At 55.2% G+C, this 68,181-nt stretch overlaps 3 protein-coding genes and 1 non-coding gene across 7 annotated transcripts; 3 read left to right on the plus strand and 1 right to left on the minus strand.

The window, feature by feature from the left end:
* Nucleotides 1-5,407: 5,407 nt before the first annotated feature.
* TRNAG-UCC lies at nt 5,408-5,480 on the minus strand. Its single transcript has one exon. It is a non-coding gene; the product is annotated as a tRNA-Gly (tRNA).
* Nucleotides 5,481-10,128: 4,648 nt separating this feature from the next.
* Nucleotides 10,129-44,018, plus strand: DTX2 (deltex E3 ubiquitin ligase 2). 4 transcript variants are annotated; one of them, XM_040261438.1, is made up of 11 exons: nt 10,147-10,294; nt 11,439-11,600; nt 21,849-22,203; nt 24,480-25,116; nt 31,033-31,133; nt 35,990-36,130; nt 38,659-38,732; nt 39,959-40,117; nt 41,090-41,251; nt 42,482-42,571; nt 43,459-44,014. In XM_040261438.1, exons 3-11 carry the CDS (start codon nt 21,936-21,938, stop codon nt 43,684-43,686), a joined length of 1,860 nt encoding a protein of 619 aa, XP_040117372.1. In that variant the 5' UTR covers nt 10,147-10,294; nt 11,439-11,600; nt 21,849-21,935; the 3' UTR covers nt 43,687-44,014. The 4 variants fall into 4 exon arrangements, with proteins under 4 accessions (XP_040117383.1, XP_040117363.1, XP_040117372.1 ...); XM_040261429.1 differs by lacking the exon at nt 11,439-11,600 and having other exon boundaries at nt 10,130-10,294; XM_040261458.1 differs by lacking the exon at nt 35,990-36,130 and having other exon boundaries at nt 10,188-10,294; nt 43,459-44,018.
* Nucleotides 44,019-48,368: 4,350 nt separating this feature from the next.
* UPK3B (uroplakin 3B) lies at nt 48,369-53,286 on the plus strand. Its single transcript, XM_040261683.1, has 6 exons — nt 48,369-48,450; nt 48,612-48,761; nt 48,984-49,221; nt 50,348-50,427; nt 51,234-51,363; nt 51,825-53,286. The coding sequence occupies exons 1-6, from the start codon at nt 48,369-48,371 to the stop codon at nt 51,982-51,984; spliced, it is 840 nt and encodes a 279-aa protein (XP_040117617.1). The 3' UTR covers nt 51,985-53,286.
* Nucleotides 53,287-63,456: 10,170 nt separating this feature from the next.
* On the plus strand, nt 63,457-67,937 carry UPK3BL2 (uroplakin 3B like 2). The gene is made up of 6 exons (XM_040261734.1): nt 63,457-63,692; nt 65,309-65,461; nt 65,579-65,798; nt 66,332-66,408; nt 66,656-66,776; nt 67,672-67,937. The coding sequence occupies exons 1-6, from the start codon at nt 63,611-63,613 to the stop codon at nt 67,778-67,780; spliced, it is 762 nt and encodes a 253-aa protein (XP_040117668.1). The 5' UTR covers nt 63,457-63,610; the 3' UTR covers nt 67,781-67,937.
* Nucleotides 67,938-68,181: the final 244 nt, after the last annotated feature.

Here is a 68,181-nt window from a genome sequence, read left to right on the forward strand (position 1 = left end):
CCCCACTTCTAGGCTGGCAGGGGTCCTGGCTCTGGGCCCCATGGATCTGGTGCGAGGAGTAGGGGCAAGGAGGAAAGGACTTCTAGTCTTTCTCTAGTGCCAGCTGGCAGAAAGCCACATGTCTGTGGGCTAGAAGCTCGAAAGCCATAGGTGATGGCCGAGGGCAGCGCTCATCTTGAGAACTGAAGCTGCTGTAGGGGAGCCCCTCTGGGGTATGGGGGTGCTGTGGTCTCGGCTCACTTCAGTCACTCAGGTGTGTCCAACTCTCTGTGATCCCATGGACTGCAGCACGCCAGGCCTCCCTGTCCATCACCAACTCCCGGAGCTTGCTCAAACTCATGTCCATTGAGTCGGTGATGCCATCCAACCATCTCATCTTCTGTCGTCCCTTTCTCCTCCTGCCTTCAATCCTTCCCAGCATTAGGGTCTTTTCAAATGAGCCAGTTCCTTGCATCAGGTGGCCAGAGTATTGGAGCTTCAGCATCAGTCCTTCCAATGAATATACAGGATGGATCTCCTTTAGGATGGACTGGTTGGATCTCCTTGCAGTCCAAGAGACTCTCAAGAGTCTTCTCCAACACCACAGTTCAAAAGCATCAATTCTTCAATGCTTAGGTTTCTTTATAGTCCAACTCTCACATCCATACATGACTACTGGAAAAACCAAAGCTTTCACTAGATGGACATTTGTTGGCAAAGTAATGTCTCTGCTTTTTAATATGCTGTCTAGGTTGGTCACAGCTTTCCTTCCAAGGAGCAGGCGTCTAGTCACTAGCTATGGATGCTTCAGGGCTTCCTGTGACGGACAGGAGCTGCTTCTCCGCCTCCCCCGCTTTACCCACTCCCTTCACAGAGGCTTCTGTGCTCTCAGCCAGGCCACAGCCCCTAGGGCTGTTCAGCAAGGGAAGGGTGCCCAGGAAGTTTGCAGCCCCTCTCCAGGGGAGGTGGCTGTGCTCTTTCTGCTGAGGGCTGTGATGTCCCTACCTTGGGCTGGCCCTTTGCTGCCTCCAACCTTGCCCCCAGCTGTGACTCCTCACTGGGTGAAGATCACTGTGGAATCCCAGCTTTGCTAGTCACCTGCTGTGAGCCCTGAGCACCCTTGGGGGCCAAATGGGGCTGGTTCCAGCTGGGCAGGGCCATTGAGGCATAAACTGATTGGAGCCAATGGTGCTTAAAAACATTCAGGGGAAGAGTTTGTTATTCTGGGTCTCAGAAGTAGAGGAAGGCCTCGATCCTTGCCCCTCTGTGGTTGGTTTTCTTTCAAGGTTTTTAAAAATTTGTTTTTGGTTGCACTGGGTCTTCATAGCTGCACACAGGCTTTCTCTAGTTGTGCCAGCGGAGGGCTACTCTCTAGTTGGAATGCCTGGTCTACTCATTGCAGTGGCTTCTCTTTTTGTGGAGCACAGGCTTCAGTAGTTGCAGCAGGAAGGCTCAGTAGTTAGGGCACATGAGCTTAGCTGTTCCACAGCATGTGGAATCTTCTGGATCAGGGATTGAGCCCGTGTTCCCTGCACTGACAGACAGATTCTTAATGACTGTACTGCCAATGAAGTCCATGTGTTTTTTTGTTTTGTTTTGTTTTTTATAAACACCACTGGGCATCACCTGGGGATTGTGGGAAAGGCAGAGTTTGGGGCCCCATTCCAGACCTAAGACTTTGTGTCTCAACAAAATCCCTGGCTGATTCTGGGCCAAGGGATTTACCTCAAGAAGGAATCTGCCTCCCTTTCTATCAGGTATGCTATATAAGGGGAAAAGAGACATGAGGTAGGAAGGGTGGGCTTCCTGGAGGTGGTGATCCTGGAGTAAACCCTCAAAGATCAAGCAGGTCCTAGAAAAATGGGGGTGGTGGGTATGAAGGGAAGAGAGGACAGGGAGAACATGGGCTCTGATGGATTGAAGGGCCTGGATGTCCAGTAAGAGGGAGAGTAGAGAGGGAGGCCATGTAGGGCTGATGACGGGCAGAAGAGCCACTGAAGGGCTGAGTGCCTTGGATGGACCAGCCCTGTTGGGGAGATCAACGGAAGAGAGGAGTACAGTCCAGGGTCCAACGGAAAGCCGGCCACGGTCAGGTTGGCAGTTCCCTTCATCTGTAAGATGACACTGTCTGCAGGTTAACAGAGCATTGCCGGAATCCTGGTCAGGACACCTGGGCCAGGGGTCACATTCCACCTAGCTCCACCCCTGCCTGAGCCCACTTCCTCCTGGTAAGCTTTATCCTGTTTCAGGTAGGGTAGCTCTCAACTTCAGGGTTAAGGGAAAGATTCATGGGACGCTTGGGACGCAGTGTGCATTCAGAGCTGTTCTCCAGAAAGATTACTCCCAGGACCCCTGGGGGGCTATCCCTGCTGCAGACACCTACGGGTTACTTGTCCTCATGGTCCCGGGTATTGCAACATCTCAGGAACTCATTCAACTTCTGTTGTCCTCAGAGGAAGTGGCTGGGTCTGGTGTGGGGAGGAAGTGTGCTGAGGATGTGACCCCTAGTGTCAGCCCCAGGCAGTTCCCGGGGGGCCTCAGCTCAGTGAGCGGAGACACTGGCCTCCGGCAGTAAACGGTAACGTCAGAGGACCCTGCCTGCCAGCCTCAAGGTGGAGCTTCCTTGGGAAAGGGAGGCAAGTGGCAGGCACACAGTTCCCTGGTGTTTGTTTGGGGAAGCGTCCTATTATATGCTGGGAATCCCTGGGTGAATCAACACTTTGAAGGTTTAAAACTTCACCCAAAGTCATATAGCACATCCTGGGGGCTCCAGCTGCCCCTTGCTTGCCCTTTTGGGAAATCCCACACACTGTTGCCAGGACCAGGCTGCAGCCCCAGCCCACAGGCATTCCCTGCTGGTAAAACATTTAGAAAAATAAGACAACCTAATCTTAAATTTTTGCCTTCTTGATAGCCAGGGGAAAAAGGGAGATATGAGGTATGTTAAAGAACAATGAAGAAAAAAATCATGATCTCACAAATATAAAATAAAAGAGTGTCGAAATCTTGTTTTAACTCATTCATTGAGGGTAAGTGTAAGACGTAAAAAAGTGGTTCAAAAGAGAATCAGGAAAAAAAGAAAAAGAAAACAAAGGAGAATTAGAAAAAAAACAACTAACAGATTTACAAAGGCAAGCAGGAATGCAGACATGAATTTGCTGATAGAGGCAAAAATGGCTTCCGCAGACAGAAGTCAATAGCATCCCTCTGGATAAGAATTATTTATATTACTATCGGTTTTGTAAAAGGAAAGGCACAGATTCAGAGAATCAGGTAACTGGGCGTTTGCTAACACCCTTTCAGATTCACTTTCTGCCTGTTTCAAGGTCTTTTGGGGGCTTCCCTGGTGGCTCAGACAGCAAAGAATCTGCCTGCAATACAGAAGACCCAGGTTCAGTCCCTGGGTCGGGGAAGATCTCCTGGAGAAGGGAATGATTACCCACTCCAGTATTCTTCTCTGAAGAATCCCATGGAGAGAGGAGCCTGGCGGGCTACAGTTCATGGGGTCGCACAGTGGGACACAACTGAGTGACTTTCATTTCACTTTCAAGGTCTTTTACAATTTTTCCTGACAGATGTGAGATTTATCAGGTATTTTTTTTCCAATAGATTCTGAGCAACTCCTAAGGGCTAATGGAAATTTTCAGGAGGAGGTTGGATATCACCAGAAAGAAAACCCACTGTCTACCAAGGGACCACCTGCCCTCAGCCTTCAGGCTAGGACACCTGAGTTTGTCCACACACCACAGTGGATCCCTTCTCTTTATCTTTTTTCCCTTTGGCTGCACTGCATGGCATGTGGAGTCTTAAGTTCCCTGACCAGGGATTGAACCCACGCCCACTGAAGTGGAAGCTCAGTCTTAACCACTGGACTGCCAGAGAAGTCCCTGATCCCTTCTCTCGGGTAACTTAAGATCCTAAATGAATGTAAAAAACAAAATTCAACCGAGTAAATTTAAAGCCCTTATTGGCTTCATTCAACAAGTCATGAGTTAGGCAGCACTCCGTCTAGCAAATAGAAAGGACCTCCAAACAGCTGTACAAAATGAAAGGCTTTTATAGGCAGAAGTGGGTGGGAAGAGGAAGTTTTGAGCAGAATGGGTTATTTCAGGGAAAGTTACCCTCCTACTATGGGGCGCGAAGTGTCTATGGGGCAAATCACTTCACTGATACGTGCGTGTTTGTCATTCAGTCGTGTCCAACTCTTTGGGACCCCAAGGACTATAGCCCACCAGGATCCTCTGTTCATGGGATTCTCCAGGCAAGAATACTCGAATCAGTAGCCAGTACTCTGGAGATGAATGGGAAGCCTGATCTTGCCATTCCCTTCCCAGGGGATCTTCCCGCTCCAGGGATTGAACCAGGGTCTCCTGCGTTGCAGGCAGATTCTTTACCGTCTGAACCACCACTGGTACTTGCTAGGTAATTCCAGATTGACTGGTTAAAGGAGAGGCTGATTAAAGGATTATTTTCCTGGGAGAGGCTAAAACTGCAATTAGGTATTAAGTCTTGGTTTGCTGTTGTGGGGCTTAGCACAAGTGAGTCCATTTTGGGCCTGTTCGATTTCTCTCTCTCTCTTTTTCTTTTCTTTCTTTTCTCTTTTTCTCTTTCTGACACCAGGGTGCCAGAGCATTACTTTACAATCAAAACAATAACTGTGGAGTAGGGGCCAGAGGTCAAGTGTGATTGCTTAGTTTTAAAACAAACGTCTCCAATGTATTAACTCTGAGTACACATTAGTTATTTCAGACTGGCAGCAAGGGAACTAGCAAGGACAAAGCAATTCATTGAGTTGTATTCCAAGGGACTGGGACTTACATAAGACAATGCTTTCGGTGGGGACAGCTTCCCACCTCAGGGCTGCAAAGCCATCATGCTCTTGCGGGCTGTGTAGATCACACCTGGATCCTGAGCCAGCACCGTTGCCCAGAGATGCCAAGCGCTGCCTATTAATCAGAAATAATGAGCAAGGCAGCTGTGGCTTCTAATCACACAAGCCCTCCGGAGTATCAGATGGAGGCCAATTAGCTGAGGCACCAGGCAACAAAATTCTGCCTTCCCAAGCAAAACATCAGAAAGGGCTTGATCCCCTCAGCGGCATCCCTGGGCTCCAATGTCTTGCCTTTTCCCAGGTTTATGTTGATCTTTTCTTGCTCCAGGCTGAGCTGGAGGCTGGTTCCAGGGTTGGAGCTTTCGGAAGCAGTAAACGCTGACACCTGGAGTGGAGTTGAAGGACTTTATCTTTTTTGGCCACATCACGTGACATGTGAGATCTTAGTTCCCTGCCAGGGGTTGAACCTGGTTGCCTCCTGGAGTAGACGGTCAGAGTCTTAATGACTGCACCACAAGGAAAGTCTGACCATTAATTAATTTATTTTTAGGCTATTTTATTTCTTTTGGCCACACCCCATGGCATGTAGGCTCTTAGTTCCCCAAGCAGGGATCGAACCTGCACCCCCTCCATTGGAAGCACAAAGTCTTAACCACTGGACCATTAGGAAAGGTCCCTTATCCCGACTTTATTTTTTAATCTAAGTTCCTTTGGCCACCACCACTCCCCCATCTATGGCCACCTCTTTCTTGGGCCGCATCATTCATTCTCAGTTGCTTGTGTGCGTGTGTGCTAAGTTGCTTTGATCGTGTCTGACTCTGTGACCCTGTGGACTGCAGCCAATCCCCGCTGTTCATGGGATTCCCCAGGCAAGAATAATGGAGTGGGTTGCCACGCCTTCCTCCAGGGGATCTTCTTGACCCAGGGATCGAACCTGCATCTCTTATGTCTCCTGCGCTGGCAGGCGGGTTCTTTACCACTAGTACCACCTGGGAAACCACTCCGTTGCTTAGGAATCCTCAAAGGTCCGTAGGTGGCACAAATGCCAGTCTTTGAGACATTAGAAAAAAAAAGTCTTTCCTTCTGGGCAGATGATTAAGGACAGAGCCTCTGCCAGGAATGTTTCAGCTCCCACAGGGCATACCTAACCTACCCTACTGTGTGTGTGGGGGGGCAGTCTCATATTTTTGTGATAGAAAAAGTTAGCATTGAATATTGCCATTTCCATTTCCAGGGGATATTCCTAACCCAGGGATCGAACCGTGTCTCCTGTGTCTCCTGCATTACAGGCAGATTCTTTACCGCTGAACTATCAGGGAAGCCCAACTATATAATAAGTAAAATAAAAATCTTCCGCTCATCTGTTACCTTCTTAGAGCATCTTAGGTTTCCTTCCAGAAAAATCTCTGCTGACAAGCCTGTGTGTGCATTTTAAATACACATACACACACACACACATACACACCAGTGTTCACTGCAGCACTGTTTACAATAGCCAGGACAGAGAAGCAACCTAACTGTCTGTTCATTGACAGAGGAATGGATAAAGATGTGGTACCCATTTACAGTGGAATAGTGTGCTCTGTGCTCAGGCATTCAGTTGTGTCCTAACTTTTGGAACCCTTTGGACTGTAGCCTGCCAGGCTCCTCTGTCCATGGGATTTTTTTGGGTAAGAATACTGGAGTGGGTTGCCATTTTCTCCTCCAGGGGATCTTCCCAACCGAGGCATCAAACCGGCATGTCTTGCATCTCCTGCAATGCAGGCAGATTCTTTACCCACCAAGCCATTAGGAAAGCCCAGTTGAATATTACTCAGCCACAAAAAGAATGAAATAATGCCATTTGCAACATGGATGGACCCCGAGATTGTCATACTGAGTGAGGTAGGTCAGACAAAGACAAATATATGATATAGCTTATATGTAGAATCTAAAAAATGGCACTAAGGAACTTATTTATAAAACAAAAATAGAGTCACAGATGTAGAAAACAAACATGGTTATATGGGGAGGGGGTGGAGGGGGGCATAAATTGGGAGATTGGGATTGACATATACATATGAGCATATATAAAATAGATAACTAATAACCTACTGTATAGCACAGGGAACTCAATACTCTGTAATGACCTATATGGGAAAAGAATCTGAAAAGAATGAATATATGTATACGAATAGATGATTCACTTTGGTGTGTACCTGCAACTAACAAGACATTGTAAATCAACTATACACCGATAAACACACACACACACACACAAATAAGTACCTACTCTACTACAACCCTCTGCTCTGAAAGTTCCTTTTTTTTTCACATTTGAACAGAAAATTGATCATTTTCATTTTCCAAGTGTTTTCTTTTTCTATCAGGGGAAAAAAAAATCTTAAGGACAGTCGTCACTTGCTGCCAAATTGAGGGTAGTCTTTCTCTGGTGGTTTAGTCTCTTAAGTTGCATCTGACTCTTGTAACCCCATGGACTGTAGCCTGCCAGGCTCCTCTGTCCATGAGATTCTCCAGGCAAGAATACTGGAGTGGTTGCCATTTCCTTCTCCATGAAATTCCTTTTTTACTTAACATTAGATCTCAGCTACCAGTTCCGTCAGCACATGTGAGTCTTCCTCATGCTTTCTACCTAGCGTCCCAGGGTCATTTAACCAGCTTCCTTCTGCTGCGTGTATTGGTCTCAAGTTCAGTTTGCAAGTGGTCCATCCAGTTTCCCTCATTTCCAGCTTCTCGAGGGACATCTTGCTGTGACCTCAGGACACAGCACACTCACTTTCTCCTGCCTAAAAACTCAGAGTCCCTGTCCCCGCTTCTCCCTCTTGCTGCTGCCCTATTTTGCCTCTTTTCACAACCGGAACTCTTCATTTTCCCCCAAATAAAAATAGTCTTTCCTTTCAGGTTATAAAAATGGAAACTATTCACTGGGACACACTCAAATGCTACAGGAAAAGTACAAAGAAAGTGACTGTCACCTGCCATTCCCGCCTTTCGGAGGTCACTGGGTTGGCCCGCATCCTCCAAAGTGCACTCGGCCACAGGCATCCTTATGTAAGTGGTGTCATCCCCCCTGTGGGGCTTTATCCTCGACGGTCCTCTCAATCCCCCCTCCCACGTGTGGAACACAAAGATGGCTCTTGGAAGAGCCGCCTGTATACCCAGGCGTTCCTAACCTCCATGACCTCAGTTCCTGTCTCTCAAAGGAAACCGCTGTGCAGTCACCAATGGCCTTCCTGCGCTAAGTCAGAAGTTTGGGACTTTTCTGGAATGTCAGCCGGTTGACTGAAAAATGAGGGAGCCCCAGATAGGGAAGCAGGAGCCCTGGGTTCTGGGATGGGCTCCCCTCCCAGGGACCAGCAGGTTGGGCCTCTCAGAACTGCCATCTCTGAGCACCCCCTTCATGGGACCCTTCTCTTGGATCTAAGCCATCATGCTCACCCCATGTCCCCAAGTCCAGCCTCTTCCCCAGACATTTCTGCCTCTCATCTGTTCTTCAGAAGTCAGCATTCCTCAGGGAATACCCTGGCAGTCCAGTGGCTAGGACCCCACAGCCCTGCATGCTGTGGGACAAGGTCCAAAAAAATGGGAATAACAACCATCTCGTTGAGAGGATTCACTGAGGCGATGCTTGTCCAGTGCTCAGCACCTACTAGGTGCCTTAGACGTCCTGTGGATGATCAAGGCTGAGGTAACTGAGGCTCTGAGAGGGGAAGGGAAGTGTCCTATTCTAATCTGTAGCCACTTCAGGCATCTAGTATAAACTGCAGGTAAAACGCTACCCTTCATTCCTCTATGGAGAGCTGGCTCTGGGCATAACTGGCTCATTCCCAGGCTCAAGACTGGTGTCCTCTAAGTCAGCTCCCGGTTGGTAAGTCAGCTCTGGGTCCTGGCCTAGGGTACCAGAAACTAGGCCTGCTGCAGGCACTCCTTCTCTTCCTTCACTAGCTTTTGATTAGATTATGTAAAGATATTCAATTAGAGTCCAAGATTTAGAGGACTCTGAACCCCCTGGAACTGTATGTAAAATATCTGTGCGTATACGTATGAATACATCTGAGCATTTTTCTGGGAACAACTTTCTTTAGCTTTGTAAAGGAAGTCTGTGATCCAAAAGATTAGTCATTAGCCTGGGTTAAGCCTCATCACTTTTGACCTGGACTATAGCCTAAGCCTCCAAACTGGTCTCCCCACTCCTTTCTCAACCCTCCACCCACCACAAGGGTATCCTTCTCAGGTGCAATGCTGCTTCTCTTTCCCCTGCTTAAATCTTTCCATTGACTCCAGCGGACTAAATTTCTTGCATGATATTTAGTGTCCTTCATAATCTCACCCAGCCATTTCCCCATATCCTGCCACACCCTAATCCATTTTCTCTGTCCTCACCCCGTCCATGTACCTATTCTCTGCCTTGGCTACACAGAACATTTCGTTGCTTCCTGAATGCATCAGGCACTTTGTCATCTCTCATCCTTTGCAAAGGTTTCCCTGTATTCCATTTGACAAACCCATATTCAGGCTTCAAAATCCAATTCTAGTGTCATCTCCTTTGCAATGTCTTCCTGACATCCCCTCTTCCTGCAATTAGGCACCCCTTCTATGCTCTTACTCCTTTATCATATTTATCAGATTGCAGTTGCATGTTTAAGTGTTTGTCACCCAAGTAGGTATGAAGCTCTCCCAGGATGCACCCAAGTAGGTACAAAACTCTTTTTTTCTTGGAAGAAAACCTATGACCAACATAGGCAGCATATTAAAAAGGAAAGACATTACTTTGCCGACAAAGGTCGGTCTAGTCAAAGCTATGGTTTTTCCAGTAGTCACGTATGGATGTGAGAATTGGATCATAAACAAAGCTGAGCGTTGAAGAATTGATGCTTTTGAACTGTGATGTTGGAGAAGACTCTTGAGAGTCCCTTGGGCAGCAAGGAGATCAAACTAGTCAATCCTAAAGGAAATCAGTCCTGAATATTCATTGGAGGGACTGATGCTGAAGCTGAAGCTTCAATACTTTGGCCACCTGATGCGAAGAGCTGACTCATTGTAAAGACCCTGATGCTGGGAAAGATTGAAGGCGGGAGGAGAAGGGGACAGGGGATAAGATGGTTGGATGACATCACTGACTCAATGGACATGAGTTTGAGTAAACTCCGGGATTTGGTGATGGACAGGGAAGCCTGGCGTGCTGCAGTCCATGGGATCACCAAGAGTCGGACACGACCGAGCGACTGAACTGAACTGAACGGAACAGGTGCACGTCGGGCTCGGCCCCGCCCCCCTGCTGCCCCGCCGCAACTACGTTTCCCAGAAGGCCCAGCGTCTGGGCATGCGCACTGGAACCCGAGGAAGCTGCGACGCTGAGTTTCACTCAGGCTGCCTCCTCGTTAGAGCGGTAGCTACAGCCGGAGCAGTGCCCAGGCCGAAGTGGAGCTTCAGTCTGAGCGCGGCGGTGTCCTCCACCCGCCTGCCTCGCTCTCTTCAGTCTCGGTGAGAGGGCCGGCCTGGGCCACCTGCTCGTCGCCTAGGGCTGGGGTCCCGGGGACGCGGGGGAGACCGAGCCGAGCTGGAGCCGGAAGGGGGCGGGCGTGGGCGTGAGGGAGGGTTGGGCCGGGCTGGAGAGGCGCTCCGGGGTGAGGTCCCAGGAGGGTTGCGGGGACCGGCCTCCGGGTGGAGGTCCCCGAGGGCGGGAGTTGAGGGGATTGAGAGACGCCCGCAGAGCTTTAGGACCGGACGGGGTGGGGAGCGGGAACGCCGAAGGGCTGGCGAGGAGAGGGGCGCAGACCCTGAGAGTTTGGCCCGTCGGGAGAAGAGTACCCTTTCCCACAGGATCCGGAGGCGGCGGCGGCGGGGCCACCGGGCTGCCCTAGTGAGGGTGTGGGTCCTGCTGGGATCTGCCTCCCGGTGGGCGGCTCGCTGGAGCCGGGGGCTGTACTTCTGAGGAGTTCGCTTAACTAACTCCGCTTTCTTCTTCTCAAGTAAGGTCCGCCTTCCAGGAAGTGCCTCTTTACTGGGACCCTGGCTCACTTTTGCGGGGTGCCAGTAGCTTACGCTGTGAAGAGGACTTAGACTTCCCTCCCCCTTTGCCCCCGAAACTACCCTTTCTCAAGTCAGCTACTGTCCTCCACACTGGTTCCTCTTCCCTCCCTAAGTGCGAGTAGCAGTGGAAATAGTGTGTGCATAGACGCTTGGCCGCTTAAGAAACTCAAAATATTTCTGCATGCCATGTAGCTCGTCTGGAGTTCTAGAAGGTGGTCTTTCTGGTAATCAGGCTTTACGTAAACCATCAGGTAACTATAGCTAGGCTTCTTGTTCATTTACTGTGTGACCAACTTTTATGTTCTGTAGTTTGTTGATTTCTTGGATGCTCCACAAAGCAAACTGGCTTACAAAATCCTTTCAGGCCTTTCTGTGGAAGGGCTTTTTTTTTTTTTCTTCCCCTAACTAGCCCCTTGATTATTGAGTGGGCAGAGGGAGACTACTGTACCTTCTGCTGTGCCCAGGCTGTTGGAAAATAAATCTGGTGGTTTCCAGTCCCCAGCCACAGCACACAGACCCAACATCTGTGCATTCGTTTCCACTAACTGCTGTTTCCCAATTAAAAACCCGATCGTCTTCTTCCTTGTTGGCAAAGGTGCCTTGGAATTTGTGTCGCTGAGTCAGCAAGCCTTTCAGATTTGCCCGGTTTTTGTTTGCGTTTTCTATCAAGACGGGAATCCACACAAGTCATTCCTCCTAAGGATCTGGTATCTTCATCAAGAAGGCACGGTTTGTGCCAGCTCTCCACAGAGAAAAGGTGAGAGCCACGGGGACTTCACGTCGCTGCCTTTCCAGTCTGGTTTTCAGTAGAGAAAGTGCGGACTGGGAGGGGGAATTTTGAGGTGCCCAAGATGAAAGTGAGCCCTGGGAGTGAATTGTTGATTGCCTCCTGTCTCAGATAAATTCAGGTGGCTTCTTGCCAACAGCTTCTCCTGTTTAACCAGTCTTAGAAGCTACTTTCTGTTTTCACACATGCATTATGAGATGAAGGACACGAGTCAGGATTTCTGCATTGGAAATTTTAATTTCCTTGGTCACTTGAACCTTTTTTGGGTGCTTCCTTTTTGTCAGGACCCCTGCTCGGTGCTGAGGGTGCAATGACCAGCCACAAAAACTCTGTCTTCCAGGAGCTCATCGTTTGGTGGGAAAGATAAAGAAACCATAGATAGCGACAAGGTGTTGTCGGTGTGATACATATGGAGGAGTGGGTAATCACAGGGCAGAGCCCACCCCACCCCTACCCTTGCCCAGGAGGGAAGGTCCAGAAGGCTTCAAGAACGTGAGAGCCAAAGTGAATTGTGAAGGAGTAGGACCCAGGAAGTAGGGGACGAAGCCAGGCAGAGGAGTCAGTAAATGCAAAGTTGTGAAGAGACCCAGCATGTCTGGGTCATTGTAAGTGTGACTCCAGTGTGGCTGGGGCAACGGGATGGGTATAGGGCCGAGAAGCCTGGAAAGGTGGGCAGAGGGTTAAGTGTGGGGGCTTTTGCATGTCATGCCAAGACTTGGGGGATTTTAGCAGGAGAATTCCAGGAAGGGCCTTGCTAAATGAGCACCCTGGCTAGAAAGCATGGAATGGATTGGATTGGATCGTTCTCCTTGTGACTGTTTCCTTACATCATGCCAGCTTCTAGTAGAGGGAGGTAGACAGGGAAGTTTGTGCTCTGGCTGTTCTGGGCTTGTCAAAGAGAATGGCTGGAGAGAACTGTGGAGGACAGATGCAATGCTGTAGAAGTTGATGAGAGGGGATTTTCTTGCAAGAGGTCACATCACGGCATCCTGGAGGTGTTTAACTGGGTGGCCAAGTGGGTGGGGTGCCAGGTAAAGTTGAAGCACAGAGTTGGGGAAACTGGATATATATGGGGTAGCGGGTCATCACTTAAACTCTCTGGAAGGAGTTGGGGAGGGGGAAGTGTAGACGGAAGAGGGGGTTCTGAAGGGAGGTGTGCCAGCAGATAGTGTTGACAGGGAGGGACCAGGCTGATGGACTTTCACCATGAGCCACGGAATGTGAACGTTGTTTCTAGACCTCGAAGGGAGGTGTGGAAGAAAGGGGCAGGACTGTACTTCAGGAAGCTCCGCCTCGCCCCTGTCTCTGAGGTGGTTGAGAAGGAGAGACAAGTGTGAGAAGCCAGATGAGAGCAAGTGCTCATCAAGGTGAGAGGCTGACAGGTCCCAGCCGGGTGCTTACAGTGGGGGCTGAGGAGGCAAGAGCAAGCCAGGGCAGCTGCTGGGCTGTGGGGAGAAGCTGGAGGAGGGGCAGCCCAGAGCCAAGGAATCCAGGAGGAAAGAGAGAGAAGCAAGGAAGGTGAGTTTGGCTTCAGACATGTTGGAGGTACCTAAGAGACAGCAGGAATGGGGCCACAGATGAAGCATCTCTCATTCATTCCACATGTGCCCAGGAAGTTGTGTGCCAGGGTTTGTGCTCAGCACCCGGAGATGAATTAAACAGTCACCTCTGTGGGTTTTGTTTTAATATTCACCTCAGATAAACAGAGAACTGGATTGCTCCACACTGATCACCCATTCACACGTGGCCTACTTTTATTTATTTCCTAAGTTTTTTTTAATGAGTGTTGTAAGTTCCTGCATTTTATCCATCCACAACAAAAGCCGGGATCTTGAGACAGAATACATATCCAGTTTTTGATCTTTCTTCCCATTCCCATCCTGAGATATCCATTATCCGTTTGCTTTCATTTTTATCTAGTTTTATGGTACCTGGGTATTCCTAAGGAACCTAAAAACATATTGCTACAGTTTGTCCGTAGTATTGCATATCACTTGGTTCATTTGTCTTGAATATTGAATAATAGTCCATGGTGTGAACAAACCAGTTTCTGCATCTGATCTTCCATTGATGAGTGCCTGGTCGTTTCCAGGTTTTTGCTGCTGAGAGAGAGCTGTTCTGAACACTTCTATACATGTTCCCTGTTGCACCTACTCAAGAGGTTTTCTTGGGTGTGAACTGAGGGGTGGTGCTTTGCTGGATCATAGGGTAAATAAATATTCAACTTCCATAGCTGTTGCCAGACTCTTTTCTGAAGTGGTTGTATGAGTTTGCCCTTGTACACTTCCACACTTGCTTCACACTCTTGCCAACACTTGATATAGGCTGATTTTTTTTTTTTTTTTTTTTGCCAGTGGAATGGATATAAAATGGGATCTTTGGGATCATGGTTTCTATGTCACCAAACCCTAACGTCAAGCATCTCTACATGAGTTTATTGGCATGTGTGTTTCTGTAAATTATATCTTCTGCCAATTTTTCTGTGGGGTTCTTGGCATTAAAAAAAATGATTTGTAAGAGTTTTTTTATGTATGCTTGATTTTAATCTTTTGTGCTTATTGCACATATCTTTTTCCAGCTTGTAACTTTCTGTTTTCTTTAAGGCACGTTTTGTTGAACAACCATTCTTGATTTTAACACAGTGAAATGTATCTTTTCACTTATAGTCAGCGTTCTGTGTCTCCTTTGAAAAATCTTTTCCTAACCGTAATCCTTGCCTGTAAGGAGCCCATGCCCCACTGGAGGGGACAAGTAGATAACTGCATTCAGATGTCACATGGACATTGGCGGTTAGATGTGGCCACTTCTCCCTGCAGGGCAGGAGTGGGTATAGGAAAGATTTCACAGGGAATTAAGAGATGAGTGAACGGACAGGTAGAGTGAACACTGGGTGGGAGGGGGCGGGCATGAAACAGCCTGATCAGTTCTGGGCTGTCCCTGGGGTTGCTGATGGCTGGACCAGGGATGCGGGCAGGGTATCTGAAGAAAGATCTGGACGATCAGCGTGCGTGGGGTTATTGAAGCCATGGGAACAGATAAAAGAGTCACGGGGGAGTGCAGAGAGGAGAGGCAGACCAGGGCCTGATTGCCCGATGCAGGAAAGGCATGGCTCTGGGAAGCAGTTGGGCTTTCCCGAGGAGGCCCGGGCCGCATGCCACCGTCGTGCTCGCAGGTGCTGTGTTTCACCCTCGGGTGTTGGGCGAAGCCCGACATGTCTGCAGAGCGCAGGCGTGCCACAGGGGAGGCTCGCCAGAGCCATAAGCATTCTTCCAGTTTTTAAAAGAGAACCGGGTTCCGAGAAGTACTTCTCAACTATCCGGACAGTGAGAGCACAGCTTGGCTGGCAAACCATAGCTCACGGGCCAAGTCAGCCCACAGCCTGTTTTTGTAAATAAAGTTTTATTGGGACACAACCACATGAGTTAGTTTACACGTGGCCCATTACTGTTTTCACACTGCAGAGTTGAGTAGTTGCAACAGACACCCTATGTTCTGCCAAGCCTACAATAGGTACCTTCTGGCCCTTTACAGAAAAGATTTGCTGGCCCCGCCCTGGGGAGTCATAGTAACTGTGGTAACCTTGAGAGCGGTACCGGCCACCGCAGTGGTACAGCTTGTTGTTGCTAGCTGGATAATGAATCTGGGTCAGCCCTGCAAACGTTGCCAGGTTTTCTGGTTTTCAAGAGAAGCTGGGAATCTGGATTGATTGATTTATCCTAATTTTAAAACATTGGCTCAATCTGTAAAATTTACAAACTGTAGTAGGCTGAGCAGACACATCTGGCAGGCTGATTTGCCCACATCAACTTCTCCCTCTGCAAATTGATTAGGGAAACCTGTGACTGGGTTTCCCACGTAGCTCAGCTGGTAAAGAATCCTCCTACAATGCAGGAGACCCCGGTTCGATTCCTGAGTTGGGAAGTTCCCCTGGAGAAGGGATCAGCTACCCACTCCAGTATTCTTGGGCTTCCCTGGTGGTTCAGATGGTAAAGAATCCACCTGCAATGCGGGAGACCTGGGATCGATCACTGGGTTGGGAAGATCCCCTGGAGGAGGCCATGGCAACGCAGTCCAGTGCCCTTGCCTGGAGAATCCCCAGGGATGGAGGAGCCTTGTGGGCTACAGTCCATGGGGTCACAAAGAGTCAGACGCGACTGAGCTGCTGAACACAGCACAGCACGTACCTGTGACTTCTTAGGCAACTTGTTTATCTTTTGCCTCAGTTTTCTCATTTATAAAACAGAGATAATACCCTGTCCAGTATTGTAAAGATTAAGTGAGAACACTTAGAAGATACTCAGCCAGCATTGGCCTGGTATACATAGTAAGCTCTTGTTGCTGGCCACTGTGCCTGCCATTGCTTCCCTGGCTCCCACATCCTGGCCGCAGGGTAGGTCTGGGAACCAGGGCTCAGCCCTCTGATGACCTGTGGGTGGTCAGTTTGCTCCTGGCCAAAGAAGGGGCAGCGGGTTCTTGGTGCTGGTGGAGGAGGTTGTCCATGGAGCAACTGTCGGTCACCGGGGCCCACCCTCTGGATACTGTGTGGCTTTCTGAACCCCATTTGGGATAGTCTGCTCAGACCTGCCTTTGGAGGCCCAGACAGGCACAAGCCAGGAGAGGAGCTGTCATTTCCGTCTTGCAGCCCCAGTGTGCAAGGGACAACTCAAGTGTTAGTCCTTCCATCCTTCAGGAGCCTAGTAAGGTCTGAGTGGCACTTGATGGAGCCTTCCCTTGTCTAAACCAAAGCCGTACCTTGCAGTGCTCCTGTTGTAATAATCCGGGTCCTTGGATGGTGTGTTTTTTGCACTTTCTGGGAACTCAGGGGTGGGGTGTGTGTCTCTTGGCAAGGAGGCACCATGGTGCTTTGACAGGCCTGTTAATGAAACCCCATTGGGACGGGAGTGGCTGTCTAAAGTCAGGATGGTAGGTTAACAGCGGTGGGGCTTTAGTTCCTATTTACGATCTTTTGAAAGTTGTGGGCATTGTAGAGGTTTGTTTCTGATAACAGAAGTAAAACTTTCCCACTTTAAAAAATGGGAAAAGTTCAGAAGTTAAAAGGTCTCCTGCAGTTTCTCCACTCAAAGGCAGCTGTTGTTAGTTAGCATTTGGGTACATTTCTACTGAGTTTTCTCTCTGCTTCTCTTTGCCAAGTTAAAGTAGTGCTGTGGGGAATAGCTTTATGTTGACGTTTTCCTCTAATCTCCTTAGATAGATTTCTTAATGATTGGGTCAAAGCAAGTGATGGCCTCACCATGGGGCATGCAGGATCTTAGTTTCCTGACCAGGGGTTGAACTTGCGCCCTCTGCAGTGGACGCATGGAGTCTTAACCACTGGACCGCCAAGGAAGTCCCCTGAGTGAACATTTTTAAATCTCTTGATACATATTACCAGACTGTTTTCTGGAAGGAGTTTATCCTTCCCAGCAGCGTGACTTCTCCGTGTACTCTTGTAGGACTGTGTATTGAAATTAAGTTATTTTTATGGCTTTGAGAGGCAGAAAAATAATACTCCATTGTGTTAAAAACAACACGTCTAGCAAAGGAGAACATTTCTTTGATATGTCTTTGCACAGGATTCGACTTTCCCAGGTCCATGGGAATGCTTTCTGACAGTGCCTAGGTGGCCAGCTGCCCATAACAGGTCTTTCAAGGTCATGCTCTGGTTACTGGTCATGCTTACCGTGTCAGCTGGTGGGGTGTGGAGTTGCAGCCCTGTGCTTCTGGGAAAGCACCCGAAAGAGAGGCAGCTTAGAAAATAGGGCTTAAGGTCACCCAGTCTCACTGCTCTCCAACCCGTGCCCCTCAGACGCTTCGTCCTGCACAGCAGCTTCCTGGGCCTCTCGGAGTCGGAAATAGAGGGCACCTTCTGTGGTAGAGCACCCCACGTTTTTACATTTTGTGTTATTGATGGGAGGTGTACGGTCACATTTGGAAAAGGGTATACTGCTGTTTATAAAAGGCTCGAAAACCCATCTAACCCCCTGAGCAGTTGAGCCCAGGAGAGGGGCTGTGACTGTCCCAGGATCATTGCCTGTGGACCCAGGATCATTGCGGTGCCCACTCAGGCTTGGGCTAGGCCGCTTCGTATTTCAGTGGGACTCAAGGGGTAGGAAATGGGTCGTCACATGTTGGCACATTGATAATCTCTCAGTCTGGGCACCAGCTTAAAACCACGCTCGGGGCCTTCTTCCTGGAGGCCTCAACTGTAAGGGGATCCACTTGTGTGGCTCCCCGACTTGGAGGCCCACAATTAGGCGGGATGAGTTTCACTCGGATTCCTCTGTCAGCTCAGATCTTGTTCTAAAGCTTTCCTAAATCCCCTAGGAATAGAAGGACTCTCAGACACATGTAACTCTTCTCTTTTGTGTCAAACACCTCTCTGGTAGAACAGCAGGGTCCTGCTGTGCCTTGGGACCAGGGGCCGGGAAGGGGTTGGTTGTGGCTAAATCTGAGGGAAGAATGCAAGGGAAGGCAGGATGGTTTTTCTTGTGGTCAAGTTGTTAATACATTTTTTAAAGATAATTCTGGTCCGATCATCATAAGTAATATGATCGTTGTAGAACATCAGCCAGTATGGAGAGAAGTAAAGAACATATATCCCATACTCAGCTCCATCGCCCCTAGTAACATGTCAAGAGTTGTTCCTTCCAGCCTTTTAAAAATTCGCATATATAAGGTAGAAAGAACATGGGCTTCATGGTGTCACAGACCGGCCACCTGACCTTGAATACATTTTTAATCTCTTTTGGCCTCAGTTCCTGTGTCTGTAAAATGGGGATAATTTCTACCCTCAGGGGCGATTGAGGCTTGAGAGAGCAGGATGACAGGACACTGGGGAGAGTGCCTGCCTCGTAGTACATGTTCAGTAAACGGTGCACCTGCCTACCTGAGAGCACAGTGTGCATGCTTACATACCCTGTGTTTTTTATTTGTCAGGAGAGTTATCCTAGGTCTGAAAGCCTTTTAAAGACTCACATTCCATCATTGGGATGTAGCATAATTTATTTCAGAATTCCCTTAATCCATTGTTGTAAAGTATTTAGGTGGCCCACAGACTGAGGCTTTTTTTCCCATGGCCAATTAGAATAATAGTTTTCATAATTAAGAGCACCCTAAACAGCCCCATCATTAAGAGCCAAAACAAATTAGGGTTTTGAACTGCGGCTTGGGGGTGGTTGAGGCTGTAGCAGAGAATGGGTGCCTTGACTGGCTGCTGCGTGTGTGTAATTGCTGCCTTTGAGGGGGAACAGCAGTGGGCATCCTGGGCCTCGCCCCAGGAGTGAAAGGTGCTCCTCCCTTGTTGTGTGTGTTTCAGCCCCTCTAGGATTTGGGGTGTTTGAAGAACTGCAGCTCCACCTTTGGGTCAGCCTCGGCTCTGCCCTCAGGGAGTTCCCGTTAGGACGGTGTGGGAGCGGGGACAGACGCTGAAACCAAACAGTGTGGTCTGGTTCAGATAAGCAGGGTATGCGGTGAGGACGCACAGGAGGGTGGAGTCAGCATTTTCTGGCAAGCACCTGGTCAGAGGGCTCGGAAAGGGGCTCTGGCTGAACCTGGAAAGATGAGCAGGTTTGCTGGGGGCTCAGATGCGGAGAGGATGGGACTCGGGACACGGGCAGCAGGGTCCACGGCTGGGAGGTGGGAATCGGCTCCGGATGTTTTGGGACTTGCTGGGATTTGATGCAGCTGGACAAAAAGTGGAGGCCTTGTATTAGTGGGGACAGCGGCCGGTCACAGAGGGGCTGTGTGCTGGGTCTTTCTCATCTCTGGGTCTCCAGGACCCTGCCAGCCTGGACTGTGGTGTGCCTGCAGTCTGCAGCTCTAGCTGAGGTTCTCTAGCTGAGGTTCTCAAGCGGAGTTCTCAGGCTGTTTGGCAGACTTCTCCAAGTCGGTTCACCTGGGGATGTGTGGACATGCTGGAGCATACCGCGTGTGCTGGTAACTGGGAGGCTCCCCCTCTGGCTGAGAAATGAGTGATGCCTGTCAGGAGGTGGTGGGGGAAAGTCTGGGCTCAGGAGTAATTGCCTCCGAAACCAGTCCTGTGATTTGTACCTGGATGTCGTTCCAGGGACCTCTAATTGCAGGCGCTAAGCTAATAAACCCTCCAGCCATCTCAAGGGCATCCCGGGTCTGGTTCTTCAGGGTGGGAGGTGTGCATCTGTTGAAGTGGTTGCAGCTCAGGGGCGGGCCTGGCTCCCCCAGGTGTGCTCAGAGTTATCTCTGGCCTGACTCACCACCTGTGCTCTCAGGTAGCACGGAGCCGCCCTGGGCCACCACTCCTCCCCAGACTCGAGGGGTAGGCAGGGGTGGGATGGAGTGGGCAGGGAAAGGGAGGGAGGCCCAGGCCTGCTGATACCTGCTGGTGCCTTAGCACACCTGTCCGTCTGAGTCCCTGAGGAGTGCACTTAGAGTAGAGGGTGGTGTGGCTGTGTCCACGGGAAGTCAGGCTGGGAAGGGCTGGCCACCTTCATCAAAGGACAAGTGGAGTGCCACGAGTAAGCGGTGTATGGGCGCCAAAGCCCATGCCCCGTCCTTTCCACGTGCTGCCCCAGGTATGCCTTCCTCGTGGGGCAGATGGTCTCAGCCTTCTTACGGAAACCCTGCTGGAGCGCAGTCTTGGGGACAGCAGCGGAAGCCCAGGGTCCCGGCCTCATTAGTGGCCATGTAAGCAAGTTTCTGAAACTTCCAGGGCCTCAGTTTTCTCATCTGCTAAGTGGGAACAAAATTTGATGCCTGTGCTTAAGGGGGTTGTGTGGGAACTGGAGCAGATCCCGTAACTGGGACCCTCTTGGCACCAGGGCCCTCCGTGGACGTCACAGCTGAGGGTGCTCACGGCTTGAGACGCAGGCTCCTCTTTCCCTCCCCTTCTTGCCCCCTCCTCTCCTCCCTAAGCTGGGCCTGAAAGCGGAGCTCGAGGTAGAGCCCAGACTGAGCTTTCCCCACTGAGAGAAAGGGCATGAGCTCAGGTTGATCTGGGTCTGCACTCTGCTGTCACTCAGCACTGTATGTGTGGTCTTCAGTAATGCCTTGACTTCTTGGAGCCTTAGTTTCCTGTCCATAAAGTGGGAGAAATACCGCCTTGACAGTCTGTTCCCGCTTAACTGAGACGAGTCCCTCTGGTGTTTGTCACTGAACTTCAGCCCCGTTCCCCTCGCATCCCTGGAGCTGGTGCTCTGGGCACTGCCACCCTGTGTGTCCACACCCCCCCCTCCTTCAGACACTTGCAGGCACAGGAATCGTCATCTGCTCCTGAATTCAGCTGTGCTCGGAGCTAACCCCTGTCAAACTCATGCTGCTTGACATGGCCCGTGCTGGGGCTGATGATGGGGCTGTCATCAAGGCCAACGCATGAGGTGTCTGCCGTCTGAGGGGGACAGAAAGACCGGGACCGCCATCACCCCCGTATATATTCCATGGTGCCGTGGAGGAGAAGTTCATGTGACGAGTGGTCTGGGAAAACCCCGAATGATGCAGCTAGGCGGGGGTGACTGGGAGGAGGCCTTGGGAGATGGGTGTAAAGTCTCTGGAACTGGCTGCTGGTCAGCGAGGCCCGGGACCCTGGAGTGGGGCTCAGAGAGGCTGGAGAGAGAGGACCTCGGCGCCCAGGGATTTGGATGTCTGTCTCGGGCTCCACGGTTAATGGTGCAGGAGCCCAGGGGGCCCTGGAGCCCTGGATGGGGCTGGTACCCACCCCAGCTTTGAGTCCCTGCTCTGCCATTGACCCCGGGCTGCCCTTGAGCCCCTGGTCCTTTCTGAGACTCTGTGTTTTTTTTTTCTGATCTGTAACACAGCAAGTATTGTTTTGTGTCTTAACAAACCTACTTTGGAAACTGTGGCATCCCCACACAGGTGTAAAGCATCCTCATGGCCCCAGTCCACGAAGGATTTGAGGCAACTTGTGAAAATATGCTGTCAAAAGATACACTTAGTAGCTGGGCCAGAGGGAAAGTATTGGTAAAAGGACAGAAGCAGGGCTGATGGTTAGCACCGAGAATTCAGTCACTGTACCCAGACGTTTGTAGAGGCAAGAGCCCTGCTAGGTTGATGCTGAATTCTTACTGGTTGCCTGAGCAGAGAGACAGGGCAAGGTATTTGGTTCACGAAGCTTTTAAGGTATTAGGGAAAAAGTGACTGGAAAAACATGATCTTTTCCCTGCACCCAGACCAACCCGGGCAGTGCCACCGTGAGTGTGGGTAACCGCTTGTCTGTCTTGTTTACAGGTCTCCTGGCAGCACTGGGCAATGAACCCGAGACTCCAGCCCAGTGTGGTCTGAACCCGTTGGGGAAGTCAGGAAGTCCTGGGGAAGATGGCCATGGCCCCAAGCCCTTCCCTGGCTCAGGTGTACACCAGCCCGGTGGCAGTGGCCGTGTGGGAATGGCAGGACGGGCTGGGCACCTGGCACCCCTACAGTGCCGCCGTCTGCAGCTACATTGAGCAGCAGTTTGTGCAGCAGAAGGGCCAGCGCTTTGGACTGGGGAGCCTGGCCCACAGCATCCCCTTAGGCCAAGCCGACCCCTCGCTGGCTCCTTACATCATCGACCTCCCCAGCTGGACACAGTTCCGCCAGGACACTGGTAAGACCCTTCCTGCCTCTAGCGTGTGTCTAGGTGTCTACTTCGGGCCCGGCATTGTGCTCTGTGTTCGGGTCACAGAGTTGACTCTCAGTGTCATCCTGCCTCTGAAATGCACAGGGTCAGGAGGCGACGTTGAGTGATAGCAGGTTCCACGCAGTGTGTGAGGTACCGCGTTGTGGTACAGGGTGCCTTGAAACAGTGCAGAGGCCGTCCCAGCCCCTTGCCCTTGTCTCCCAAAGCAGAACTGCCTGTAGAGATTCCAAGGTATAGCAAGCAGCAGGCAAGCAGGCCAGCCAGCATGGGGGTGGCACACCGTGCTAGGGAAGAGGGCCTGGTGATGAGTTCTGGCTCCTGAAGGACAGCTGTGTCTCCTGGGCAGTTACTCCATTCTCCTGTGCACTCATGTTTCTTTCTTTCCTATGTGAATATTAATAGTAGGGGCTTCCCCGGTGGCTCAGTGGTAAAGAATCCACCTGCAATGCAGGAGACCTGGGCTCAATCCCTGGGTTGGGAAGATCCCCGGGAGGAGGGCATGGCAACCCACTCCATTGTCCTTGCGTGGAGAATTCTACGAATAGAGGAGCCTGTCAGGCTACGGTCCATGGGGTTGCAAAGAGTTGGACACGACTGAAGCGGCTGAGCAGCTGCAGCAGCAGTGATCAGCGTTACCGAGAATGGGGCCGCCAGCTTCTTCCCAGAGCTGTGCCTGTCCCTCTAAATCAGTGGTTCTCAGCTGAGGGTGACTTTGTCTCCTGGTACACTGGGCAACGTGTGGGGACGTTTTTGACTGTCAGGACTATGGGGTGGGTGCTACCAGCATCTAGTGAGTAGAGGCCTGGGATGCTACAAAATAAACATCCTACAGCATTCAGGACTGGCCCCACAACAAGGAACTGTTGGCCCAAAATTCACTGGTGCACAGCCTGAAGAATCCGGCTCTGATCCCATAGCAGCCTCCTCGGGGGTGTGAGGACTTGGGCTTCCAGGCAGCGGATGCAGATAAAAGTCCCGGCCCTCATGACATTTGCAGTCACCAAGAAAGACAGTGAGCAAGATAAATAATTCGTGACCCATGTATGGTTGGGTCAGTGAGTGTTTATGTTTATGAGGGTGTGTAAAGTGTAGGGAGAGGTTATTCTGAAGTTAGAGCTTGCGTGGCCTGGTCACCAGGAAGGGCCAGGCACAGGCCAGGGGGAGGGGCAGCTCCTGCAGGGCTTTTCTGTCCCTAGAAGGGACTTCAGCTTTTCTTCTGAAAGGAGGAGGCTGGGGAGGACTTGGGCAGAAGAGTGACATCATCTGATTTGGGGGTTAAATGTATCACTCTGGCTGCTGAGGTCAGGAGACCAGGTAGAGGGTAATCCCAGTGGTCATCTTTTGGCAAGTACTGTTGGAAGCATGGCCCAAACTGATTTTTTCCTTTCTCCTTTCCGTAATCATGCAATTTGGTTTATTCATATAAGCTAACCACAGGTGTTTCCTAATAGTTGCTACCTGAGAAGTCCAAGGGAATCCAAGTACATCCATGTAAGAAAAGTCTGTAAAAGTTAATGAGTTTCTGGGACTTCTCTGGCTGTCCAGTGGTTAAGACTCTGCGCTTCCACTTTGCAAGAGGTCACAGGTTTCATCCCTGGTGGGAGAACTAAGATCCCACATGCCATAGGGCCCCCCCAAAAAAATGACAAAAAAGTTAATGAGTTTCACAGAGTCTTAGAGACCTAAGAACTACTTACGGCATAGTACATGGAAATAGGAAAGGTTTTCACTGATTGTCAGCTGCACCTAAACGTATGTGCTTAGAAGACTAGACGGGTAGGAATATATTGCAGTATACAAAGTGTGCTTTCTGCTCGGTGGTTGGATTATAGATGGTTTCATCTTCTTCAGACAGTTTTGTTCTGGTTTCTTCGGTCAGCCCGCACAGGTTTCACCTTTAGGAATGTTTTGAGAAGCCTCGTTGAGCCTGAGCCACAGCTGGTCTTTAAGCGTCCAGCGTCCCCTAGTCCCGCTGAGGAAGGCCAGTTCCCCTCTGCCACCTCATCCCTTTGGTCCGCAGTTTCTTTGCACAGAGAGTGCACTCTACCTTTCACCCCAAATTTGGAGAGAGTCATCAGTGTCAGCCTTTAGGCCAGACAGCAGCATGACCCATGTATATAGACTGTGACCCCATTATCTTATGTTGGCTGTAGGGAACAAAGAGAATTTTAAATCCCCCTGGTTTGAGGGTAGTGAGGGGCCGGCAGATGAGCTGTTGACGTGTGTCCCTCCATTTAACACAGGTACCATGCGGGCAGTGCGGAGGCACCTGTTCCCGCAGCACTCGGCCCCCGGCCGGGGCGTCATCTGGGAGTGGCTGGGTGACGACAACTCCTGGACAGCCTACGAGGCCAGCGTCTGCGACTACCTGGAGCAGCAGGTGGCCCGGGGCAACCAGCTCGTGGACTTGGCGCCCCTGGGGTACAACTACACCGTCAACTATGCCACCCACATGCAGACCAACAAGACTTCCAGCTTTTGCCGGAGCGTGCGGCGCCAGGCGGGGGCCCCGTACCCAGTGACCACCGTCATCGCCCCACCGGGCCACACGGGCGTGGCCTGCTCTTGCCAACAGTGCCTCAGCGGTGGTACCACAGGCCCCGTGTCAGGCCGCTACCGCCACTCCATGACCAACCTCCCCGCCTACCCCGTCCCCCAGCCCCCCCACAGGACCGCCATTGTTTGGGGGACCCACCAGGCCTTTGCTCCGTACAACAAGCCCTCCCTCTCCGGGGCCAGGTCTGCGCCCAGGCTAAACACCACCAACCCGTGGGCCGGGGCGCTGCCCTCCCTGGGGAGCGTGCCCCTCTGCCGCTCCAGCCTCTCCCACCTGGCATCGCAGCACCAGCCCTCAGAACCGTCTGCCACCGGCGCAGCCAGGTATCTTGTGTTCCTGCCGGCTGTTGTGTCCAGCCATGGGCTTTGTTAGGGCCTTGGGTTTCCGCCCTTGTTTAGCTGGGAAGGCTCCCCCAGTGCCGAGAAGATCTGGCGCCTGCCTCCTCGGCGGTCCCCACTACTTTCTCATGTCCTTTGTGTGCGTCACATGGTGCCAGGGGACCACGGCCATCCGCAGCCTTGTGTCCCCCCGACCTCCACGCCCTCTGGTGCGTGAGTGCTGGTAGTTGCCACGTGGGTTAACACCCAGTGATCTGTTCGTTGGCGCAGGAGAATCGGGCTCTCTGAGCAGTTAGATCCTTTGGCTGTGCGTGTGTGCCCCAGCTGGGTACACGAGGATGTTTCACTGACTCCCACTGTGTGCCCAGCCCTGAAATCACAGACACAGAAGGGCCAGTCCTCTCCCTGAGCCCAGTTTTGGTGTTTAACAGTTGGTTGAGGAAAGAGCAAAATGCTGAGCGTGTGGGGTGGCAGCAGGTGATGTAGGCTGGGTGCTGTGCTGGCCCCTGGGGTACAGTCGGGTCCCTAGGACACCCTGAGAAAGTGAGGAAATGGGCCCCATCTAAGTTAGGTGACACTTCAAAGTGGGAAAACCCTGGAGTGGCCAGTGGTGGATGCTTCTGGGGTGCTCAGACACCTGTCCCTGACCAAGGGCCTCAGCGTTGATCATTATTGAGAGTCTGGGGCCTGCAAAACGTTTTGAGGATTCACAGTGGTGGCCGGGATGGGGGCAGATTTCTGAGAGAGGGTGGCCTCAGCAGGCGGTGACTGGACATGGGACCTGTGGCTGCCCCATTCCCCGGAAAACCGGCATCTTGGTGCCACCTCACTCACCCATCCGAAGAGGGCCGAAGCTTCCCAGTGTGAGACCTCCTTGGCAGCTTCTGGGGCCTCTAGTGTTTTTCCCAGAGGACCCGTCTGGCTTCGATAAGACAACGACAGCTTCGCTCACCGAGCACCCGTTATAGCCAGGCTCGGTTTCCCCGGATCCTCCCAATGGCCTGTGGTGGGTGATGTTCCCAGATTCCAGGGGAGCATGTTGAGGCTGGCGGGGTTGGGAGCACAGCCAGGACATGGCAGAGCTGGGCTCCCGTGGGGCACGTGGAGCTCTGGAAGCCATTTGAAAGGCGGCGTGGGAGAAAGACAGGGCGTCCTGACGGGTGCATGCAGAGGCTGCCGCTGCAGAGAAGAGGGCGGGCCCACTGGGTCCCGGCATCTTCCTGCACGTCTTTTCCTTTCTGAAGTTGGGGCTCATGGATCTGAGGTCTTTCTGGGAATTGGAAGCATTGGTAAGGCTTGGGCCTTCTCCAGAGACATACGCATGCTGGGCTCTGTGCCAACCCAGTCCTTCCCAGTGCCCTGCGAGGCCCCTTCCAGTACGTGGGTCAGTCTATTTTAGAGAAAAACACGTCATATCTGCCAGCCCAGAAGGGTTATCACTAAGGGTGAAGCCACTTTTACAACTCTGTCAGCTTTGCCCAGCCTCCTGGGGCTTGTGTGCTGACGCATTAACTGAGGCAGGTTTCTCGAAGGTTCTAGAGCTGGGATTCTGGGAGGAGCCAGGCGACCACTTGAGCTTTGTTGCTTTCTTCTGGCGTGGGGCTCCCATTGGTCTCCCCTGAGATTTCTCTGGAGTCTCCGCTCCCCAGCCTGAGGGCCCCGTCCAGGCAGGTTGCAGAAGGGAAGGCTGCGGGGCCAGGTGGCCTTACCTCTGCTGCTTGGCCTTGCGTGTTGCTGCTTGTCTTGCCACCCCGCCTTGTAAACCAGGTGGGAACTGGGCCAGCCAGCTCTGGTAGGGGAAGCAGGGTCAGAGGGGCCTGCCTCCTGATGGGGGGTTCACTTTGACCTCCTGGACCATCTCTTCAGGAGTGGGGAGGGGCGTCTCTCACTGGCAGGGGTCAGTCTTCCCGCGTCTTAACTCGTGTAGCCCGCTATAGTCAGCCGTCTTGAACGGCTGTTGTAGAGCCAGAGCGGGTCTGATTAATCCCTGACCTTTTCACCCAGCCGGGCTGGGAGGATTTGAAAACACTCGGCACCTCAGTTCTCTAGCGGTTGTGGTGCAGTTTCTCCAGGCCAAGTGAACATCAGCAGCATCAGGTGAAAGTCACCAGGTGTGAGGAGGGGAAGGCCATGGGGTGGGCAGCGCCACAGACTGGGGAAACCTGGGAACCAGCAGCGTTTGCTGGTAGCCCCTGGGAAGGACCTGTGAGTGAGCAAAATGAAAATTTGTGGAGCCCCTGTGGGTTCTTTTTTGGAACCCACGTAGTTTCAAATCCCTTCCTGCTCAATCTGGATAAAACCTCGGCTGACGGACCCGCCTCGTGCCCCAGGAGCCTTTCTCTGAGTGAGTAATCCATCGGGAAGACACGTGCTTTGTCACTGAGCCGCTGGGTTTAAGTAAATTTCCTGGTAGCTGAAGTTTATCCCTTTAAGCACCAAGACTTGTGTTTCAATGATGTTGGATGGAAGACTTTCCAAAATGTGTCACGCACACGTTGTTTAATAGCGGGTGTGCCGTTGTTTAATAGAGGTGTTAGCTCTCTGCTGACTCGGGGCGGTGATTACGAGCAGCCGTCTGTTGCGGCTTCACTGTAGCGAGGCCTTGGGAGTCTTTGCCCCTGCACTCACCTGGCCTAGGAAAATGGCTCTCATTTTCGTCCATCTACTCTATTCTTGTCGCTGCTGTTCTCCCAGCCTCGGAAAGTTGCACCCTGCTCCCTCCTGCTATCATCAGTCAGGCTCTTTAAACTTGTGGGATAGGGTCTGGACTGCAGCGGGACCTGACTCCTGACTCGCTCACTGTGAGCCCTCGGCTCAGCTCTGTTCTCTTTCTACGTCTCTCTTTTCCCCTTTTAAAATTACCAAGTTGGCCAGGGCAGTTGCAGAAGTTTCCCTTTGCTCTGACAGGGCTGTGTTAGTCAGGGTTTGGTGAGGGCCCCACAACTCTCCAGAACCGCCTCATTCCACTGGGACCTGGGACACAGCGGGCGTTTGGATCGTACTGCACGCTGAGCCTGGCAGCCACCCAGGGGGCCTTGGGGGATTATTCTCATGTTACAGAGAGAGAAAGTAAAGCTCGGAAAGGGGACTCGACATGTCCCACAGTGGCCGCTGGCCGTGGGGTCCCCAGGCTCTGTCTGCGCCTTAAGCGCCTTGTACTGCACGTGCTCAGAGTGTCTCCCTTGGGGAGCTGGAGGGAGGCTTTGCATGCCTTGCTCTCCCGCCTCCTAGCTCTCTCTGCCCCTTGTCCAGGACTGTCCAATCCTGTCCGAGTAGAAGATGAGAATCTCTGTCTGTGTTCTCACCTCCACATGGAAGCTCCTGGAGACGGTTTCTCAGATGGGAAAGGCAGGGAGGGCTTAGTAGGTAGACCCAGGAACCCAACAGGCAGGCAGGAGGCTGACAGGAAGGAATTCTCAGAAGGGCACTTCATGGGCAAGCGGCGCCCACAGCAGGGAACATTCTGCCAGTCTGAGGTCTTAGCGGACAGTGTTGGGGAATCTGTGACCTCCGAGGCTCTCTCTGCCCCTCAGAGTCCCCGTCGTGGGAACCGCTGGATCCTTTCTCTGTCCCTTCTGATCACAGCAAAGAAACATATGGGGGAGGAGCTGGGGAAAGTCACAGGGGAAGTGGCACCGGGAGACCCCTAGGCAGATGGAACTTTGACGGTTCCTGGTCCCACTTCCCAGGTGAGCTGCCTGTTGGAAGCCTTACTGCCTGTCTGCTTTCTGCTGTCATTCTTGTGGTAGAACCTGAGCCTCGGCCTTCTCTCTCAGATATGGGCCTCTCGCCAGCAAGGGGAGACCCCGCTTCCCTGGCCCTGCTGGGCCCGTGGTGCCCAGCCCGCTGGGTTGTCCCTTGGAGCAGCAGAGCCAGGCTTTGGCTTTCCCGCTTCCTGGCTCATTGCTCCCTGTTGAGTTGGCTTAGGAGGTGAAGGACGCCTCCAATGACTGTATCTTCTCCAAGTCGTTCACTTCTAGAACCTGAGAATTGAAGAAACACACTCAGGAAGGGGGTGGGGTGTGGCTTCAAATTAAACAGCTTAGTGGGGCCAAAGCCTTAGCCCAGGTGTCCTGCATGCCCAGCTCTCCCCCCACCGCCTTAGCAGAGCATCCAGGCCCGGTTCCATTGTCCCCCTGGGGCTGACGGTAGACATGGGCGGCAGGAAGCGTAAAGTCCAGAAGTGAAAACCAGTACCAGCCAGTTTGAGATTTTCTGATGTGGACCAGAACCAGCCAGCTCCCTGTTGCATCCACCAGGGGCATCTGTGCCCCGAGGCTGGCAATAGGCAGGGGGCTGGAGGAGCTCCCAGAAGCATTTGCCACCAGCAGGCGGCTGCTGGGCTGTTGGCCGTTGCGAGGGTAGCACAGCAGGCTGGAGGTGTCCATCGTTTCCTGAGCACCTTTCCAGCTCCTGGCTGTGGCCTGAGCCCAGTGAACCCTGGCCCTGTCCTCGGGGAGCTCCAGTTAGGGACTGCGGGCCCTTTGTCTTGTGTCATCTGGAACATGAGCAGGGCTGGAGGACACAGTCACTGGGACTGAGAGGGCGTAGCTGGCATCTCAGGCCATCTACGTCAGCCGTCTCCAGTATGGGGCTCCCCACAACCCATACTGGCACGGATTTACTACCATTTAAAAATATGATGGCTTCCCTGATGGTCTAGTGGCTAAGACCCTGAGCCCCCAGTGCAAGGGTCCCTGGTTCAATCCCTGGTCAGGGAGCTAGATCCCACATGCTGCAACTAAGACCTAGTACAGTCAAATCAATCAACAAATATTTTAAAAATGAACAAAATAGAAATATAATCACACACACACACACACACACACACACACACACATACACATACACACGCATATATATAATAGCTTAAAGCCAAGTGAGAGAGTTGGAATTAGTCACTGTGGGAAGCAAGACCTTCATTAAAAAAATTTTTTTTCCTTTATTTTAAACTAATTTTGGATTTACAGGAAAGTTAACAAAATAGTGGAGTTTCCATATCTCTCTTACTTCTTGTGTTAACATCTTTCATGATAACCGTAGTGCAGTTGCCAGAACCAAAGACTCATCAGTGGTTTGGGACTATTAGCTAAGGACTTTTCCGATTTTCATCAGTTTTTTCTGTGTTGTTCTCTTCTTGGTCTATGAACCCACTCTCCATCCAGTTATCATTCCTCCTGTCCTCCTCCTCTGGATAAAACCGCTCCTCAGTCTTACTTCATCTTCCATAACCTTGACACTTTGGAAGAGTCACTTTTGTCAAATGGTCTTAATTTGCTTTCATCAAATGTTTTCTCATGATTAGACTGAGGTTATGCTGTTTTGGCAGAAACCACAAAAAGGGTGTTAATTTCCTTCTCAGAACATCTTTTCTTGGAGTTCCTGATGATGTTTGGCCCATTACTGGTGGTGTTGGTCTTGACCACTAGGAGTGGTTTCTGTTGGACTTCCGCTCTGTGGGTACCGCAGAGCCCTCATTTCGGTGATTTGTCTTCAGAGCTGTGGGATTGTCCAGGAGAGCACTTTGCGGCAGCCAGCGCTTCGTTCTCCATATACCGCGTGAGAAGAAGAGTCTTGTCCCCAGCCGTGCTCTGCCCTGCACAGTGTCCCGCCCCTCCCCAGTGCCCCACCTGGAGTCTGACTTGTATTGGTTGATTTTCACGGAGGAAGTGCTTTCGAGAGTCATGACCATCAGACCTCTTCGCCTGTCCTTTGAGATATTCTTCGTCTTAAAAAGAAAAACCAGAAGCCCTCAGCGCACAGAGGCCGCTGCGGGGAAGTGAGACTGCTGCGGGGAAGTGAGACCGCAAAGGGGCCTCGGCAGCGCCAGTGTCTTCCTCACTGGCTGTTTCTGCAAAGTCAGCTCCTCACATTGAGCTCTGTCCCCTTCTTCTCCCCAAGTGCCTCCCTGCCCAGCGGTCCAGCGAGCAGCCCCCAGAGCGTCCCCGCCACGGTGCCCATGAAGATGCCGAAGCCCAGCCGGGTCCAGCAAGCCCTCGCAGGTAGGCAGGTGGTCTCCGGTCCAGACATGTCCGCCCGGGGTGGGACTTGGGGGCGGGGAATGTGTGGGGAAGGGGGAGGAGATTGTGGGGAGGGGGTCTTCTGACCCTCTGTGTTCTTGTGGAAACCCACAGGGGTTCCTTGGGGGGCAGCGCCTTTTTCATTGATGGTGACCCACCCCCCGTGAGTGAGCCTGGGTGCCCCTTCATTTGTCTCAGTGTTGAGGGGATCATACCTGATGATGGTGGGTGCCCAGTGCCGACTTTCTCCATCTTTTACATTTTCACATCACCTTGGATTATGGTTCAGGAGTCGCTTTTCTGTTCCGACATGCTTTAGGCATTTCCCTACAGGGCCCCTTTGGGGAGTTCCTCCAACTTTTTTGGCTGGAGTTCATGTTTTGAGCAAATGGCTTTTGTGTCTCACTAGGTCGTTTGTTAACCCTGCCCCTTTGAACTGTTTTCAGAATTCCTTCTGTGGGTGATGGGAAGCCACTGAGAGTTGTTTTTTAACTTAGGGGGAATGTAAACTATGGCATGAAGGTACACCGAGGTGTCTGGTGAACTGCCATCATTTAGAGGCGGAGGCAGGGGAGGGAACTAGCCAGTCTGTGTGCTGGGTGAGTCACTGTGATAGCACAGGGCGGGTTGGAGGGGCCCAGGCTGGAGGCAGAGAGGCCCTGTGGGCCCAGGCCAGCTGACCACTGACTAGGGCTGTGGCAGTGGATGGTGGTAAGGGTTTCTGACTCAGTGATTGGACTGGTTGTGAGATGAAAGGAATAGAATGAGGCCTGGTGTGTGCTGCTGACAGAGAAGTCCTTGTGACTAAGGAGGCGACTCATTTCATCCCAATAGCAGCTCTGTGGGGGAGGAACTTTGATTCTCATTTTACATTTGAGGAAACTGATGCACTAAGAATTCCAGAAACCTCCCAAGGCCAGGCAGCCAGTCCTGGACAGAGTGGGATTCAGCCCCAGGCGTTCTTGGCCTCAGAATCTGGGCTCTTTGCTATGACACTGTGCTGCTCCCAAGTCTGGTGGGTCCATGGCTGTGGCTGGTGGAGCTGTCCTGGAGGTGGGGGGGTTTGGATGGGCAGCTCAGAAGAGCAGTGTGAGGTGGAGTAGGGGTGTCTGCCTGCCCAGGAGTGTTCGAGCTTACAGAGACTGGGTGGACCACCAGGAAGAAGAGCACTTGAAGGACATGGAAAGACCAATCAGAGATCTAGTGGAGATAAGAGAGTAGGGCCAGGGAGGACCCAGGAGGGGACATGCTGCCCAGCAAGCCCTCTGGAACACACTCACCTGCTCAGCCATCAGCCCTCTGGTGGGGCAGAGAGAACAGCAAGCAAAGATGACTAGATAGTTCCTGTCTAGTTTAGGTCTTCTTGTGGCATCACATAGCCCAGGCACTTCAGATGGGGGTATGTGTGTGTTTGTGTGTGTGTGCACGTGCGCGTGTGTGTGCATGCGTGCACACGTGCATACACGTACTGCTGGAGAGAGGTTGCGGGAACAAGCCCGGCCTGCAGGTGCCGTGTGTGTGTGTGTGTGCACACGCACATACACGTACTGCTGGAGAGAGGTTGCGGGAACAAGCCCGGCCTGCCGTGTGTGTGTGTGTGTGTGTGTGTGTGTGTGTGTGTGTGTGTGTGTGTGCGCGTGTGTGTGTGTGTGTGTGTGCGCACGCACATACACGTACTGCTGGAGAGAGGTTGCAGGAGCACACGCACATACATGTACTGCTGGAGAGAGGTTGTGGGAACAAGCCCGGCCTGCAGGTGCCCAGCCCCATATGTGTGTGTGTGTGTTCGTGTGTGTGCACGCGCACATACATGTACTGCTGGAGAGAGGTTGCGGGAGTAAGCCTGACCAGCAGGTGCCCAGCCCCATTCAGCTCTGCAGTCGCTGAGGGCCTAATGCCAGCGTGGTCGCCTCTGCCCACAGCTCGGCAGTGGCTGGGGTGCTTAGGAGCTCTCGAGGCCGGGGCCCTCTCCTGGCCTTGTTCTCTGTATCCCCGCCACCTTTGCGCTCAGAGCCATCCTGGAGGTGTTTTAACCTCCCATTTGCTTGTCAGGGAGACAGACCCTGAAGCTCAGGAGTGGCTCCTGGCGAGGAAAGAGCAGACGAGTTGGTGGCCGAGCGCCGCCTCCCTGAACGCAGGGCTCTGGCTCGCGCTGCTGCTGGGGCAGCTGTGTGTGGGGTGCCAGGGGACCAGGGACCCCGGCCCACCCCCAGGAAGCAGGTGCTAGAGAGACGTCTCAGCTGGGCAGTGGTTGTGGATTTGGTCATGGATCTGGGAGCGCTCGTGCCTCACTGAGGTGAGCACCTGGGCACGGGGGTTCTCAGGCAGGCTCCTGGCCAGCGGCCGTGCCGCCGAAGGGCTGCGTGCGCCCTGTGCTGGAGGAGGGGCCGCCGCCCCGTCTGCCAGGTGCCTCGGGGGATGGCTTCACTGCCTGCTGCCTGGCCAGGGCCCCTTCCTCAGGGCCGTGGGGAGGAGTGGGCCCCTCAGGCCGGGGCCAGGCTCCCAACCAGCAAGGGAGGGGGAGTGTCTGCATTTTACGCTGCCAGGACCTGCCAAGGCTGGTCAGCCCCGGGGGAGGGGTAACAGCCTCAAAGCCAGGTTAGTAAGGCCAGGGCAGGAGGAGGGTAGGCTGGCACCTTAGCCCAGTCACTAGACGAAAGGCCAATGCTGGGCGTCAGAAAGGGGGTGTTCGCACGTCTGACCAGGTGTGGGACCTCCTGGGGGCTCTGGCAGACCAAGATGAGAGCAGGAAAAGCTGTGCTTGTCTGCCCTGTTACAGTTGTTTGGGGATGTTAGGAGTTTGGGGGGCTGCGTCCCTGAGCCTCGGCTCTTGGGGAAGTTGTGATGGCCCCTTGTGGCCCTCCCCCCATCCTCTCCACTGGATGCCGCTTTTGTGACATGTTGGCTGCGGAATGACCCTCACACTTTTTCACAAGAAGGCAGACCGGCAGAGCCAGGACTGCTTCTCTGCAGGCGTGTGAACTGAGACTCACTGTCTGTGGCTGGAATGAGGAGGAGTGGGTCCTTTGTTAGAAACAGCAGCAGCGCTGTCCACGCCGGCCTCTCGCGGGGCTGATGGCGTGGCCTCAGGGATGTCTGCTCCCCAGCAGGCAGAGGCTGGATCTCCCCTGTGACCAGGGAAGACAGTCACAAAGACAGAAGCCCACGTTATGTCTGGTGCTGAGAATGGAGTGGAGTGGAGGAGATGAGCTGGAGGGGAACGTGGCCGTTCTAGATGGGTGGTCAAGGAGGGGCAGCTGGGAGAGGGGTCTGGTTGATGGCAGGGTCTGGTGGCCTCTGGGGGAATAAACCACAGTCGGCACACACAACCCCTGGATTCTCGCCAGGAACTGCTCTTTTTCCATCTGTCTGCACCCTGTGCCTGCTGGTCATCCAGGCCACCCAATGTTTAGCTCCCAAGGGAGCTGCATTGGAGCCCAGGAACAACCTTGGGAGGCTGTGGCATTGCACTGCCTGCTGAACCAGTGCCCAGCGTCCAGCCTCGGTGTTCTGATGGGCACTCTGGTGTCTCCTGTGGAGCCGCCAGCACAGTGCGCCCAGCACTGCCCGGGCCACCAGCCTCTGCTGCTGTCCTGTGCTGGGCGCGTGGGCTCTGCTGAGAACCTCTGTTCTCCAGCGGGGGCCACGGTGGGGCCTGATGGAGCCCCGGGCCGGCTCTCCTCTGGCTGCTCTGGATCGCCCCTGGAGCGGGCAGTGGGCCCGCCTGCCCTGTCCACGGTGCCCAGACCGCAGGCCAGATTCTGAACACCTGTTAGCTCCCTAAGGGGGTTGGGGGGGGGAGCCCAGAGCCCCTCTCCGGGGCAGGAGGTGCTCTAGGGACAGGGAGGGGAGGGTGGAGGCTGCTGTGGACCGCAGGGCAGCCAAGAGGGTGGCAGGAGTGGTGCCTGCAGCAGGAGGACGTGTCCGGTTCCAGGTCCTCAGGGAGCACGGAGCAGGGTCAGCTAGGGTGCGGGTGGAGCACCAGGCTGAGGAGTGGGGCGTCCGCCCTGCAGGCATCGGGGAAGGAGTGACAAGATTGGATAGTCCATTTGGGGTGGCCGCCTGCTGCCGCTTCTCCCACTGTAGGCCGCCTCTGTGCTCCCATCACGGCCAGAGGAGCTGTCTGAGCCTTGGCTGAGGGGACCGAAGAAGGGAGCTCTGGCCTGGGGCTGTAGCTGCTCCTGAGGAGCGGTCCCAGGGGCCATGGGGACACCTCGGTGAGGAGGCAGGCCCTGGGGCAGGATTCCTGCCTGTTTCCCCCAGTGATGGCTCTGAAGGCACCTAGATAGGCCGGGTGGTGCATGGAGAACAGGCAGCACCCCATGGGGGGCCAGGCGACTAGGGGCTGCGGGGGCTCGGCCGAGGGGGCACAGAGGGAGGCCCGCAAGCTCCGGACCATCTGCGTTTCCATGGCTTGGCTGCACCCTGCTGTGTTGCCCTCTGCTCTCCTTCCTCGCGCTGGCATGGAGAGGCGCCCCCCCGCAGAACCTCTCTGGACGCGTCTTGGGGTGGCATTCTGCCCTCTGCCCTCCTGAAGCCAAGGCCTCCCCACCTGCATGCTCCGAGCACAGGCTGATGGGGTGCTTGTTCAGACCCTCCTGGAACTTGGGGCCGAGGCTCTCATGAGCCAGCATTTCACTGATTGCCGAGCTCAGCCCTGCTGGTCTGGGTGGGCCCTGGCAGCCTCGAGCAGCTGGATTCCCGGGGAAGATGGGCGAGTCCTAATGGCCGTCGACAGTGCTACCTGGGCGCAGCCGGGGTTTGTGGCGGTCACGAGCTGGACGGCTCCTTCTAACGTTTCTCCCCTCTCTGCATGTCTGATCTCGCACCCTGTGTAGGCATGACGAGTATTCTGATGTCAGCCATTGGACTCCCTGTGTGTCTTAGCCGCGCACCCCAGCCCGCCAGCCCTCCCGCCTCCTGTCTGGCCTCTAAAAGTCACAGCTCAGTTAAGAGATTGAGGAAAATGTCCATGAAAGGTAGTTCCTGCTCACAAATACTCTCTGGCCTCTGCTCAGCCTCCTCCGAGTCTCGCTGCCTCTGACTCTCCCGTACCCGCCGCTCTCCTCTGACCACCTTGGCCCTTCGCCCTCCCCTCGCCTGCGGGTGGTGATGGGCTCAGTGGCCCGCCCCACCCTCGGCAGCAAGCCTGGCCCCTGGGAATCCACTCCCCTCTGAGAACCAGAGTTCAGTGCTGCAGTGGAAGCGTGAGAGGCCTGTGCTTGAAGACTCAGTGACTGTAAACACAAGTTCGAGGCAAGACGAGGTTCAGGAGGGGGGACAGCTCTGTCCCTTCCACTGCGCCCACTGTGTGTCTCAGGAGGGGCCAGCCCATGTGGGGCTGCTTCAGAGGGGTCCCCAACGACCGTGCCATTCCTGTCACATGGCTAGGGGAGAAGGGGTTTCAGAATTGTTAGAAGGTGCTGTGTGAGTCAGATGAGAATTCAAGAGGAGGGGCTGCTGCATAGTAAGTTCTGCACCTGTCATTTCTAAACTGTGGCTCTGCTGCCATCACTGGGCCAGACAAGTGACTGCTTCCGGGACCTTTGGATGGCGTGAGCAGGGCTTTGGCCCCGCCAGTCCTGGGTTTGCAGCGCTCGCTCACCAGCTTTGTGATCTCATGCCAGCTTCCCCATTCATGAGCAGTGGGCCTCCTACCCGGCAGACCGGTTGTGGGAGGAAGAGGAAATAAACACACAGGGGCAGTGCCTGGCATATGGTGACGGTTGCTCTGATCGACTTCACTGCCTGTCTGACCGTCGAGAGGAGGAGGGGAGGGAAACCAGGGAAGGGCGCCCTAAGCGCCCAGCTGCCATCACCACCCCTAGCCTTGCTCCCTCTTCTTACTCTGTCTCAGGGCTGGATCTGTGGGCAGGGCTGCTTCCTGAGACACTCGGGGTTTGCTCTGAAAACACACGGCGTTCAAAGCAGACCCTCTGGCCTTCCTGGGCTCAGATGTCCTTTCCTGGATGGCCCTCTTTTGAGAAAAGTGGATCATGGAGAGTTAACATCAGTTCTGAAAGGCTACCTGGATGCGGGGAGGTGGGAGAGGACGGGGTGCTGAGACAGGCCTTGCCGGAGGGGTTCTGGGGTTCAGCTGGAGACTGGCCTGTCACCAAAGTGGCCTTTTAGACCAGGCTTTTCTGGAAGGTCTCTCCCCTCAGAGTAGAGTTCCAGGTACTAGGCTGGCCACCTGTTGCTGGTGGGGATCGTGCTTTGGTCTGGCTTTCTCTCCAGTGAGCAGAGTCAGGGTCCTCGAGGTCTGTGTCTGGGGTTGTGTGTGCGTGTGGTTGGGGGTGCCTGGTCTCCCCTGGCTTCTAGCTGCCTCTCAGGTCATAGCAGCTAATGCCTTTTCAGTGCTCACCCCTAGGACTGGCGTCAGGTCCACTTTTTAGATGAGTGACCTGAGACTCAGAGGTGACCTGATTTGGTCCCAGCCCAAGAGCCAGACTCCATCCTGCCCTCACCCAGCCCCGACCCCTCCGCTCCCTCTTGCCTGTCACTGGGCCTCCTCTGGTCTAGAGGGGGCTCCTGCTGTTGAGCCCTCAGACTTGTAAGTCGCTGTAGCCACAGGCTGATAGCTGGGAGCTTGGGCTTACGCCAGAGCCCCTCTGGTCTCAGAGGCTGGGACCAGGAGCTCCCCCGGACTTGAGGTAGGCAGGCCTCCCGGCGTCGCCCTCCCAGACTGGGCCGGTCTCCCCGTCCCTCCCTCTGCTCCTGTTTTGCCACCACTCTGTGACTCTGCTGATTGACTCTCGAGCTGCAGGGGGGAGGTGGGGAGGGGGTGCTTGTCCTTGGGGTGGGGCCTGTTCGGTGCAGGGCCTCCCCCTCCAAGCTTCATGCCCAGGTGCACACAGAGGGGTGGGAGGTTTCGAGAGGAGGAGGCGGGGGGATGGAGCTGTGGGCAGCTGAGGAATCGAGGAGGCGGGTCACTGGCACCCCAGTCCAGGGACAAGCCCAAGAGCACCGTGGTTGGCCGTGGCCTTGTGGCTGTTCCCTGCGGCCAGTGTGCACACAGATGTCCCCACAGGGTGGGCGTGCACTGTACATGTGACTCAGAACACTTACTTCTCTTACCCAGACTTTCTTCTGAGAATAATGAAAGTTGAGTAAAATCACCTGGCCAGAACACACTCCAGAGCATTTGTTTAGAAGCTGCTCTTTGACCCTCCTGCATGTCCTCTGAAGCCTGGGTCTGGGTTCCTGAGTGAAGGTGCGCGGGGCTGTGGCTGAGGCCCCGCCTGTGGCTCCTGAAGGCCACGGCCAGCTGCTGTCTCTGCTTCTCTTCCTCCAGGGCTCCTGGGCCCGCCCCTCGCCCGCCCCGTCCCCGGTGGAGCTCTGGACTGTTCTGCGCCTGGCCTGTTCTCTCCTCTCCTGCACACTAACCTTCCTGTCTGAGCCATCCTAACCTCCTTCCTGGTAGCTTGGACTGCTCCCTGTCCTCCTCTTTCCCAGCGTCTCCAGTTCGTTCTCCTCGGGACACCATTTATGTTCTTCTCTCTCCTAGGAGGGTCCCCAAAGCCAGAGCCAGAGCAGGTGATCAGAAACTACACCGAAGAGCTGAAGACGGCCCCGGAGGAGGTGCGTGTCCCGGGAGTCGCGCTGCTTTTGCTTTTGTTTGGTAACGGGATGGCTCAGACGAGGCCCCCAGCCTGTCCTCTGCCGGAAGGTGCCTCGTCCAGAGACCAGTCCTGCCCCCCCTGGCTTCGGGGAGGGCCAGCCAGGGTTCCTGCTTTTAACCCCGTCACAGCTTCACCTGACTCATCTCTGCTGAGTCTCATTTCCGGGCTATGATGCCACTGTTCTCCAGCTTGAATGGAGAGCCCTGGAGAATCCTGAGGGGTGGGTTCAAGGTCATGCATGCTGGTTCAGAGCTGAGGTCTCTCTGGCCGCCTTCTCCTGCAAGTCAAGAACACAGGAAGCATCTGGTTGGTAAAGGTTTGGACAGAAACTTGGAAGTCCTTCTCTCCTCGTGCCTCCCCTCCTGCCCGCCCCCTTCACAGGAGTCTGTCTGTCCATCTCTCTGCTCTTGTGCTTACCTGACACAGCTGGGCTGTTTGGCCCCCGGCTGCCTCCCCGCCAGCTGCTGACCACACAGCCAATGTGTGGCCGTGATGGTTTAGTACCCCCTGCTCATGCCACCTGCCTGTTGCCATGTTGCTGTGCTTATGGAAGCAAAGAGATGGCCCCAGCCTTTTTTTGAACCAGGGAGGGCTTGCTGGAGGTGGAGGCATCTTATACTGGGCAGAATGCCCACGGGAGTCTAAGCAGGAGGAATGCTTCTGCTTACTCTGATGTGTAAGATGAAGTCCCAGCCCCTGGTCGTGGCCTTCAGGGCCTCCCGGGACCTGGTCCCCTCCACTTGGGTCACCCCTGCCCTGCAGGTGCACCAGCCCCCAACAGAAACGCCGGCTCCTGCTTCAGTACACTCTCCTCTCTCCTGCCTGTGTGTTGCTGTGCTCGTGCTTCTGACAGGTTCCCTTTCCCTCGGAAAGCCCAGCGCTGCGGGCCCCTCCTGTCCTTTCCTCTCTGCTGGGCTCTTCTGCTACCTTCTCAGCCCAGGCTCCAGGTGTCACAGCAGCCCCCAGGCTTGGTGCTGCCTGCCATCCCCTCCACCACGGTGACAGTGACTGCTCTGAGGCTGCAGACACCAGTGATCCCTTGGTGCTCCCAGCCTCCAGAACAGAGAGCTGTGGGGTTGACTTAGATTGGGGCCCAGCATTTCTGCAGATGGCGGCTGGTCCTCAGGACTCGCCCTGTGGCGCAGGGGCTGGGGGTGAGCCTGCCCCGTGTGGGTCCCCCTCCAGGACTGCACCATCTGTATGGAGAAGCTGTCCGTGGCGTCTGGGTACAGCGACGTGACCGACAGCAAGACCATCGGGCCCGTGGCTGTGGGCTGCTTGGCCAAGTGCAGCCACACTTTCCACCTGCTCTGCCTGCTGGCCATGTACTGCAACGGGAACAAGGTACCCATGGCCCCCCGGCCGGGGGAGGGGGATCGGGGTCACCTGCCCGTCCCGGTTGTGCTGCACCTGAGCAGGTGACTGGGGCTGCCCTGTGAGGAGCCTGGGGCCCGCCCAGAGACTGCCTTGAGATGTCCGCAGTCCTGGCCCTGCAGCGGGAGGGGGTTGGGGGTGGTAGGAGACGCCAGGCTGCCCTGCCTTTGGTATGATTTAGCCAGAGTAGACAGAGGTCGGGGAGCAGAGAGAGCCAAGGCCCGTGGGGGGTTCGTGCCTGGGTTGTCCCCTGTGCAGCGTCCTCGTGCCACGCGTACTGGCCAGGGCGCCAGCCTCAGCAGTCCTTCCGAAACAGGGTTTTCTGTTGCATTTTAAATATGACTCAGCTGTGTAGCAGAGAAGGTGATGGCACCCCACTCCAGTACTCTTGCCTGGAAAATCCCATGGACGGAGGAGCCTGGTGGGCTGCAGTCCATGGGGTCACGAAGAGTCGGACACGACTGAGCAACTTCACTTTCACTTTCCACTTCATGCATTGGAGAAGGCAATGGCAACCCACTCCAGTGTTCTTGCCTGGAGAATCCCAGGGACAGGGGAGCCTGGTGGGCTGCCGTCTATGGGGTCACACAGAGTCGGACACGACTGAAGTGACTTAGCAATAGCAGCAGCAACTGTGTAGACTTTGGTTTATAAACCTAATTTTTCTACCTGATGCCAGTCTCTTGGTACTTTGTCCCTTTAATGAAAATTGCATAATGAGTTTCTGGGGTAAAACTTGTCTTTCTAAGAAAATTGCCAAAATTGAATTTATTTGCAAGGAGTCTGCCAGGGAGCTGGGCGACTGGCCCGGGACCTGCTGGGTGACCAGGGAACCAAACTCATGTCCCTGCAGGTCTCTTTCCCATCTAGTCAGTGGGGTGGCTGGCCTGGGTGCCCTCTCGGGGTCACCGGCTCAGTCCACGACCTTCTACCCTGTCCCAGGATGGAAGCTTGCAGTGTCCCTCCTGCAAAACGATCTACGGGGAGAAGACTGGGACCCAGCCCCGGGGGAAGATGGAGGTGTTCACGTTTCAGATGTCCCTCCCTGGCCACGAGGACTGTGGGACGATTCTCATAGTCTACAACATTCCCCATGGCATTCAGGTGAGGGGCACGGCACAAGAGGAGCCTCCTTGGATCTTTCTGGAATCGGCCCCTCTCTGGGGCTCTTCCTGTGCCACTCTGTCCCCCGGGGTCACTGAGGGTGCCCGGCTGCCCAGTCAGACTCCCAGCAATCAGGAGGCACTCGTGCTGGGGGCTCCAGCCAGCCCTTAGGGTTGTGGAAGCAAAGAGATGGCCCCTGCCTTTTCTTGAACCAGGGGGGAGCTTCCTGGAGGCAGAGGCATCTTAGCTGTACTTGTACTGGGCAGAAGGCCCACAGGAGTCTAAGCAGGAGGAACAAGCGCGTCTGTTGGGCTAGCTGGTTGGCTGGGGAGCCCACAAGCAGGAACCCTCCCAAGGGGCAGAGTGCAGGGCAGAGAGGTGCCTGCAGTAAGGCCTGACCACTCTTGAGGGACCGGCTCAGTGGCCTGATCCAGACCTGTGTGGGGTGTGGAGGAGCAGGGACCTCAGCTGCAGGTCCCAGTGGAGACCCAGACGAGAGTCTGGGCTCCTCAGCTTTCTGCCTTGGACCGGGGGATCTCAGTGTCCCCCCAGAGCCTCGTTGGCTTAGGAAGATAAAGGAGGACAGGATGTCCCTTGGTTTTGTCCAATTATGTGCTTTCCCCTGGTTGTCCTCCAAAGTGACATTGTGCTCAAAGTGAAACTGGAAAAGTTAGAAACATTCTAGATAGCAGTAGAGCCACAAAGCAGGAGAGGAATTTGGAGTTATACATGGTGTGTCTCCGTGGGCTGAGGGCAGGGCAAGGGCCGAGCGTGGTTCCAGCCCCCGCCCTCTGTCTAGCCTGCTGCCATGGTCTCGGGGCCCTGCTCCATCCGGAGAGAGCAGTGGAGGTGCTGTGCGCCCCAGTGATGGTGAAGCAGGCCCTGCCATCCAGTCCAGAGAGCCCTGTGCCCAGAGGGTTGCCAGCGAAGTAGGAGCTTCCAGCCCGGCCTCTGACAGGTCTAGTTTCCTCAGGGGCATGGAGGCTGTTAGCGGGTGTGGTGCCCAGCAGAGCAGCATGGGTTCAGGGAGGGCAGGCGTGGGCAGGCCGTGTGCATGCTGGGTCTTTAGAGCAAGATATGAGACAGCAGTTGATTTGGTCACTTGCGTGCAGGAGGAGCCCCGCCTGGAAGGTGGCGGGGTGAAGCTGGGGAGAGGGGGCCCTGTCCCAGCAGCTCTGTAGCCCGAGAGCCCCTTGGCTCCCACTCTCACCATCTGTGTTCCTCCTGCAGGGCCCTGAACACCCCAACCCTGGAAAGCCCTTCACTGCCAGAGGGTTTCCCCGCCAGTGCTACCTTCCCAACAACGCCCAGGGCCGCAAGGTAAAGGCCCGGCTGCCGCCCCTGGGAGCAGCCTCCATGCCCCTCCCCCGCCGCTGGCAAGTCCGGCCTGGCTGCCCCTGAGCAGCAGGTGGCTGTTGGGTTGGGAGAGCCGCCTCGGTGGCCGCGCCAGCTCTGCCTCTGCCCACCTTACTGCGACAGGAGGAGGGGATGAAGCCTGCGGGCTGGCTGGGGTGTGGGCTGCCCCTTCCTGGGGACCTGCTGCAGGTTAGTCGTCTGGGTATGGGGCATCCAGGCAGAGACGACCTGACCACAGGTGCTCCGGGGGGAGGACAGGGGTCTTCCTGCGGCCTAGTGTGATGGGATGTGGTGGAACTGGGGCCGCTTCACCACGGGTGATGGGGGTGGTCTGTGGAGCTGCCTCTGCACTGAGTCCTGACTTGGGGCTTCCCAGCTCAGAGGAGGGGCTTCCCAGGTGGCTCAGCTGTAGAGAACCTGCCTGCTAATGCAGGAGACATGGGTTCAATCCCTGGGTCAGGAAGGTTTCCTGGAAAAGGAAGTGGCGCCCCACTCCAGCATTCTTGCCTAGGAAATCTCATGGACAGAGGGGCCTGGGGGCTACAGTCTATGGGTTCGCAGAGAGTTGGACATGACTAAACAGCTGTGAGAAGGCTGGGAAAGAGCATTCCAGGCAGACAGAACAGCCAGGGTGGGGGCTTTGGGGTGGGGACAGCCCCAAGGGCACGAAGAGGCTAAGGGAGGTGAGGGGGGTGTCAGGAGTGTCTGTCCTCCAGGCCAGCCCCTGCAGCCAGGGTTTGTTCAGAGCACTCCTTCACAGCCTTCTCCTGCTCCTTCCCCTCCACCCCGTCCTCCCCACCCCCCCCCCTCCATCCCCTCCCCTCCCCTCTCCATCCCCTCCCCTTGGGCAGGTCCTGGAGCTGCTGAAGGTGGCCTGGAAGAGGCGCCTTATCTTCACAGTAGGGACATCCAGCACCACCGGAGAGACGGATACAGTGGTGTGGAACGAGATCCACCACAAGACCGAGATGGACCGCAACGTGACAGGCCACGGCTACCCCGACCCCAACTACCTGCAGAACGTGCTGGCCGAGCTGGCCGCCCAGGGGGTGACCGAGGACTGTCTGGAGCAGCAGTGACCCACGGCCTGGCTGGCCCGGTTCGCCCACCACGACGGCGGGCTCTCTCTGGATTGTGGGCTCCCCATGCCCGCCCGTCCCCCTCCCTGTGCCCGCCGGGCCTGAGTCTCTGTGGAAACCGGGCGAGCCTGGGAGTCGTACATGTGGGGGCTTCGGATGCTGCTACCTCAGTGTGTGGGCCCCTCCATCCTCGGTGGGCTGCGTGGGGCCCTCAGTGTCCGGGGTGAGGAGAGGCTGCCTGCCGTGTGCGCCGCGGGGGCAGGCCTGGGTCTGGGTCAGCTGCTCATACCTCAGATGTTCTGTTTGCAATAAATGCCCTAAAGCCAAAGACCGTGGGCCCTGTGGGTTTGCCATTGGAGAGGCTGCATGTGTACATCTGTGTGTATGTGTGAAGATTGGATGTATGAAGGCCAGCCCACACATGTCTTGCTGCATCAGAGAAGGAATGGACCTGAAAGGCTTCCTGTTCAACCTTTGTTTCTTCCTAAATGAGACACAGGCTGTGGGGAGGCCAGGAGCCGGGCGCTGACCCGAGCAGCTCCCCTGCCCCACCCCAGTTCTCCTTGCAGTGGGCCTTCAGCAGCTCTGCCAGGGAGACCCCCCCAGCTCCTCCCATTTACTTCCTTGGGGGTTCTGGCTTCCTAAGCGGGTTCTGACTCTCTAAGTGCTGCTCATATGGGGACGTGTACTGCTGTGTCCACTTTACAGATGAGGAAACGGAGGTTTAAATGCACAGTAGTAGAGCTGGGACTGAATCCCAGCCAGGCCTGGTCTGACCCCCACCCTCAAGATTCCAATCCTTCGCAGTCTTCTTAGAAAGAGGATCCAATACTCCAAGGCTTCCTGAGGGCAAGGGGGGTGGGGTGGGGGGTGTGTGCTTGTGGCTTTCACAAGCCCTTTTCTCCCTAAGAAAGAAACTTAAATTCTGTTTTATGATTTGTTGTTAAAAAGATCATTGTATGTTAGAGTATTTACTTTCACCTAGAAGTTACTTTTTTTCCTCTTCTGATTGTGAAAAGAAAGTAAGGCAGCTTTGTGAGCCCCTGGCATCGTGCCCCCTGCCCTGTGGAGAAGCTGGTTTGGGGAGGGCCAGGAAGCCCCGATAGAGAAGCTGGACCCCAACTCTGTTAGGTTCCACAGTGAGACTCACTCCAGGGCTCACAGGGCAGAGGGGTTGTGTGGGTCCCTGAGTGCCCCGCCCCCACTCTTGGCTCCCATGCCACAGCGCAGTGAGAGAGCGAGAGCACAGTGTTTGCACATCGTATGCCTGATCAGACTCTCGTGTTCACAGTGTATCAAGAACTGTCATAACTCAACGATAAAAAAATCTTCAATTTTAATGGGCAAAGGACTTGAACACATTTCTCTGAAAAGGCTATACAGATGGCGGACAAGCAACGTCATTAGGGAAGTGCAAATCAAAACTGCAAAGTGATACCACTTCATACCCCCTAGGGTGGTTATGATAAAAAGTATATATAGGAAATATTGGTGAGGATGTGGAGAGATTGGAACCCTTGTCCACTGCTTGGAATGTAAAATGCAGCTGCTTTGGAAAGCTGGTGACCAGAGCCACAAAAAGCAGTTCCCATATGACTCAGCAGTTAAAACTGCTAGATAAATATCCAAGAACTGGAAACATGGTCCCAGTAGCGTTCATAACAGCCAAGAAGTGGGGACGACCCAAATAGCCATCGGTCGAAGAATGGATGAACAAAATACGATTTGTCCGTGCAATGGGATGCTATCCAGCCAGAAAAAAGAATGAAATGCTAACACATACAACATGGATGAGCCTTAACATTATATCAAATGAAACAAGCCAGGCAGAAAATGACACATTGTGTGTTTCTGTCTATATGAAACATCCAATCCACTGAGACAGAACGGACATCAGTGGTTGTCAGCAGGGGAAGGGGAATGGGAAGTGACTGTTTTAATGGGTACAGTGTTTCTTTTTGGGGTGATAAAGTTCTAGAATCCCGTGATTTATGGCAATGAAGTTTAAAAGGAAGTCTACAGGGCTTATGTTATATGGAAAGCATAAGGTTTTCCGATAAAAGAGTTTGAGCAACACCTCTCTGCCCCCCCTTCTTCCTACCTTGAGTGAGAACACGATGCCTGGAGCCACAGCAGCCATCTTGTTACAATAAGAAAAAAACACCAACAGGGAGTTCCCTGGTTGCCTAGTGGTTAGGAGTCTGCTTTCACTGCCCTGGCCTGGGTTCAGTCCCTGGTTTGGGAACAAGAATCCTGCAAGTTGTAAGGTATGGCAAAAAAAAAAAAAAAAAAAAAAGGTCAAGAGAATCTCAGAGACGTGGACCCTAATGTCATTTGACCAAACCCATACCAGCAGCCATCTTTCTCCAGAATTCCTGTAAATAAAAAACCCTTCTTGTTTAAAACAAAAACAACCTCCCCAAAAAGCAACCCCACCAAAACAAAACCCCCTAAACTGTACATTTTAAAGGGACATCTTAGGTTATGTGAATAATATCTTAATTTTAAAAATACATATAGGGAATTATCTGGAGAAGGAAATGGCAACCCACTCCAGTGTTCTTGCCTGGAGAATTCCATGGATGGAGGAGCCGTGGGCTGTGGTCCATGGGGTCGCAAAGAATTGGACATGACTGACCGACTATCCCACTATAGGGAATTCCCTGGCGGTCCAGTGGTTAGGACTTGGCGCTTTCACTGCCAGGGCCTGGGTTCAATCCCTGATCAGTTCAGTTCAGTTCAGTCGCTCAGTCGTGTCTGACTCTTTGCGACCCCATGAATCACAGCACGCCAGGCCTCCCTGTCCATCACCAACTCCCAGAGTCTACTCAAACTCACGTCCATCGAGTCCGTGATGCCATCCAGCCATCTTATCCTTGGTCGTCCCCTTCTTCTGCCCCCAATCCCTCCCAGCATCAGTCTTTTCCAATGAGTCGTCTCTTCGCATGAGGTGGCCAAAGTACTGGAGTTTCAGCTTTAGCATCATTCCTTCCGAAGAAATCCCAAGGTTGATCTCCTTCACAATGGACTGGTTGGATCTCCTTGCAGTCCAAGGGACCCTCAAGAGTCTTCTCCAACACCACAGTTCAAAAGCATCAATTCTTTGGGGCTCAGCCTTCTTCACAGTCCCAACTCTCACATCCATACATGACCATAGGAAAAACCATAGCCTTGACTAGACGGACCTTTGTTGGCAAAGTAATGTCTCTGCTTTTGAATATACTATCTAGGTTGGTCATAACTTTTCTTCCAAGGAGTAAGCGTCTTTTAATTTCATGGCTGCAGTCACCATCTGCAGTGATTTTGGAGCCCCAAAAAATAAAGTCTGACACTGTTTCCACTGTTTCCCCATCTATTTCCCATGAAGTAATGGGACCGGATGCCATGATCTTTGTTTTCTGAATGTTGAGCTTTAAGCCAACTTTTTCGCTCTCTTTTACTTTCATCAAGTGAATGTGACAGAATGTGGTCCACTGGAGAAGGGAATGGCAAGCCACTTCAGTATTCTTGCCTTGAGAACCCCATGAACAGTAGGCAAAGGCAAAATGATAGGATACCGAAAGAGGAACTCCCCAGGTCATTAGGTGCCCAATATGCTACTGGAGATCAGTGGAGAAATAACTCCAGAAAGAATGAAGGGATGGAGCCAAAGCAAAAACAATACCCAGTTGTGGATGTGACTGGTGATAGAAGTAAGAGCCGATGCTGTAAAGAACAATATTGCATAGGAACCTGGAATGTCAGGTCCGTAGGCAAATTGGAAGTGGTCAAAAAAGAGATGGCAAGGGTGAACGTCGACATTCTAGGAATCAGTGAACTAAAATGGACTGGAATGGGTGAATTTAACTCAGATGACCATTATATCTATTACTGTGGGCAGGAATCCCTCAGAAGAAATGGAGTAGCCATCATGGTCAACAAGAGTCCGAAATGCAGTACTTGGATGCAATCTCAAAAACAACAGAATGATCTCTGTTCGTTTCCAAGGCAAACCATTCAATATCACAGTTATCCAAGTCTATGCCCCAACCAATCCCTGATCAGGGAACTAAAATTTCTCAAGCTGAGTAGTGTGGCTAAAAAAATTAATGAAAAATTTAAAAGAATTCTAAAAAGTAAAAAAATAGATGTATATACATATATAGTGAGAACCCAAGGGAGTGATGTAAGCAGGGCACTGGCCAGCCATCCGGGCTCTATGATCAAAGGAAACAAGGGAGGATGTGGCCTTGTGAAGGGAGGGCAGGACCACTGGGCCCTGAGGGAGCTAGAGCTGCCCCCTTCCTCCCCTGGGTGGGGATGGAAGGCCAGAGGGAGGCGCCTGGTACGCGGGGTGCAGGAATCTCTGGCATGTGGCTCTCCTCCCCAAGGCTGGGGGTCTGGGTGGGACCCAAACTCAGACACAGGCCTCTGGGGTGACCTGGCTGGCACCCGGGGATCCAGGGGCCTCTCTCAGCCCTGGCCTGCCTCTGCCCAGCCTCCTCCCTGGGGTGGGCTGGGCTGGGAGGCGGAGTGGGGTGCTTTTATGTTTTCAGGTCTTTCCAGCCCTTGGCCAGCGGGGCAGCCTGACTAACCAGCTCCTCCAGGCCCACGGTGTGTGGGGAGGGGCGCCGCCCAAGGCAGCCAGACCGGCCCCAGGCTGTGGGTGTGGAAGCAGGCCGGTGGGCACCCTGCAGGCCATCATGGGGCTCCCCTCCAGGCAGCCTTGCCCCTGGCTGCTGCTCTTGGTGGTGCTGGGCTGGCCCCAGCCCTGCCTCAGCCTGGGTAAGTGGGGGTCCCGGGAGGGGTGCACCCGACCAGACCCTAGGGGCTGAGGCACCTGCTGGAGTGATTAGACCCTGGGACCCCCTGCCCCCCACCAACCGGGAGAGGCAGCCCCAGGGGCAATGGGCCCTGGACCCTCACGCCTCTCTCCACGGCCCCAGAGCTCATCCCCTACACGCCGCGGATAACCGCCTGGGACCTGGAAGGGAAGGTCACGGCCACCACGTTCTCCTTGGAGCAGCCGCGCTGTGTCCTAGATGGGCACTCCAGCGCTGCTGACACTGTCTGGCTGGTGGTGGCCTTCAGCAATGGTAGGTTCCGGTGCAGGTCTGGGGCCTGGGGTGACGGGTGGGTCTGAGGACAGCTCTTAACTGGGTGTGAATGGGGAATTCGGGCTTTATCCTGCAGGGGATCTGATTTGTGTCTGGAGGGTCACTCTGGGCTCTGAGGCATGGAGGGCGCGGGGCTATGGGAGTGGACCGCCTGTCTCCTCCTGCCCTCCGGCCCCAGCTGTCTGTGCCTCCCTCCTGCAGCCTCTAGGGTCTTCCAGAACCCCCAGACACTGGCTGAGATCCCAGCCTCCCCACGGCTGCTGACCGATGGCCACTACATGACGCTGCCCCTGACCATGGACCAGCTGCCCTGTGAGGACCCGGCGGGTGGCAGCAGGCGCGCCCCCCTGCTTAGGGTGGGCAATGACGCCGGCTGCCTTGCTGACCTCCATCAGCCTCGCTACTGCAATGCCCCCCTCCCGGGCCCGGGGCCTTACAGGTGAGTTGCCTGACCTGAAACCTGGAAGGGAGCTGTGCTGGGAGATGGAGGGGTGGGAGTTGGGTTCTGTGACCAGGGCTGCCCCCCACCCCACCCCACCCCCACCCCAGTCTCCACCCAGGCCTCTGTCCTGGCCCCGGCTCCTTCCTGGCTGCAGGCCGAGCAAGCCCCTCCCATTCTCCAGCCTTGGTTTCTTCCTGTGTGGGGTCGGATCTCCTGGAGGGGCAGGTGGTCTCCACGAGGAGGTGGGCATCACAGAGCTGGTGAGGGATGGGAAGGGGTCTGCAGGCCCCAGCATAGGGGGAGGGGAATGCTGGAGACCGCCCCTCCCACAGGTGGGTCTGGCAGGAAAGTCAGCCTGGTGCTGAGGGTGGAACCAGGGTGGGAGAGCAGGGGTCCAGCGAGCAAGGGGACAAGGCCAGACAAACTCAGGGTGACTAAGTGTTGCTGGGGGAACCGGCAGGGGCCACAGGGACAGCGGGGCAGAGTGTAGCCGCCTTCCACCCCGGCGCCCCTCACCCTCTCACCCAGTGGCCACTCCCTGACTCAGCCTCCCTCCCCGTCCCTAGCGGCCACCAGAGCCGGCTCCCGTCAATGGCAGGTGCCAGCCTGCCTGGATCCCAGAGCCCCTACCCCGAACAGAGATACAACTCAAGTTCTGGGCGGTGCCCTCGGAGCTCAGCCTGCCCGCTCCCCTGATCCTGGTCTCTGAGCACGCCCTGAGCACACCTCTCCCTCCTGGCCTTTGCCTGGGGTGCCCGCTCCTATTGGGCCTTCCAAGGCCTCACAGACTCCACACAGCCAGCAGTTTTCCTCCGGAGAACAGGGGCTGGGGCCTCACACACCCTTGTGAGCCACCCTGAGGCCCCCTGTATGTGGCATTTAGTCATGGGACCCCTGAACCAGAGAGGGTGTCTGAAAAGTGGCTGTTCAGGTGGTTGAGGGCTGGTGGCAGAGGTTGCTGTGGCCAGAGAGGTCTCGGGGTGCTTAGCACAGGGCGCCCCCCTGCCCTGAACATGACAGGCCCACAGCCTGGCCATCATGAGCTGCCTGGGGCCTGGCCAAGGTGGGAGCCTTGCCCAGAGCAGTCAAGGCGTGGAGCCTCATCCCTGGTCCTCTCCCCCAGGGTGAAGTTCCTGCTGATGAACTCCAGGGGCTCACCCCAGGCCGAGACGAGGTGGTCCGACCCCATCGTTCTCCACCAAGGTAGCGTGGAAGGCTGGGCGCTCCGACTCCAGTGTGCCCTGTGGACCAGCCAACATCGGCACCCTGGTTGTGCTCAGCTGGCCCCTCCCCCAGCTACCATGGGACTGGGGGCCCTGAGTCAGAGTCCAAGTCCAGGCCACCCCCTAAATAGAACCTCCCACTAGAGGGTGGAGTACTGGGTCAGCCCCATAGGCAGAGACACCAGCTCTGTCCACCCCAAAATGTTTGCCAACCCTCGGGTGCCCTAGGCTGAAGCCCCATCATGGACAGAAATAGTCTGCCCCTCCTTCAGGGAGCCAACCCTGTGCTGGGCACTGCTAGGTGGAAAAGAGGGGCCAGGGCAAGAAAGAGGCTGGAGCCGTGGTCCTGGGAAGCCTGCTTTCAGCAGAGCGCCAAGGAGCAGCTGTTCAGCAGACCAAGAAAACTGCACGTCAAAGGCCGAGTGTCCCATGGAGGGGTGCCTGGGAGACAGGCTGCAGAGGCTGGGGTCGGGGAGGCGAGGGGGCATGGATCTTGTCACATAAAGGCCTTGAATGCCAGACTCCAGGGAGCAGGGCAGCACCCAGTCGGTCCTGAGCTCCGCTGCCCCTCTGCCTGCCATGGGTGGTGGGAACAGTCCGGCAGGTGAGACCAAGGCAGAGGCTGGCATGACGGGTGGTCCAGGCTGGCAAAGTGCAAGTGCCCCAGCAGAGAGGGACAGATGAGCGGGCTCAGGAGGCCAGCTGGGGACGTGCGGCAGTCAGCATGGCAGGGAGGTGACCGCCCTGGGGTCCGAGGGCAGCCTCTGAAAGCCGCTGTGTGTGCAGGGAAGTCCCCAGGCTCCATTGACACGTGGCCCGGGCGGCGGAGTGGGGACATGATCGTCATCACCTCCGTCCTGTCTTCTCTGGGCGGCCTCCTGCTCCTGGCCTTCCTGGCAGCCTCCAGCGTGCGCTTGTGAGTGGCGACCCCCAGAGGGCCCCTCGCCCCCCCCAGAGCCCCTGGTCTCTGTCTGGCCCAGCACCTTCTGGGAGCCCTTTGGAAGCCCTGTAGTTTTGAGTTGGTTGGTGCCCCTTCTAGCAATGTGCAGGGAATTTCCACCCTGAGTGTCTCATCTAGGAGCTCAGGAAGGCGGTCCAGCAGGTCCTCTGATGACAGGTTCGTAGGCGGGGCCGCCGTGCTCTGCCTGGGCCCTGCTCCCTGACCGCGCTCTCTCTCCAGTGAGCCCTCAGTTGTTTCAATGAACTGACGCCTAGGGAGCCAGGGTGGCCACCCGGAGGAGACAGGCCTCCAGCTGGTCCTCCCAGGGAGGAGAGGGACATCAGAGGCTGCAGGAGGAGGGCTGTGGGAGCTCAGCAGCCCACTCCACCCAGCAGGGAGACACTCCACCCACAGCCTGTCTCCCTGTCCCCATCCAGCTCCAGCCTGTGGTGGCCGGAGGAGGCCCCAGAACAGCTGCGGACCGGCTCCTTCATGGGAAGGCGCTACATGACCCACCACATCCCGCCCAGTGAGGCGGCCACCCTGCCGGTGGGCTGTGAGCCTGGCCTGGAACGCTTCCCCAGCCTCAGCCCCTAGCTTGGCCCACCTGGCTGGGGCTAGGGCGGTGGGGGCCAGGGGGTGAGTGTACAGTGCACGTATGTGTGTGTGTGCGTGTATGTTCTGCATCACACCTCCCGCCCTGCCTGAAATCCCACTGCTAGCAGCCCTGCCTTAGGCTTTCTCATTTCCCCCGCCTCCAGGCAGTTGTGGGAGGGCCGCAGTCAGGCCAGGCATCCAGCCCCTAATGCCATCTGCCTCTGATCTGCCTACCTCAAGCAAGGCTGGAGGTCATGTGGACACACTGCCCGAAAGGAGGCTTCCAGGCCCCAGGAGGAGGCCTGCAGCGTGTTGGGCTGGGCCGGGCCCATCTTGGGGTACATGAGGCCCCTGTCCCTCTGTCCCTCCGTCTGTCCCTCACTGGCGGCTGGGGCTGCAGTGAGGCTTTCAGACGTGCCTCCATCTTCCCTGGACATGGGCCCTTTCTGAGGGTAGCCCTCACTGGCTGGAAGGTAAGACAGTGTAGATTGCTGTGATGATCCGGCTACCACTTCCTACCTCCTTGCACTTGCAGATAGCACACACAGTCATGCGCTCACTCCCATTCCACAAGCATTTATTGAGCGGCTGCTACATGCCACACACACAGTGTTAGGCATGGGCCCTCATGCAGGGCTTGCTGCTGTTCTTGGGGCACTCACTCACTGCTCTGGGCCTCAGATGACCACGTGTCCTGATGCGACCCGTTACTGTTGGGGGGGGCTATCACCCCCTCGGACTGTCATGCACCCTTGAGCTTACACTCCTGAGACGATCTGCCCCCGATGGACTCTCCTGTCCAGCAAACAGCGCCCGCATCACCCAGCAGGAACCACTTGACTCTCCAGCGTCCGTCCGCCTGCAAGGCCGGTGATTCCCACCGTGGACACAAGGGGGCGCCGTGGTCGCCGAGTCCCGCGCATGCGCACGTCTGTGCACAGCTGAGCGTCCCGTCGCTGGACCCGATGTTTCAGTGGCCGCCACGCACCTGGGTCTCTGGAGGTCGCGGCTCCAGTTTCCACCTCGGCCAAGCCAGAGGATGAGCGGTCACACTCTCGTTTGAGGATCAGCAGTGTGTCGTCCCACTGCACAGCTGTCACCGTTTTCTGGATGGAAAAACAGGCTCAGTGATCTGCCCTCGATGCACTGTCCCTGCATCCCGTGTCCCCCGGCCGCTCCCAGGCCCTTCTAAGCCTAACTGCGGCTCCCAGCATACAGGCCAACCCGAGGAGGGCGCCGAGCGGAGAAATCTACCCGCCTCCTCTGACTTTGGAGATGAATAAATGCAATCTTGCTCCTCCATTCCGGTGGTGCCCGCACTGGCTCTGGAAGAGGGGCAGTTACACGCGTTGCCCAGCCTGGCTCCGCCCTGTGCAACCTGCCCCTGCCACCAGCCCGGGCGCTGCCCCAAGCCTGTCCTCTAGATTGCTAGCCCTAGCTATGCATTGGGGTACCCCCATCTCCTGATGGCCCCAGGAAAACCCACCCCCAATGGGATGGGGGCAGGGCCAGGAAGCCCACCACTAATGCAGGTGGATTTAGCAGTGCTCCTTCCCAGGTAAACGCTTCATGGGAGTCTGCTTTCAAAACCCATGCACCTTGGTCCCTGTGGTCTCTCTCCCACCCTGCCTGCATCCTCACCAGCCACAAGACCGGCTCTCGGTGCAGTTGGGAGCTCAGGCCCTGGTGTCCTGGGTGACACCTGGCCATGAGAACCAACCCTGTAAGACTGCCACTTTTGGAATTCCGCTGCCCTAGAGCCCAGGATCCTCTTGGATTCTTGGAATTGTTGTTTAGTCGCTCAGTTGTGTCTGACTCTGCAACTCTATGGACTGTAGCCCGCCAGGCTCCTCTGTCCATGGGATTCTCCAGGCAAGAATACTGGAGTGGGTTGCCATTTCCCTCTCCAGGGGATCTTCCTGGCCCAGGGATCAAACCTGTGTCTCCTGCTTTGGCAGCCAATTCTTCACTTCTGAGCCATCTGAGAGGCTCATTCTTAGAATTGGAGGAGGGTTAAAAGTTGGCCCTGCACTATGCCAGCTACCACCAGTGGAGCCCGGCCCACGCTGTCCCTCCCAGGCCTGGCCCCAATACCAGACAACAAGGCCCTTAAGACCCAGGATGCCTGGCTTGGGGCCTACCCAGGAAGGGAGTGAGAAATAGGGATCCGCTGGTGTTTGCCTAGTGAAAAGATGAACAAACCTGCCCAAAGATGGAGGATCAGCCAGGAGCAGGAATTGCCCCTGGCTCTGGCATGTCCCGGGGTCCTTTGGTGGCTTGTTAGTGCCAGAATCTTTGTGGATTCTGAGTCCTGTGATGTCTTGTGCGTCCCTGGGGCTGCCCCTCACTTCCAAACAACATCTTCAAGCCCCTCTGAGGAGCTGCTCTCATCGAGGCCACCTGGGGCTTGACCGTGGAGATGCGCTCTAAACAGACATTGCAACATGGTGAGCGAAGCCTGGGTAAGGGAGGCAACTGACCCCATCTGATGGTCAAGGAGATTAACTAGGGGTGAGACGTGTCTCAGGAGGTAAATGTAAGTCAGGTCAGAGGAAAGGAGGAGGGAAGGAGAAAGAGGGACTCGGGGAGATCAGACATAAATAGTCTTGCCTTATTGTGACACAGGTGGTTCCTGGGGCCACGGCAGCAGGGATGGGGGGTACAGGAGCTCGGTAAGAGCGAGGGTGACCTGGTCTTCCAGGCATGTGGAATCAGCCCTGAGCCAGGGCAAACGAGGCAGGTTGGGGAGGAAGAGGTGGATTCTAGAAATATTGGGGAGGTGACTGGAGGAATCCGGCACTTCTTAGACATGAGAGACAAGCCAAAAGGGAGAGGCTGTGCTTGGGTATCTTTCCTTCATTAAAATAAAAAATTTATTTATTTATTTGGCTGTGTCAGATCTTAGCTGTGCCTTAGTTGCCCTATGGCATGTGGAATCTTAGGTCCTCAGCTAGGGTTCAAACCCATGTCCCCTGCATTAGAAGGCAGATTGGTTTTTCTAATCTTTCTTTTTTCATTTTTAAATTATGAAAACACAGTAACACATTTACAGGAAGCATGGAAAATGCAGGACAGAGTTACATGTAGTTCTACTTAATTACAGTTTTTTAGGTAGATAAATTAAGATATTTAGTTAGAATTTCAATATCAAACTCTCAGAAATTAATAGAATGAATGTACAGAGAAGCAGAAGCATATAGTAGACCTGAAAAGTGCTGTGAACCAATTCAACATAATTAAGATTTATACAAGAAGGCGGATTCTCAACCACTGGAGCACCAGGGAGGTCCCTCCTGTGCCCAGGTTTCTGATGTGGGGATGGGTAGGAATGAAAAACGGGGCCCCTTATGTTCTGAAAGTGGTCCTGTCACCTCAGCCTTAGAGCCGATCCCCAGAAAAAGGGGGTTCTGGGAACGTCATCGTAGGTGAGTGAATCCACACAAACACTAACAAATTGTTAGTATTTTACAAAGATAGACAGCCCTGGTCAGCGGAAGGCTGCCCAGGGAGCCTGCTGGGCTGCGGGCGTGCTGCCCCAGAGCAGGCGTGCCTGGGCGCCACAGAGTCCACACACAGTTGGGGCGGCGGGCCCGGTCATCACCAGCCCAGGCACCGCCACGCTGGACTCTGGGGAACTGTGCTGGGGCCTTCTGCCTCAGAGTCACGCTCGAGAGGGTCACCAGCTAGACCCAAGCCCTGAGAGGGCCAGCTCGTGACAGCCTGGAGCAGGGCGCCTAGTGAGAACCGCATTGCGGAGAACCTCTTTATTAAATGATGTTTTCCATTTTCTCCAGGGCTGTCCTTGGGGAAGTATCTCCAAACCCATTGGCCCATCACATCATGGCTCAGTGGTTAAAAACAGGTTCACTGTGAAGAAGGAAAAAAACAGCAGTGATTGTGGGGGCGATGACTCACAGATGACTCATTGGGCCAAAAATCAAAGGCAGCAGAATGACAGCAGGTAGAAACTGGCCAGCACCCTCCCTCCCTCAGCCTCAGGGTCACTTTATTCCTCTCATCTCTGAAGCATCCGTTTCTCTCCACCTTCCCTGCAGTCCCCCAGGCCCGCCACCCTGGTTCCTCGATGGGGTGTCAGCAGTCGCCCCTTTGCTGATCTCCCCACGTCTGCATCCCTGCTCCCCACCCCCATTCTCCTTCTGGCATCCAGAGGAACTCGATGATACACCTAATGTGTCTCACCTTCGCTTCCCCCTCAGAGGTTTCCTCCCCCGGAGAGCAGGTCTTCTCATTTGCAAGGCGCCGGGATCCATCCCTTGCTCCCTGAATTCATGCCTCTGTTAGCCCCTCCACCCCATCCTGCCACTGGGCCTTTGCACCTGCTTCTCCTTTGATAGAGACCATGCCTCCCCTCCATGCCCCTTCCTCTAGATTGCTCCTCAGCTCCACTCACACTTCTTCAGGGAAGCCCTTCCTGACCCCTCAGCTCTCCTAGAGCCGTGTTCTTTTCCTCCTCGGCACCTTTTCTTTCCATTTGGAATCAGACATTTAAAACGACGAGCGTTTGCATCTCCTCCGCTAAACCCTCAACTCCAGGGGGCCAGGGACCCCGTGTGCTTTGCTCACCAGAGCGCCCCCTAGAGGTAGCACAGTGCCCAGCTCCCAGTAGGTGTTTAATACATATTTGTTGCCTGAATGTTTTATAAAAGAAAGATACCCCTTCACACTGGCCAGAATGGGCTGAGGTAGGTGCCCTGGGAGCCTGGCACGTCCCACCCTCTGGGTGATGCAGGGGGAGGTGCAGATACAGGCTCCGCCCCCACCCTGGACCGCACCATGGTGGGGGGGGGGTCCTGTGTGGGGCTGAGGGGACCGAGTCCGAGCGGAGACATCATTTGGGTGGGGGCACATAGCAGTCGGAAAGCCGTGTCCCGGACGTAAGAAGGGCGTTGCAGGAGGCAGTCAGAAGAGCAAGCATCTGCCACGCCCGGGAAGGTGGCCAGGCCCCAGGCCCTGGGGGAACAGGAGCAGCTCCTGTTTGGCTTTGTGGTTGCGTGTGTGCTAAGTCGCTTCACTTCTGTCCGACTCTTTGTGACCCCATGGACTGTAGCCCGCCAGGCTCCTCTGTCCATGGGGCTTCTCCAGGCAAGAATGCTGGAGTCCGTTACCATGCCCTCCTCCAGGGATCTTCCCGATCCAGGGATCAAACCCATGTCTCCAGCGGCTCCTGCATTGCAGGAGGACTCTTTACCACTGAGCCACCGGGGAAGCCCCTTCCTGTTTGGCTTTGTGCTCATGGAAAGAATTTCCTTTCCTGTTGGAGTTCCTCAGAGCCTTGTTGGGGTTTGTGACTCTCTGCCTCCTAGGAAGGGCCCCCCAGGGCCGGTGTCCCAGCCTGAGGGGCAGTTCATTGGTGCCTCCGCAGGATGGCGACTCAAGCACTTTCTGCAGAGCGCTGCTGTCCTTAGGAGGAAGCTGGGAGGCAGGGAGGGACCGTCCAGCTCCTGGCCCGCCCAGCCCACTGCCTCCTGGGTTCCCTGGGGCCCCTCCCGTACTGCCCACAGAACCTGGGGAGCTGCCAGGCCCTTGGCGGAGGGTGGGGTGGGCACCACCTTCTCGGGAGGGGCCAACGTGAAACAGGAGCAGATGGAAAGAGCCACACCCCGCTGCTCACTCTGCAGCCTGGCCACCCCACCCACCCCCACCCGTCCCCTCAGAAAGGGGGAGGGGCAGCTGCTGGGCAGGACAACAGGTCCAGGGACCCCGTCCAGGGACCCAGCCCAGAGACCCTCCAGGCCACGCAGAGGGAAGGTCAGATCCAATCCCACTCACGGAGGGGACCGGGGAGCCGACTGCTACAGATGGAACCATGTTCCTCCAAATTCCTATGTTGAAGCCTCAGCGTGTGACTATTTAGTTAGTTCCCTCGAGGCATGGAACCTGTACCCCTTGCAGTGAAAGTGCCCAGTCCTAACCGCTGGGCCTCCAGGGGGCTTCCAGAGTGTGGCTGTATTTGGAGAGGGTCTTTAAAGAGATAATGAAGTTAAGAGGTAATTAAGTCCTTGAGGGTGGGGATGTGACCCCATCGGACTGGTGCCCTTATAAGAAGAGATTAGGATGCAGAGACACTGGGGTGCTGCAGGGGACAGACCAGGTGAAGAGGCAGGAAGGGGGCGATCCAAGGAGAGAGGTCCAGAAGACACCAGCCCTGCCCACGCGATCTTGGCCTTCTGGCCTCCAGAACCGGGCGAATGTAAAGGTCTGCTGTTAAGCTGCCTGGTCTAGGGCGTTCTGCCCTGGTGGGTGGAGCAGACTGATCCACCCACCCTCACAGTGTTGGGGACGTGAGTGGGGACGGCGGGGCGGAGTATGTAGGGCAAGGGGCCGTGGTGAGAGCTGCAGGGACAATGTGTGCAGAGGCTTGGAGGGAGGAAGGGCCAGGCTCACGCTGGCCCCTTGACCCAGCTTTCCCTGCCTCCTCTCCTCCCCAGGGCCCACTGCAGCTGTTCTGGCCCTCTCCCCACCGACCACCACTGCTCCCAGCCTGGACCTCCAGGGACAGGAGCCCAGGGGTCACCCTTGATTCCTCCTCCTCTGGGTGAGCCCCGCAGGCAGCCCTGCCCCCTTCTGCTGGCCTCAGTCTCCCCTCCCCTGTCAGATGAGTGACCATCTCTAAGCTCCTTCAGCACAGACACTCCAGTCCCCAACTCCCCGAAACCCCACTCCCTGTGGGGTGACAAAGGCTGGAGTTATCCCCAGGAAGAATGTGTCGCCCTCGACAACCATTCTTCTCCCTGACTTCGACCTCTCCCCGCTGACGGACAGACAGGAATGCCCCATTAATCATCCTGGCCCCTCTCTCCAAGTCCTCAGCCCCCCTTCCTCCGCTCCCCAGTGGAGGTGTTGTTTCATGGAAGCATCAGGCTCAGCTTTGCCCTCCAGCCCCTGTGCCTTGTCCAAGCCCTGAATATAGGCACCTAGGGCAGTGGGAGAGCCCTCGGGGCAGGGGGTGGGGAATGGGCTGAGAGAGGGCTCGTGTCATCAGACATCTCTGGGTGCCCCACCCTGTCCCATGAGTCACCCCAGGTACATGGCCAGGTAGGTCCTCGGGGAATAGACTATTCCCCAGGGCTAGGTGTGTCCCACCTGCCCCCGCAGCCCTCCCTGGCTCCCCCAGGCATTCTGGTCCCTATCCCCTTCACACCGGCTTGCCTGCAGAAGCCCAGGTTTGAATGCAGGACCAGGGGCACTCCTCAGGCCCTGTGGGTCTGGGAAGGAGCACTGGGCCTGGGGGGACAGATGGAGCCGGCTGGTGCCCCGGGGGTGGGCTGTGGGGAGGATCGCCCTGCGGACATATGGAAACTTGACCTGGATCAAGTGAAAAGGGCACTGAGGGTTGCCCACGCCTGTGGCTTGTGATTAAAAACAGAACATTCAGGGACTTCCCTGGTGGGCCAGGGGTGGAGAATCTGCCTTGCAATGCAGGAGCCTTGGTCTGATCCCTGGCTGGAAAACTAAAGTCCCACGTGCTGTGGAGCAGCCGAGCCCGCACGCTACAACTAAGGCCTGTGTGTCTCAGCCGCAGCTGAGGGTCTCTGGGATGCAGAGGAAGATCCCGCATGAGTCAGTGAAGACCCGACACAGCTAAACAGAGAAAATTTTTTGAAAATGGCATTTCAAGTCAGTAGAAATAGGGCTGATTTTTCAGTATTTTAGTTTTTTTTTTCAATATTTGCAATTTTTTTTGAGGTTTAATTACATAGGCGTGATTGATTAAACCATCGGCAGTTGATGATTAATCTAACCTCCAGCCCCTCTCCCCTCTCCAGAGGTCAGGGCATGAAGCTGCAAATTCTTAATCACGTTGGTTTCCCTTGGCAACCAGCCCCCAACCTGTGATTATCTAGGGGCTTTCCAAAATCATAGCAACATAAACTCAGGTGTGGTTGAAAGGGGCTTGTTATAGAAAACAAAACAAAACACCCATTTCACCTTTATCACTCCGGCGCAATTTCAGGGAACCAAGGATGCTCCTTTGTGAGCTGCATGCTGGGGACCACAAAGACCTTCACGCACATCAGTGCAGCCATAGGTAACTGATGCAGAGGCACGCACCAAATGGGGAGAGTCGATGCCTTGGGGAGCGCAGAAATAGGATAGGGAAGGGCCGGGCGAGACTAGGGAAAAAGCAAGACCTTGTGCAGAGCAGTGATGAGGGGGCCACGGACCGAGAGAGATGCATGGTCCTTTGCTCCTACGGCCCCTGGGTTAAACACGGGTGCAAAGGGGGCCGGTTTCCAACCCCACCACTGACCGTCCACAGGGCCGAGAAAGCTCCTCTCCCTGGGGCCCCGGTGTTTTCATCTGTATGATGAGATTAATAATCAGGTCTGCCTGCCTGCTTCTGGGATCTGAGAAGATGAGTCGATGGGCAAGAATGTACTTTCGAAAAGTTAAAGCCAGCTCCTCCCATGTTCTGATGGCCGCTTTCAGCTGCCTTTCAGAAGAGTAAAAGAAGAGGAAAAAAGTAAATCTATATACTTTTATATACATTACATTAAAATATATTACTATATTATATTAAAATATATTACATTATATTAAAATATATTACACATAAGTGTAATATATACAGTATAAACATATATTTACACATACTTTTTGTAAGTATACATATATATGTTTTATATACATGTAGGTATCTGGATTTCCCTGGTGGCTCAGATGGTAAAGCGTCTGCCTACAATGCGGGTGACCCGGGTTCGATCCCTGGGTTGGGAAGATCCCCTGGAGAAGGAAATGGCAATCCACTCCAGTACTCTTGCTTGAAGAATCCCATGGATGGAGGAGCCTGGCAGGCTATAGTCCATGGGGTCACAAAGAGTCGGACACGACTGAGCGACTTCACTTTCACATGTAGGTATATATTGATGTATAGAGAGTAACTTAGTGTATATATATACTGTGCTTAGTCGCTTCAGTCGAAGGAAGCATAAGTGTGTATACTATACTATACTATACACACATATATACTATACTCTCCCATAGTGTGTACACACACACACACACACACACTGGAGAGGCTTGAGAACAAGTATAGCAAAATGGTAACCATTGTTGAGTCTGGGTGGGGACTGTATGTAAGGGCATTCTTTGTTCTATATACTTCCAACTTTCCCCGGTGTGACCATTTCTGTAATAACAGGCTGGAGAGATAGAGAAGCTTTTCCGGGGTTGGGTCTGCCCGGGACTTGCCGGCTCATGTCCTCCTCTCTTCTGCCTCCGGGCCCAGGAGCACTGGTCATGTCTTCTGAGAGGCCTACACCTCTGCTTCAAAGTCTACGCACGACCTCCATGTCCCATGGCTAAACGTCGAGCACAGGATGACCTGTAGCTGAAGCCCGTCCGTGTAACCGGCAGCGCGCTGAAGTGGCTGCCTTGTGGAGGCCTCCCCCGCACCCTGTGCCAGACCCAGGTGCCCACCCCCTCCGCCCAGCCATCCTGTGGGGAAGGGAGGGGGATTCCTGCCTCCAGGAGCTTCCAGTGGGAGGAGGGCCAGGTGTGTCCAGAGATGCACTTGATGAAACAATACATTTTATTGCAACAAGTATATAATAAGATGGAGGTACATGTCAGGTGCTGTGGAGGGCATTAAGAGGAGGCCCCAAGGCCAATCAGGGGAGTTTTTGGTGACGTCAGACCCTGGGGTAGGTAGGGCCGAAGGACAAGATCTCCCTGGGAACGCAAGGCAGTGAGGGTCCTCCAGGGAGAGCCTGGCCTGAGCCAAGACACAGAGGCCAGAGGCCTTGGGAGAGGGTGTCTCAGCACCTTTTGGTTGAGGCTCCCCATGAACACCTAGACTACCCCAACCTTGTCTGCCTCCCCTCCCCCTTTAAATACTTTTAAAAATATATTTATTCATTTATTTGGCTGTGCCAGGTCTTACATGTAGCATTCGGGATCTTTAGTTGCCGCATATGGGACCTAGCTCCCCGACCAGAGATGGAACCCAGGCCCCTGCATTGGGAGCACAGAGTCCTAGACACTGGATCACCTGGGAAATCCTGTTCCCTGAGTTTTCGCCTCTGGTTTTGGCCTCCAGTTCCCTGGGGGCTGGGCTTCCCTGGTGGTTGAGATGGTAAAGAATCTGCCTGCTAATGCAGGAGACCCAGGTTTGATCCCTGGGTCGGGAAGATTCCCTAGAGGACGAAATGGCAACCCACTCCAGTATTCTTGCCTGGAGAATCCCATGGACAGAGGCACCTTGTGGGCTACGGACCATGGGGTCACGAAGAGTCAGACACGACGAAGAGACTAACACTCCCTTGAGGCTGAGTCAGTCACTGGTGAAATACAGTAGTGTTCAATCCTGCAAAGTCTGCGACCATTTGCTAGCAAGTCCAGGTAAAACAGTTGGTCGAAAAAGGTCTACTAGGTAATAATAGTGTGGGTAGGAATATTTTCCTTTTTTCAAGTTCACGGCAATAAACAATTTGCACATTTTAAGTATTTTGGGAAATAAAGATAGTTCATGTGGGCTGGCAATCAACTAGATTATATATTTGATGATACAGAGATATAAATCGAATGCATTATAATGACTAAAGAATATAATTGTTTTTTAAAAATATCCCCCAAAGGAGTTTGAGTTTTAAGAGGGTGTCTCTGGTCAGGTGTGAAGCTAGGCCGAGTGGGGTCCCTGTGCTTGGAGCAGAGAACCCCACGAGGGGCTGCTACTCCAGTCCAGGTGAGAGGTGCTTGGTACATGCTCCGCCCACCAGCCCTGGGCCCCAACTGAGAACCTTCTGTCTAGAAGAGGGATTGTCCTGCTCTGGCAGTGGCCAGAGATGGAGGAAGGAGAGAGGAGGTCACCTGGATAAGGAGAGGAGGGAGGGTGTTGTGGGGGAGCCCCCTCCCAGGGCAAGGCTGCAGGAGGGCAGCAGGGAGTCACCCCAGGCTTGCCTTGCGGGGGAGATCTTCCAATTCTGTAGTATATCCCAGCAATCTTGGACAAGCCCCCTTTCTCTTTCTGTACCTCATCCAGGAAATGAAGATTACTGTCTTCTGCACAGGGGGGCCATGGGGAGCCCCCTCCTGGGGCCAGGCAGCAGGGGCACAGCAGAGAGTGCCCTAAGTGCCTGCAGGCCTGCCTTGGGGGTGATCCTCCAATTCTGGGGTCTGCCCTGGCTGGCTGGATGATCTTAGACAAGCCCCGCTTTCCCCTTTCTGTGCCTCATCCAGGAAATGAGGATTACTCCCCTTCGGCACTGGGTGCCCACGGGGAGCCCTGGGTGGCAAGTTGGAGGACTGTTTGGATGAGGAGACCGCCACTGGGGCTGCCTGGACGCCAGGGCTGCTGCCCCCTCCCGAGGCCCCTCCCTGGCCAGGCCCTCCTGGAGTGGGGGTGGGGTGTCTGGGTTGGTCTGGCAGCACAGCAGCTAATTATTCTGTTCAGACCCCTCCCTGGCGATGCCAAATCCTTGGGGCCAAGAGATTCAGCCCCTAAACCTGTCTGACCAGTTGTCTGGGAGAAGGGGGCGCCTGGGAGGGGCAGCAGGAGGTGCCAGAAGCGGCCGCCCCATCCCAGCACAGGGAGCGGAGCCTCTGGGGCTCTGGATGCTGCGGACAGACCCTCGGACAGACACACGGTTGGACGCTTGTTCTGGCCATGGGGCTTGGCGGGGGACAGTCTCCACTACTGATGGCACTGTTGCTGCTGCTGGCCTGCCTCGAGACGGGGATGAGCCTGGGTGAGTGAGGGTCGGGGCAGGGCGGGTGGAGTGGGGAGGGGGTGGTGCCCACCACACTTCAGGCTTCCAGAGGACAGAGCCCACCTCCTCCAGCTGCCTCCTGAGTCTGAGTCCTGAGTCTGGGGCTGGGTCCCAGGTGAGTCAGGGGAGACAGCCCACCAGAAGAGGGCACAAGGCAGACACCTGTGCCCCCGCCCCCCAAGACAGGGGAGCAAGGAACGCCTCCTCTCTCTCTGGGCTTCTCATCCCCCTGTCTCCTGAGCCCAGGTGTCACCAAGTGGCTTCCCTCCTTCCCCTCCTCCCTGTCCCCAGGAGAGGTTTAAAGAGGACTTCAGGGGACTTCCCTGCCGGTCCAGTGGTTAAGACTCTGTGCTTCCACTGCAGGGGGTGCAGTTTGACCCCTGGGTGGGGAACTAAGATCCTGCAAGTGTGGCCCCCCCAAAATAAGAAGTCTTTAAGGATAACACTCCAAAAGGAAGCTCTGCAAGGGAGCTAAAGGCATTGTTCACTGTCAGGCTCTTAAAGTGGAAGAACTCACAGACGCAGCCCCCGCCTCCCATTGCTGCTGTTCTGCGCCTTCTGTTAAGCACAAACTTTAAGTACCTGCTATATGCAGGGTGCCCTGGGCCTCAGTGTTAGAGCCGGGAACTCTGAGAGGGGAAGGTTCTAGCCCTGAACCTTTGGGGCTGAGCTGAATTTAATAGAAATGAATCATATTGAACTGAACTGAACCAAAAGAGAAAGAGGGTTCTGGAAACTTCCCTAGCCCATCTTGTCTTTCTATAGCTCTCCAGCATCTGGGGCTGGAGGGAGGGGGAGCTCTGACCTCAGGGGGCCCGGAGAGGAATTAGGGGTTCTGAGCTCTCTGAGCAGAGCCTGAAGGCTGGACAGGGCTGTGGGAGGCTGAGAAGGGGACAGGTTCCTGAAGAAGAGGGAGTCTTGAGGGGGGCAGGAGGTGCAGAGCTCTAGGTGAGGAGAGGTCACCCTGCGCCCTGAGCCAGGACTCGTCCCCACGTCTGGGCCTGGGGTCTTCCTGTGCCACCACCAACCCCCCACCAAGCCATTCACTCCTCCCATCAAACAAACCAACCTGAACCATGTGGGTGGAGCTGGGGACACTCGAGAGGTGGGTAAACTGAGGCCAGAGAGTGTCAGAGCTCAAGGTCACTGGGCTCTGCCAGAGTCCAGCCTTGGGTTCAGGCCCGGGCTCAGGCTCCCCCAAATCTGAGTCTCAGCCCAGCAAGACCTAAGATGCCTCTCCCAGAACTGACTATGCAGCTTGGGTAGGGGCCTCCGGAGCCTCCATCTGCCCTGCACTTTCCTGAGACCCTGGTGACTCAAGGGGGCAAGGCTTCCCCCTGACCTCCCATGGTGCCACCCCTAATAGGCTCCCAAGACAGGGGCCAGGGGCTGGACACAGACTTGCCAGGAAGCCCTCCTGATTAATGGCTGATTAGAACTCCCGGGAAAAGCCCTAACTCCCCCCTCAGACTGGGACTTCCAAGACCTTGCCTCCCGCCTCAGACTGGGGCTTCCCGGACCATGAGCCTCCAGTCTAGACAGTGGGGAATCGGTCATCGTGTTGAGCCTCTTTTCTCTGCCCCTGCCTGGCGCAGAGCACATCAGCTACGTGCCCCAGCTCTCGAGCGCCACCCTGGCAGGGAGGCTCACCCAGTCCACCTTCACGCTGGAGCAGCCTCGGGGCCAGTTCAGCCATCCCAGCATCTCCAACTCTGACGCCATCTGGCTGGTGGTGGCCCACAGCAACGGTGGGTGCTGCCGGGGCCTCGCTTGTCCCTCTGTGAAGTGGGCGGGCGGGCCAGGGGGGAGCAGGGTGTAAGTGGATGTGGCCGCCCCCACTGTCTGACCCTCGGTGCCACCCTCAGCCACGCAGAAGTTCACGGCCCCACAGAAGGTGGAGGACACCCCGGTCCCTGCCGACTTCCCCCAGGGGGGCTACTACCTCACGCTGAGGGCCAGCCGGGCTCTCTACCCAGGCAGCCCGCCCAGCAACCAGCTCCGGGTCCTGCGCGTCGGCAACGATACCCGCTGCTCCCCGAGGACAAGAGGCTGCAACTGCCCGCTGCCGGGCCCCGGCCCCTACCGGTGAGCGCCAGGCTGGGGCGGGGGTGGACGGCTTCTGCCTGTGTCCAGACCTTCACCCGGGTGCCTGGGAGCCTGGCTCCAGTTCTCCCAATGGCAGGAGGGGACCAGGGAGGCCGCGGTGAATTGTCCCGTCTTCTTGAGCAGAGCCTCCCCACAACTTGAGCCCCCAACCCATAGGCCACCTGGACCACTTGGGTGGGGTCTCCTCATCCAGTCAGAGTGGGCCCCATCTCATCTCACTCAGGACTTGATTCACTGATGTTCTGTGCTGGGGGACCTAGCCCACTCCACACACTGTCCTAAGTGAGGACACTGAGGGTTCCAGAAAGGGCAGGCCATGCACCCAAGGTCACACAGCGGAGACAGTCACAACTGGGATCAGAGCCCCTTCCGGCGGACTCTAAGGCCGTGCTTTTAGCTCCAGGCTGTTTCCCCCAGGTCCTGGGAGTCAGGGAGACAGGCTGACAGGCAGCAGGGTGGGAGGGTTTCAGGTCCCGGGGACTCCCACCCCCAATGCTGGATCTCCTGTTCAGAGTGAAGTTCCTGGTGATGAGTGACAGGGGACCCATGGCTGAGACAGAGTGGTCCAGTGAGACCCGCCTGCAGCAAGGTATGCGGCCAGGTGTGCAGGTCCAACACTAGGCCTGGGGGCTCTTGCGGACTGGGGGTGGGCTGGGAGGAATGGGCCAGCCCCTAGTCCGTCAGAGCCCCTCTCCCAGCCTGTGCCCCGCCCCATTCTTTCCCGGCTGGGCTAGGAGGCTGTTGGTCTGGGGGCTGTTCCAGGCCCCTCTTCTCAGGTCGGATCTTTTTCCTCCCTTCCTGCCCTACCCGCCTGTGGCACCCCCTGGTGCCCTCAGCCAAGGGGCTCCAGGCTGCCCCAGGGTCCCAGACCGCGGGCACTGTGGTCATCATTGCCATCCTGTCCGTCCTGCTGGCCGTCCTCCTCGCTGCCCTCCTCACCCTGCTCATCTTCACCTGGTACGTGGGCAGGGTCGAGACTCCCCTGGGAGGTTGGGGTCCCTGACCCAGGCCGCCTCTTCCCTTCCCCTCGATCCAGGCCTCCAACCCTGCTCCCCATTGCTAGCTCTGCGGGAGAGGTTTTCCCTGAAGGCCAAACAGGGGTAACAGTTATTGATCAAGGGATCCTCAGCGTTCTAGAGCCAGTGTGTGTGCTTGTGGGCGCATTGACCCCTGCTTCCCTCGTGCCTCTGCCTGCCTGACACCCGCTGATGGGTGGAGCCGGTGGGTGGGGCCAAATTTTCTGAGCGGACACCATCTGCCCCCTGGTGGCAAGAGCTGGAATTGCACGTCGGGTGGGGGCGGGTGGGGGCGGGTGGGGGCGGGTGGGGGCGGGTGGGGGACTACAAGGCAGACGGTACAGATGGATGGAGGTGAAGTGCTTTTAGTCTAAGCGCTGAGATTTGACTTGAGCGCTCAAGGCTTCATTCCGAACTCAGATGCTGGGGCCTGGTGGGGAAAGTGGTGTCCACAAGGCTTCCTAGAGGAAAGGAACATCTGGTCTCTAAAGAGAATTTGGAGAGGAGGGGAAGGGAAGCAGGTGGGGAGGATCTAGGGGCAGAAGAGTTGCCACCAAGGCCTGGGCCTTGATTCAAGGCTGAGCTGTATCCTGAAGGAAAGAGAGCCAGTGGCCGGTTTTGATCAGGGGAAACGCAGATGCTGTTGAGGCGTCCTGGGTGTGGGGAGTGGAGGAGACCATGGGGGAGGGGTCATGACAAAGAGAGCGGAGACGGAGCTGCATTTTCTCAAATTTAGGGGCACAGCACTCTAGGCTCTAAGCCATGGCCATCAGATTTCAATCGGGCTGTCTGTTCACCATCCTCTCCTTCTCTCCTCTCCCCTCCTCGCCCCCCAGGTACGACACCTGCGGGAGCACGCCCATCTCCGGCCCAGGGGAGCTGGTGTTCGTCAAAAAATATGACACCCACCACATGTCGAGGCCTTCAGCTGTGGGGGCCTCGTGAGGGCCTCCAGGGGGCCCCTGGTGCAGGCTGGGGGCCCACCTTGCTGCTTCAGAGCCCGCGGAGAGAGTGTTTCTAACTAAGGGGGAGGGGAGCGTATCCTTAGCCCAAAGCTTGGGCCTGCCGCTTTGAGGAATAAATGTCCCCAACAGCTCCCTGAGTGGCTGGGTCATGATACATCTGTTGGTCTCCCTGCGTGCCTGTCCTAGCCCCTCTCAGGAGGACACAGCACCAGGCGGGAACCCAGGGGTTCTAGGCCAGCCAAGCCATCCGGGCAGTGAGGATGAGTCCAGTGACCCCGGTAGGTCTAGTGAGGCCCACCTGGCCTGTGGGCACGTGCCATCGCTCCCCCCAGCCTCCCCTCTGTGGTCTCTCTTCCTGGCTGGAGGACTTAGAGCTTCCAG

Source organism: Oryx dammah, unplaced genomic scaffold (assembly GCF_014754425.2).
Source record: "Oryx dammah isolate SB20612 unplaced genomic scaffold, SCBI_Odam_1.1 HiC_scaffold_2, whole genome shotgun sequence".
Classification (NCBI taxonomy): Eukaryota; Metazoa; Chordata; class Mammalia; order Artiodactyla; family Bovidae; genus Oryx; species Oryx dammah.

Coding starts and splice junctions, on each gene's coding strand:
- UPK3BL2 (XM_040261734.1), top strand. CDS start 63,611: ATGGGGCTTGGCGGGGGACAGTCTCCACTACTGATGGCACTGTTGCTG. Junction 63,693..65,308: donor CGAGACGGGGATGAGCCTGG/GTGAGTGAGGGT, acceptor TGCCTGGCGCAG/AGCACATCAGCTACGTGCCC. Junction 66,777..67,671: donor ACCCTGCTCATCTTCACCTG/GTACGTGGGCAG, acceptor CTCGCCCCCCAG/GTACGACACCTGCGGGAGCA.
- DTX2 (XM_040261429.1), top strand. CDS start 21,936: ATGGCCATGGCCCCAAGCCCTTCCCTGGCTCAGGTGTACACCAGCCCG. Junction 25,117..31,032: donor TCTGCCACCGGCGCAGCCAG/GTATCTTGTGTT, acceptor CTTCTCCCCAAG/TGCCTCCCTGCCCAGCGGTC. Junction 31,134..35,989: donor GGTCCAGCAAGCCCTCGCAG/GTAGGCAGGTGG, acceptor CACCCTGTGTAG/GCATGACGAGTATTCTGATG.
- UPK3B (XM_040261683.1), top strand. CDS start 48,369: ATGGGGCTCCCCTCCAGGCAGCCTTGCCCCTGGCTGCTGCTCTTGGTG. Junction 48,451..48,611: donor CCAGCCCTGCCTCAGCCTGG/GTAAGTGGGGGT, acceptor CCACGGCCCCAG/AGCTCATCCCCTACACGCCG. Junction 50,428..51,233: donor CCCCATCGTTCTCCACCAAG/GTAGCGTGGAAG, acceptor CTGTGTGTGCAG/GGAAGTCCCCAGGCTCCATT.